General features: G+C 42.8%; 5 protein-coding genes across 9 annotated transcripts; 1 reads left to right on the forward strand and 4 right to left on the reverse strand.

Annotated features, from left to right (window-relative positions):
* Positions 1–23,562: 23,562 nt before the first annotated feature.
* Positions 23,563–33,568, reverse strand: RB195_000413 (uncharacterized protein; the record flags this gene model as incomplete). Of its 2 annotated transcripts, XM_064196745.1 has the most annotated exons (13): positions 23,563–23,745; positions 25,590–25,707; positions 26,508–26,632; positions 27,182–27,359; positions 27,420–27,540; positions 28,710–28,805; positions 28,902–29,017; positions 29,086–29,166; positions 29,246–29,393; positions 30,344–30,386; positions 30,536–30,658; positions 33,141–33,228; positions 33,495–33,568. In XM_064196745.1, the coding sequence occupies 13 exons, from the start codon at positions 33,566–33,568 to the stop codon at positions 23,563–23,565; spliced, it is 1,494 nt and encodes a 497-aa protein (XP_064052626.1). The 2 variants fall into 2 exon arrangements, with proteins under 2 accessions (XP_064052626.1, XP_064052627.1); XM_064196746.1 differs by lacking the exons at positions 23,563–23,745; positions 29,246–29,393; positions 30,344–30,386; ... (1 more) ...; positions 33,141–33,228; positions 33,495–33,568 and adding exons at positions 23,834–24,025; positions 25,006–25,128 and having other exon boundaries at positions 29,086–29,144.
* A 109-nt stretch (positions 33,569–33,677) lies between these two features.
* On the reverse strand, positions 33,678–39,112 carry RB195_000414 (uncharacterized protein; the record flags this gene model as incomplete). 2 transcript variants are annotated; one of them, XM_064196747.1, is made up of 9 exons in its annotated part: positions 33,678–33,721; positions 33,905–33,974; positions 35,016–35,102; positions 36,291–36,406; positions 36,619–36,752; positions 36,925–37,018; positions 38,315–38,465; positions 38,539–38,622; positions 39,071–39,112. In XM_064196747.1, the coding sequence occupies 9 exons, from the start codon at positions 39,110–39,112 to the stop codon at positions 33,678–33,680; spliced, it is 822 nt and encodes a 273-aa protein (XP_064052628.1). The 2 variants fall into 2 exon arrangements, with proteins under 2 accessions (XP_064052628.1, XP_013292437.2); XM_013436983.2 differs by lacking the exon at positions 38,539–38,622.
* Positions 39,113–43,667: 4,555 nt separating this feature from the next.
* Positions 43,668–44,390, reverse strand: RB195_000415 (uncharacterized protein; the record flags this gene model as incomplete). Its single annotated transcript, XM_064196748.1, has 1 exon — positions 43,668–44,390. One exon carries the CDS (start codon positions 44,388–44,390, stop codon positions 43,668–43,670), a length of 723 nt encoding a protein of 240 aa, XP_064052630.1.
* RB195_000416 (uncharacterized protein) lies at positions 43,668–45,684 on the reverse strand (the record flags this gene model as incomplete). The annotated part of the gene is made up of 3 exons (XM_064196749.1): positions 43,668–44,485; positions 45,510–45,565; positions 45,653–45,684. The coding sequence occupies 3 exons, from the start codon at positions 45,682–45,684 to the stop codon at positions 43,668–43,670; spliced, it is 906 nt and encodes a 301-aa protein (XP_064052629.1).
* Positions 45,685–61,153: 15,469 nt separating this feature from the next.
* On the forward strand, positions 61,154–69,800 carry RB195_000417 (uncharacterized protein; the record flags this gene model as incomplete). 3 transcript variants are annotated; one of them, XM_064196750.1, is made up of 15 exons in its annotated part: positions 61,154–61,358; positions 61,414–61,515; positions 62,467–62,607; positions 62,672–62,757; positions 63,593–63,689; positions 65,018–65,137; positions 65,228–65,284; positions 65,343–65,414; positions 66,282–66,359; positions 66,524–66,671; positions 66,726–66,803; positions 66,857–66,964; positions 67,450–67,534; positions 68,607–68,712; positions 69,751–69,800. In XM_064196750.1, 15 exons carry the CDS (start codon positions 61,154–61,156, stop codon positions 69,798–69,800), a joined length of 1,533 nt encoding a protein of 510 aa, XP_064052631.1. The 3 variants fall into 3 exon arrangements, with proteins under 3 accessions (XP_064052631.1, XP_064052632.1, XP_064052633.1); XM_064196751.1 differs by having other exon boundaries at positions 61,190–61,358; XM_064196752.1 differs by lacking the exon at positions 66,282–66,359 and having other exon boundaries at positions 61,190–61,358.
* Between the last annotated feature and the right edge of the window lie 2,289 nt (positions 69,801–72,089).

Consider the following 72,089-nt stretch of genomic DNA (forward strand, 5'->3'; position numbering starts at 1 on the left):
CGACTACTTCGTCACGAAACAATGCTCAGCCCCGTAGGGGACTCGAACCCCTGACCGTTAGATTAAAAGTCTAACGCTCTACCAACTGAGCTAACGAGGCCTCGGCAGGAAAACATCCCCAGAGTCACCGAAAAGATTACGTCCCTCCACCACGTCATATTCTGACGACTAATTCGTCACGAAACAAAATGCTCAGCCCCGTAGGGGACTCGAACCCCTGACCGTTAGATTAAAAGTCTAACGCTCTACCAACTGAGCTAACGAGGCCTCGGCTGGAAAACATCCCCAGAGTCACCGAAAAGATTACGTCCCTCCACCACGTCATATTCTGACAGGTCTGATATTTTCTGGCAAGAACAAATGCTCAGCCCCGTAGGGGCTCGAACCCCTGACCGTTAGATTAAAAGTCTAACGCTCTACCAACTGAGCTAACGAGGCCTCGGCAGGAAACCATCCCCAGAGTCACCGAAAAGATTACGTCCCTCCACCACGTCATATTCTGACAGGTCACTGTTTTCTGGCAAGAACCAAAATGCTCAGCCCCGTAGGGGACTCGAACCCCTGACCGTTAGATTAAAAGTCTAACGCTCTACCAACTGAGCTAACGAGGCCTCGGCAGGAAACCATCCCCAGAGTCACCGAAAAGATTATGAGTACGTCCCTCCACCACGTCATATTTTACTTCGGCAAGAACCAAAATGCTCAGCCCCGTAGGGGACTCGAACCCCTGACCGTTAGATTAAAAGTCTAACGCTCTACCAACTGAGCTAACGAGGCCTCGGCAGGAAACCATCCCCAGAGTCACCGAAAAGATTACGTCCCTCCACCACGTCATATTCTGACAACTACTTCGTCACGAAACAAAATGCTCAGCCCCGTAGGGGACTCTCGAACCCCTGACCGTTAGATTAAAAGTCTAACGCTCTACCAACTGAGCTAACGAGGCCTCGGCAGGAAACCATCCCCAGAGTCACCGAAAAGATTGCGTCCCTCCACCACGTCATATTCTGACAGGTCACTATTTTCTGGCAAGAACCAAAATGCTCAGCCCCGTAGGGGACTCGAACCCCTGACCGTTAGATTAAAAGTCTAACGCTCTACCAACTGAGCTAACGAGGCCTCGGCAGGAAAACATCCCCAGAGTCACCGAAAAGATTACGTCCCTCCACCACGTCATATTCTGACAGGTCTATTTTCGTCAAGAACCAAAATGCTCAGCCCCGTAGGGGAACTCGAACCCCTGACCGTTAGATTAAAAGTCTAACGCTCTACCAACTGAGCTAACGAGGCCTCGGCGAAAACATCCCCAGAGTCACCGAAAAGATTGTACGTCCCTCCACCACGTCATATTCTGACAGGTCAGTCGCTATTTTCTGGCAAGAACCAAAATGCTCAGCCCCGTAGGGGACTCGAACCCCTGACCGTTAGATTAAAAGTCTAACGCTCTACCAACTGAGCTAACGAGGCCTCGGCAGGAAAACATCCCCAGAGTCACCGAAAAGATTACGTCCCTCCACCACGTCATATTCTGACGACTACTTCGTCACGAAACAAAATGCTCAGCCCCGTAGGGGACTCGAACCCCTGACCGTTAGATTAAAAGTCTAACGCTCTACCAACTGAGCTAACGAGGCCTCGGCAGGAAACCATCCCCAGAGTCACCGAAAAGATTACGTCCCTCCACCACGTCATATTCTGACAGGGTCACTATTTTCTGGCAAGAACCAAAATGCTCAGCCCCGTAGGGGACTCGAACCCCTGACCGTTAGATTAAAAGTCTAACGCTCTACCAACTGAGCTAACGAGGCCTCGGCAGGAAACCATCCCCAGAGTCACCGAAAAGATTACGTCCCTCCACCACGTCATATTCTGACAGGTCGCTATTTTCTGGCAAGAACCAAAATGCTCAGCCCCGTAGGGGACTCGAACCCCTGACCGTTAGATTAAAAGTCTAACGCTCTACCAACTGAGCTAACGAGGCCTCGGCAGGAAAACATCCCCAGAGTCACCGAAAAGATTGCGTCCCTCCACCACGTCATATTCTGACGACTACTTCGTCACGAAACAAAATGCTCAGCCCCGTAGGGGACTCGAACCCCTGACCGTTAGATTAAAAGTCTAACGCTCTACCAACTGAGCTAACGAGGCCTCGGCAGGAAAACATCCCCAGAGTCACCGAAAAGATTACGTCCCTCCACCACGTCATATTCTGACGCACTGTTTTTTCTGGCAAGAACCAAAATGCTCAGCCCCGTATGAACCCCTGACCGTTAGATTAAAAGTCTAACGCTCTACCAACTGAGCTAACGAGGCCTCGGCAGGAAACCATCCCCAGAGTCACCGAAAAGATTACGTCCCTCCACCACGTCATATTCTGACAGGTCGCTATTTTCTGGCAAGAACCAAAATGCTCAGCCCCGTAGGGGACTCGAACCCCTGACCGTTAGATTAAAAGTCTAACGCTCTACCAACTGAGCTAACGAGGCCTCGGCAGGAAAACATCACCCAGAGTCACCGAAAAGATTACGTCCCTCCACCACGTCATATTCTGACAGGTCACTGTTTTCTGTTTTTTGCAAGAACCAAAATGCTCAGCCCCGTAGGGGACTCGAACCCCTGACCGTTAGATTAAAAGTCTAACGCTCTACCAACTGAGCTAACGAGGCCTCGGCAGGAAAACATCCCCAGAGTCACCGAAAAGATTACGTCCCTCCACCACGTCATATTCTGACGGGTCACTGTTTTCTGGCAAGAACCAAAATGCTCAGCCCCGTAGGGGACTCGAACCCCTGACCGTTAGATTAAAAGTCTAACGCTCTACCAACTGAGCTAACGAGGCCTCGGCAGGAAAACATCCCCAGAGTCACCGAAAAGATTGCGTCCCTCCACCACGTCATATTCTGACAGGTCGCTATTTTCTGGCAAGAACCAAAATGCTCAGCCCCGTAGGGGACTCGAACCCCTGACCGTTAGATTAAAAGTCTAACGCTCTACCAACTGAGCTAACGAGGCCTCGGCAGGAAACCATCCCCAGAGTCACCGAAAAGATTACGTCCCTCCACCACGTCATATTCTGACGACTACTTCGTCACGAAACAAAATGCTCAGCCCCGTAGGGGACTCGAACCCCTGACCGTTAGATTAAAAGTCTAACGCTCTACCAACTGAGCTAACGAGGCCTCGGCAGGAAAAAACATCCCCAGAGTCACCGAAAAGATTACGTCCCTCCACCACGTCATATTCTGACAGGTCACTGTTTTCTGGCAAGAACCAAAATGCTCAGCCCCGTAGGGGACTCGAACCCCTGACCGTTAGATTAAAAGTCTAACGCTCTACCAACTGAGCTAACGAGGCCTCGGCAGGAAAACATCCCCAGAGTCACCGAAAAGATTACGTCCCTCCACCACGTCATATTCTGACAGGTCACTGTTTTCTGGCAAGAACCAAAATGCTCAGCCCCGTAGGGGACTCGAACCCCTGACCGTTAGATTAAAAGTCTAACGCTCTACCAACTGAGCTAACGAGGCCTCGGCAGGAAACCATCCCCAGAGTCACCGAAAAGATTACGTCCCTCCACCACGTCATATTCTGACAGGTCACTATTTTCTGGCAAGAACCAAAATGCTCAGCCCCGTAGGGGACTCGAACCCCTGACCGTTAGATTAAAAGTCTAACGCTCTACCAACTGAGCTAACGAGGCCTCGGCAGGAAACCATCCCCAGAGTCACCGAAAAGATTACGTCCCTCCACCACGTCATATTCTGACAGGTCACTATTTTCTGGCAAGAACCAAAATGCTCAGCCCCGTAGGGGACTCGAACCCCTGACCGTTAGATTAAAAGTCTAACGCTCTACCAACTGAGCTAACGAGGCCTCGGCAGGAAAACATCCCCAGAGTCACCGAAAAGATTGCGTCCCTCCACCACGTCATATTCTGACGGGTCACTGTTTTCTGGCAAGAACCAAAATGCTCAGCCCCGTAGGGGACTCGAACCCCTGACCGTTAGATTAAAAGTCTAACGCTCTACCAACTGAGCTAACGAGGCCTCGGCAGGAAACCATCCCCAGAGTCACCGAAAAGATTACGTCCCTCCACCACGTCATATTCTGACAGGTCACTACTTCGTCACGAAACAAAATGCTCAGCCCCGTAGGGGACTCGAACCCCTGACCGTTAGATTAAAAGTCTAACGCTCTACCAACTGAGCTAACGAGGCCTCGGCAGGAAAACATCCCCAGAGTCACCGAAAAGATTACGTCCCTCCACCACGTCATATTCTGACAGGTCACTATTTTCTGGCAAGAACCAAAATGCTCAGCCCCGTAGGGGACTCGAACCCCTGACCGTTAGATTAAAAGTCTAACGCTCTACCAACTGAGCTAACGAGGCCTCGGCAGGAAAACATCCCCAGAGTCACCGAAAAGATTACGTCCCTCCACCACGTCATATTCTGACAGGTCACTGTTTTCTGGCAAGAACCAAAATGCTCAGCCCCGTAGGGGACTCGAACCCCTGACCGTTAGATTAAAAGTCTAACGCTCTACCAACTGAGCTAACGAGGCCTCGGCAGGAAAACATCCCCAGAGTCACCGAAAAGATTACGTCCCTCCACCACGTCATATTCTGACAGGTCACTATTTTCTGGCAAGAACCAAAATGCTCAGCCCCGTAGGGGACTCGAACCCCTGACCGTTAGATTAAAAGTCTAACGCTCTACCAACTGAGCTAACGAGGCCTCGGCAGAAAACCATCCCCAGAGTCACCGTAAAGATTACGTCCCTCCACCACGTCATATTCTGACAGGTCACTATTTTCTGGCAAGAACCAAAATGCTCAGCCCCGTAGGGGACTCGAACCCCTGACCGTTAGATTAAAAGTCTAACGCTCTACCAACTGAGCTAACGAGGCCTCGGCAGGAAAACATCCCCAGAGTCACCGAAAAGATTACGTCCCTCCACCACGTCATATTCTGACAGGTCACTATTTTCTGGCAAGAACCAAAATGCTCAGCCCCGTAGGGGACTCGAACCCCTGACCGTTAGATTAAAAGTCTAACGCTCTACCAACTGAGCTAACGAGGCCTCGGCAGGAAAACATCCCCAGAGTCACCGAAAAGATTACGTCCCTCCACCACGTCATATTCTGACAGGTCACTGTTTTCTGGCAAGAAACAAAATGCTCAGCCCCGTAGGGGACTCGAACCCCTGACCGTTAGATTAAAAGTCTAACGCTCTACCAACTGAGCTAACGAGGCCTCGGCAGGAAACCATCCCCAGAGTCACCGAAAAGATTACGTCCCTCCACCACGTCATATTCTGACGGGTCACTGTTTTCTGGCAAGAACCAAAATGCTCAGCCCCGTAGGGGACTCGAACCCCTGACCGTTAGATTAAAAGTCTAACGCTCTACCAACTGAGCTAACGAGGCCTCGGCAGGAAAACATCCCCAGAGTCACCGAAAAGATTACGTCCCTCCACCACGTCATATTCTGACAGGTCACTGTTTTCTGGCAAGAACCAAAATGCTCAGCCCCGTAGGGGACTCGAACCCCTGACCGTTAGATTAAAAGTCTAACGCTCTACCAACTGAGCTAACGAGGCCTCGGCAGGAAAACATCCCCAGAGTCACCGAAAAGATTACGTCCCTCCACCACGTCATATTCTGACAGGTCACTATTTTCTGGCAAGAACCAAAATGCTCAGCCCCGTAGGGGACTCGAACCCCTGACCGTTAGATTAAAAGTCTAACGCTCTACCAACTGAGCTAACGAGGCCTCGGCAGGAAAACATCCCCAGAGTCACCGAAAAGATTACGTCCCTCCACCACGTCATATTCTGACAGGTCACTATTTTCTGGCTAGAACCAAAATGCTCAGCCCCGTAGGGGAACTCGAACCCCTGACCGTTAGATTAAAAGTCTAACGCTCTACCAACTGAGCTAACGAGGCCTCGGCAGGAAAACATCCCCAGAGTCACCGAAAAGATTACGTCCCTCCACCACGTCATATTCTGACAGGTCACTATTTTCTGGCAAGAACCAAAATGCTCAGCCCCGTAGGGGAACTCGAACCCCTGACCGTTAGATTAAAAGTCTAACGCTCTACCAACTGAGCTAACGAGGCCTCGGCAGGAAAACATCCCCAGATCAAAATTGTCCCCAATCAATTCCGAAAGATTCACGAAACAAAATCTCACCACGTAACCCTGACCGTTAGATTAAAAGTCTAACGCTCTACCAACTGAGCTAACGAGGCCTCGGCAGGAAAACATCCCCAGAGTCACCGAAAAGATTACGTCCCTCCACCACGTCATATCCTGACGAGTCACTGTTTTCTGGCAAGAACCAAAATGCTCAGCCCCGTAGGGGACTCGAACCCCTGACCGTTAGATTAAAAGTCTAACGCTCTACCAACTGAGCTAACGAGGCCTCGGGAAAACATCCCCAGAGTCACCGAAAAGATTACGTCCCTCCACCACGTCATATTCTGACAGTCACTGTTTTCTGGCAAGAACCAAAATGCTCAGCCCCGTAGGGGACTCGAACCCCTGACCGTTAGATTAAAAGTCTAACGCTCTACCAACTGAGCTAACGAGGCCTCGGCAGGAAAACATCCCCAGAGTCACCGAAAAGATTACGTCCCTCCACCACGTCATATTCTGACAGGTCACTATTTTCTGGCAAGAACCAAAATGCTCAGCCCCGTAGGGGACTCGAACCCCTGACCGTTAGATTAAAAGTCTAACGCTCTACCAACTGAGCTAACGAGGCCTCGGCAGGAAAACATCCCCAGAGTCACCGAAAAGATTGCGTCCCTCCACCACGTCATATTCTGACAGGTCACTGTTTTCTGGCAAGAACCAAAATGCTCAGCCCCGTAGGGGACTCGAACCCCTGACCGTTAGATTAAAAGTCTAACGCTCTACCAACTGAGCTAACGAGGCCTCGGCAGGAAACCATCCCCAGAGTCACCGAAAAGATTACGTCCCTCCACCACGTCATATTCTGACAGGTCGACTATTTTCTGGCAAGAACCAAAATGCTCAGCCCCGTAGGGGACTCGAACCCCTGACCGTTAGATTAAAAGTCTAACGCTCTACCAACTGAGCTAACGAGGCCTCGGCAGGAAACCATCCCCAGAGTCACCGAAAAGATTACGTCCCTCCACCACGTCATATTCTGACAGGTCACTATTTTCTGGCAAGAACCAAAATGCTCAGCCCCGTAGGGGACTCGAACCCCTGACCGTTAGATTAAAAGTCTAACGCTCTACCAACTGAGCTAACGAGGCCTCGGCAGGAAAACATCCCCAGAGTCACCGAAAAGATTACGTCCCTCCACCACGTCATATTCTGACAGGTCACTGTTTTCTGGCAAGAACCAAAATGCTCAGCCCCGTAGGGGACTCGAACCCCTGACCGTTAGATTAAAAGTCTAACGCTCTACCAACTGAGCTAACGAGGCCTCGGCAGGAAACCATCCCCAGAGTCACCGAAAAGATTACGTCCCTCCACCACGTCATATTCTGACAGGTCACTGTTTTCTGGCAAGAACCAAAATGCTCAGCCCCGTAGGGGACTCGAACCCCTGACCGTTAGATTAAAAGTCTAACGCTCTACCAACTGAGCTAACGAGGCCTCGGCAGGAAACCATCCCCAGAGTCACCGAAAAGATTACGTCCCCCCGTCCACCACGTCATATTCTGACAGGTCGCTTTTCTTCGGCAAGAACCAAAATGCTCAGCCCCGTAAGGGGACTCGAACCCCTGACCGTTAGATTAAAAGTCTAACGCTCTACCAACTGAGCTAACGAGGCCTCGGCAGGATACCATCCCCAGAGTCACCGTAAAGATTACGTCCCTCCACCACGTCATATTCTGACAGGTCACTATTTTCTGGCAAGAACCAAAATGCTCAGCCCCGTAGGGGACTCGAACCCCTGACCGTTAGATTAAAAGTCTAACGCTCTACCAACTGAGCTAACGAGGCCTCGGCAGGAAAACATCCCCAGAGTCACCGAAAAGATTACGTCCCTCCACCACGTCATATTCTGACGGGTCACTATTTTCTGGCAAGAACCAAAATGCTCAGCCCCGTAGGGGGACTCGAACCCCTGACCGTTAGATTAAAAGTCTAACGCTCTACCAACTGAGCTAACGAGGCCTCGGCATGAAAACATCCCCAGAGTCACCGAAAAGATTATGTCCCTCCACCACGTCGTATTCTGACGACTACTTCGTCACGAAACAAAATGCTCAGCCCCGTAGGGGACTCGAACCCCTGACCGTTAGATTAAAAGTCTAACGCTCTACCAACTGAGCTAACGAGGCCTCGGCAGGAAAACATCCCCAGAGTCACCGAAAAGATTACGTCCCTCCACCACGTCATATTCTGACAGGTCACTGTTTTCTGGCAAGAACCAAAATGCTCAGCCCCGTAGGGGACTCGAACCCCTGACCGTTAGATTAAAAGTCTAACGCTCTACCAACTGAGCTAACGAGGCCTCGGCAGGAAACCATCCCCAGAGTCACCGAAAAGATTGCGTCCCTCCACCACGTCATATTCTGACAGGTCACTATTTTCTGGCAAGAACCAAAATGCTCAGCCCCGTAGGGGACTCGAACCCCTGACCGTTAGATTAAAAGTCTAACGCTCTACCAACTGAGCTAACGAGGCCTCGGCAGGAAACCATCCCCAGAGTCACCGAAAAGATTACGTCCCTCCACCACGTCATATTCTGACGGGTCACTATTTTCTGGCAAGAACCAAAATGCTCAGCCCCGTAGGGGACTCGAACCCCTGACCGTTAGATTAAAAGTCTAACGCTCTACCAACTGAGCTAACGAGGCCTCGGCAGGAAATCATTTCCAGAGTCACCGAAAAGATTATGTCGTACCCCCACGTCATACTCTGACAGGTCACTATTTTCTGGCTAGAACCAAAATGCTCAGCCCCGTAGGGGACTCGAACCCCTGACCGTTAGATTAAAAGTCTAACGCTCTACCAACTGAGCTAACGAGGCCTCGGCAGGAAACCATCCCCAGAGTCACCGAAAAGATTACGTCCCTCCACCACGTCATATTCTGACAGGTCGCTATTTTCTGGCAAGAACCAAAATGCTCAGCCCCGTAGGGGACTCGAACCCCTGACCGTTAGATTAAAAGTCTAACGCTCTACCAACTGAGCTAACGAGGCCTCGGCAGGAAATCATCCCCAGAGTCACCGAAAAGATTGAGTCACACCACCCCGTCAATTCTACCAAAGCCCGTAGATTAAGACGCCACAACGAGCAACGAGGCTCGGCACTCCCAGAGTCACCGAAAAGATGCACCACCACGTCATATTCTGACGGTCGACTATTTTCTGGCAAGAACCAAAATGCTCAGCCCCGTAGGGGACTCGAACCCCTGACCGTTAGATTAAAAGTCTAACGCTCTACCAACTGAGCTAACGAGGCCTCGGCAGGAAGTCATCTCCAGAGTCACCGAAAAGATTATGTCGCATCCCCCGTCATATTCTGACAACTGTTTCGTCACGAAACAAAATACTCAGCAACGAACCCCTGACCGTTAGATTAAAAGTCTAACGCTCTACCAACTGAGCTAACGAGGCCTCGAAACATCCCAGAGTCACCGAAAAGATTGTGTCACACCACCCCGTCACATTCTGACGGGTCGCTATTTTCTGGCAAGAACCAAAATGCTCAGCCCCGTAGGGGACTCGAACCCCTGACCGTTAGATTAAAAGTCTAACGCTCTACCAACTGAGCTAACGAGGCCTCGGCAGGAAGTCATCTCCAGAGTCACCGAAAAGATTGTGTCCCAGCCCCCCGTCAGATTCTGACAGGTCGCTATTTTCTGGCAAGAACCAAAATGCTCAGCCCCGTAGGGGACTCGAACCCCTGACCGTTAGATTAAAAGTCTAACGCTCTACCAACTGAGCTAACGAGGCCTCGGCAGGAAGTCATCTCCAGAGTCACCGAAAAGATTATGTCGCATCCCCCCGTCATATTCTGACAACTGTTTTCTGGCAAGAACCAAAATGCTCAGCCCCGTAGGGGACTCGAACCCCTGACCGTTAGATTAAAAGTCTAACGCTCTACCAACTGAGCTAACGAGGCCTCGGCAGGAAATCATCCCCAGAGTCACCGAAAAGATTGAGTCACACCACCACGTCATATTCTGACAACTGTTTCTGTCAAGAAACAAAATGCTCAGCCCCGTAGGGGACTCGAACCCCTGACCGTTAGATTAAAAGTCTAACGCTCTACCAACTGAGCTAACGAGGCCTCGGCAGGAAGTCATCTCCAGAGTCACCGAAAAGATTGTGTCACACCACCCCCCCGTCACATTCTGACAGGTCGCTATTTTCTGGCAAGAACCAAAATGCTCAGCCCCGTAGGGGACTCGAACCCCTGACCGTTAGATTAAAAGTCTAACGCTCTACCAACTGAGCTAACGAGGCCTCGGCAGGAAGTCATCCCCAGAGTCACCGAAAAGATTGTGTCACACCACCCCGTCACATTCTGACAACCTGTTTCTGTCAAGAACCAAAATGCTCAGCCCCGTAGGGGACTCGAACCCCTGACCGTTAGATTAAAAGTCTAACGCTCTACCAACTGAGCTAACGAGGCCTCGGCAGGAAAGTCATCTCCAGAGTCACCGAAAAGATTGTGTCACACCACCCCGTCACATTCTGACGGGTCGCTATTTTCTGGCAAGAACCAAAATGCTCAGCCCCGTAGGGGACTCGAACCCCTGACCGTTAGATTAAAAGTCTAACGCTCTACCAACTGAGCTAACGAGGCCTCGGCAGGAAGTCATCTCCAGAGTCACCGAAAAGATTGTGTCACACCACCCCGTCACATTCTGACAACTGTTTCGTCACGAAACAAAATACTCAGCCCCGTAGGGGACTCGAACCCCTGACCGTTAGATTAAAAGTCTAACGCTCTACCAACTGAGCTAACGAGGCCTCGGCAGGAAGTCATCTCCAGAGTCACCGAAAAGATTGTGTCACACCACCCCGTCACATTCTGACGGGTCGCTATTTTCTGGCAAGAACCAAAATGCTCAGCAACCCCGTAGGGGACTCGAACCCCGCCCGACCGTTAGAATTAAAAGTCTAACGCTCTACCAACTGAGCTAACGAGGCCTCGGCAGAAGTCATCTCCAGAGTCACCGAAAAGATTATGTCCCCCCCCCGTCACATTCTGACGGGTCACGCTATTTTCTGGCAAGAACCAAAATGCTCAGCCCCGTAGGGGACTCGAACCCCTGACCGTTAGATTAAAAGTCTAACGCTCTACCAACTGAGCTAACGAGGCCTCGGCAGGAAGTCATCTCCAGAGTCACCGAAAAGATTGTGTCACACCACCCCGTCACATTCTGACGGGTCGCTATTTTCTGTCACGAAACAAAATGCTCAGCCCCGTAGGGGACTCGAACCCCTGACCGTTAGATTAAAAGTCTAACGCTCTACCAACTGAGCTAACGAGGCCTCGGCAGGAAGTCATCTCCAGAGTCACCGAAAAGATTGTGTCACACCACCCCGTCACATTCTGACGGGTCGCTATTTTCTGGCAAGAACCAAAATGCTCAGCCCCGTAGGGGACTCGAACCCCTGACCGTTAGATTAAAAGTCTAACGCTCTACCAACTGAGCTAACGAGGCCTCGGCAGGAAGTCATCTCCAGAGTCACCGAAAAGATTGAGTCACACCACCACGTCATATTCTGACAACTGCTTCGTCACGAGACAAAATACTCAGCCCCGTAGGGGACTCGAACCCCTGACCGTTAGATTAAAAGTCTAACGCTCTACCAACTGAGCTAACGAGGCCTCGGCAGGAAGTCATCTCCAGAGTCACCGAAAAGATTGTGTCACACCACCCCGTCACATTCTGACGGGTCGCTATTTTCTGGCAAGAACCAAAATGCTCAGCCCCGTAGGGGACTCGAACCCCTGACCGTTAGATTAAAAGTCTAACGCTCTACCAACTGAGCTAACGAGGCCTCGGCAGGAAATCATTTCCAGAGTCACCGAAAAGATTATGTCCCTCCACCACGTCGTATTCTGACAAGCGCTTGTTTCTGTCACGAGAACCAAAATGCTCAGCCCCGTAGGGGACTCGAACCCCTGACCGTTAGATTAAAAGTCTAACGCTCTACCAACTGAGCTAACGAGGCCTCGGCAGGAAGTCATCTCCAGAGTCACCGAAAAGATTGTGTCACACCACCCCGTCACATTCTGACGAGGTCGCTATTTTCTGGCAAGAAACAAAATAGCTCAGCCCCGTAGCAACCCCTGACCGTTAGATTAAAAGTCTAACGCTCTACCAACTGAGCTAACGAGGCCTCGGCAGGAAGTCATCTCCAGAGTCACCGAAAAGATTGTGTCACACCACCCCGTCACATTCTGACGGGTCGCTATTTTCTGGCAAGAACCAAAATGCTCAGCCCCGTAGGGGACTCGAACCCCTGACCGTTAGATTAAAAGTCTAACGCTCTACCAACTGAGCTAACGAGGCCTCGGCAGGAAGTCATCTCCAGAGTCACCGAAAAGATTGTGTCACACCACCCCGTCACATTCTGACGGGTCGCTATTTTCTGGCAAGAACCAAAATGCTCAGCCCCGTAGGGGACTCGAACCCCTGACCGTTAGATTAAAAGTCTAACGCTCTACCAACTGAGCTAACGAGGCCTCGGCAGGAAGTCATCTCCAGAGTCACCGAAAAGATTGTGTCACACCACCCCGTCACATTCTGACAAGTGTATTTTCTGGCAAGAACCAAAATGCTCAGCCCCGTAGGGGAACTCGAACCCCTGACCGTTAGATTAAAAGTCTAACGCTCTACCAACTGAGCTAACGAGGCCTCGGCAGGAAGTCATCTCCAGAGTCACCGAAAAGATTGTGTCACACCACCCCGTCACATTCTGACAAGTCTGTTTTCGTGACAGAACCAAAATGCTCAGCCCCGTAGGGGACTCGAACCCCTGACCGTTAGATTAAAAGTCTAACGCTCTACCAACTGAGCTAACGAGGCCTCGGCAGGAAGTCATCTCCAGAGTCACCGAAAAGATTGTGTCACACCACCCCGTCACATTCTGACGGGTCGCTATTTTCTGGCAAGAACCAAAATGCTCAGCCCCGTAGGGGACTCGAACCCCTGACCGTTAGATTAAAAGTCTAACGCTCTACCAACTGAGCTAACGAGGCCTCGGCAGGAAGTCATCTCCAGAGTCACCGAAAAGATTGTGTCACACCACCCCGTCACATTCTGACGGGTCGCTATTTTCTGGCAAGAACCAAAATGCTCAGCCCCGTAGGGGACTCTCGAACCCCTGACCGTTAGATTAAAAGTCTAACGCTCTACCAACTGAGCTAACGAGGCCTCGGCAGGAAGTCATCTCCAGAGTCACCGAAAAGATTGTGTCACACCACCCCGTCACATTCTGACAGGTCGCTATTTTCTGGCAAGAACCAAAATGCTCAGCCCCGTAGGGGACTCGAACCCCTGACCGTTAGATTAAAAGTCTAACGCTCTACCAACTGAGCTAACGAGGCCTCGGCAGGAAGTCATCTCCAGAGTCACCGAAAAGATTGTGTCACACCACCCCGTCATATTCTGACAACTGTTTCGTCACTTTCGGAAGAACCAAAATGCTCAGCCCCGTAGGGCAACTCACCCCTGACCGTTAGATTAAAAGTCTAACGCTCTACCAACTGAGCTAACGAGGCCTCGGCAGGAAGTCACCTCTCAGAGTCACCGAAAAGATTGTGTCACACCACCACCCCGTCACATTCTGACGGGCGCTATTTTCTGGCAAGAACCAAAATGCTCAGCCCCGTAGGGGAACTCGAACCCCTGACCGTTAGATTAAAAGTCTAACGCTCTACCAACTGAGCTAACGAGGCCTCGGCAGGAAGTCATCTCCAGAGTCACCGAAAAGATTGTGTCACACCACCCCGTCACATTCTGACGGGTCGCTATTTTCTGGCAAGAACCAAAATGCTCAGCCCCGTAGGGGACTCGAACCCCTGACCGTTAGATTAAAAGTCTAACGCTCTACCAACTGAGCTAACGAGGCCTCGGCAGGAAGGTCATCTCCAGAGTCACCGAAAAGATTGTGTCACACCACCCCGTCACATTCTGACGGGTCGCTATTTTCTGGCAAGAACCAAAATGACCCCCCCGTCATATTCTGACGACTGTTTCTCACGAAACAAAATGCTCAGCCCCGTAGAAACCCCTGACCGTTAGATTAAAAGTCTAACGCTCTACCAACTGAGCTAACGAGGCCATCCCAGAGTCACCGAAAAGAGCACACCACCCCACATTCTGCGTCACTTTTTCAAGAAAAATTCAGCCCCGTGAACTCCACCGACCGTTAGATTAAAAGTCTAACGCTCTACCAACTGAGCTAACGAGGCCTCGGCAGGAAGTCATCTCCAGAGTCACCGAAAAATTGTGTCACAACCCCCACATTCTGACAACGTTTCTGGCAAGAAACAAAATGCTCAGCCCCCCAGGGAACTCGAACCCCTGACCGTTAGATTAAAAGTCTAACGCTCTACCAACTGAGCTAACGAGGCCTCGGCAGGAAGTCATCCTCCAGAGTCACCGAAAAGATTGTGTCACACCACCCCGTCACATTCTGACGGGTCGCTATTTTCTGGCAAGAACCAAAATGCTCAGCCCCGTAGGGGACTCGAACCCCTGACCGTTAGATTAAAAGTCTAACGCTCTACCAACTGAGCTAACGAGGCCTCGGCAGGAAGTCATCTCCAGAGTCACCGAAAAGATTGTGTCACACCACCCCGTCACATTCTGACGGGCACTGTTTCTGGCAAGAACCAAAATACTCAGCCCCGTAGGGGACTCGAACCCCTGACCGTTAGATTAAAAGTCTAACGCTCTACCAACTGAGCTAACGAGGCCTCGGCAGGAAATCATCCCCAGAGTCACCGAAAAGATTGAGTCACACCACCCCGTCACATTCTGACGGGTCGCTATTTTCTGGCAAGAACCAAAATGCTCAGCCCCGTAGGGGACTCGAACCCCTGACCGTTAGATTAAAAGTCTAACGCTCTACCAACTGAGCTAACGAGGCCTCGGCAGGAAGTCATCTCCAGAGTCACCGAAAAGATTGTGTCGCATCCACCCCGTCATATTCTGACAGGTCGCTATTTTCTGGCAAGAACCAAAATGCTCAGCCCCGTAGGGGACTCGAACCCCTGACCGTTAGATTAAAAGTCTAACGCTCTACCAACTGAGCTAACGAGGCCTCGGCAGGAAGTCATCTCCAGAGTCACCGAAAAGATTGTGTCACACCACCCCGTCATATTCTGACAACTGTTTCGTCACGAAACAAAATGCTCAGCCCCGTAGGGGACTCGAACCCCTGACCGTTAGATTAAAAGTCTAACGCTCTACCAACTGAGCTAACGAGGCCTCGGCAGGAAGTCATCTCCAGAGTCACCGAAAAGATTGTGTCACACCACCCCGTCACATTCTGACGGCTTTTCCAAAACCAAAACCACCCAGAACTGTTTCGTCACGAAACAAAATGCTCAGCCCCGTAGGGGACTCGAACCCCTGACCGTTAGATTAAAAGTCTAACGCTCTACCAACTGAGCTAACGAGGCCTCGGCAGGAAATCATCCCCAGAGTCACCGAGAAGATTATGTCGCATCCCCCGTCATATTCTGACGGGTCGCTATTTTCTGGCAAGAACCAAAATGCTCAGCCCCGTAGGGGACTCGAACCCCTGACCGTTAGATTAAAAGTCTAACGCTCTACCAACTGAGCTAACGAGGCCTCGGGGAACGTCAGTCTCCAGAGTCACCGAAAAGATTGTCGTCCCACCACCCCGTCACATTCTGACCCTGACTTCGTCATTCTGGCAAGAACCAAAATGCTCAGCCCCGTAGGGGACTCGAACCCCTGACCGTTAGATTAAAAGTCTAACGCTCTACCAACTGAGCTAACGAGGCCTCGGCAGGAAGTCATCTCCAGAGTCACCGAAAAGATTATGTCGCATCCCCCCGTCATATTCTGACGGGTCGCAATTTTCTGGCAAGAACCAAAATGCTCAGCCCCGTAGGGGACCCGAACCCCTGACCGTTAGATTAAAAGTCTAACGCTCTACCAACTGAGCTAACGAGGCCTCGGCAGGAAGTCATCTCCAGGGTCACCGAAAAGATTATGTCGCATCCCCCCGTCATATTCTGACGAAAAAAACCCCACCAACACCACCTAAGTTGTCACTCCACGTCACATTCTGCGGTCGTCACGAAACAAAATACTCAGCCCCGTAGGGGACTCGAACTCCTGACCGTTAGATTAAAAGTCTAACGCTCTACCAACTGAGCTAACGAGGCCTCGGCAGGAAATCATCCCCAGAGTCACCGAAAAGATTGAGTCACACCACCCCGTCACATTCTGACGGGTCGCTATTTTCTGGCAAGAACCAAAATGCTCAGCCCCGTAGGGGAACTCGAACCCCTGACCGTTAGATTAAAAGTCTAACGCTCTACCAACTGAGCTAACGAGGCCTCGGCAGGAAGTCATCCCCAGAGTCACCGAAAAGATTGTGTCCCACCACCCCGTCATATTCTGACGGGTCACTATTTTCTGGCAAGAACCAAAATGCTCAGCCCCGTAGGGGAACTCGAACCCCTGACCGTTAGATTAAAAGTCTAACGCTCTACCAACTGAGCTAACGAGGCCTCGGCAGGAAAACATCCCCAGAGTCACCGAAAAGATTGCGTCCCTCCACCCCGTCATATTCTGACGGGTCACTGTTCTCTGGCAAGAACCAAAATGCTCAGCCCCGTAGGGGACTCGAACCCCTGACCGTTAGATTAAAAGTCTAACGCTCTACCAACTGAGCTAACGAGGCCTCGGCAGGAAATCATCCCCAGAGTCACCGAAAAGATTGAGTCACACCACCACGTCATATTCTGACGGGTCGCTATTTTCTGGCAAGAACCAAAATGCTCAGCCCCGTAGGGGACTCGAACCCCTGACCGTTAGATTAAAAGTCTAACGCTCTACCAACTGAGCTAACGAGGCCTCGGCAGGAAATCATCCCCAGAGTCACCGAAAAGATTGAGTCACACCACCACGTCATATTCTGACAACTGCTTCGTCACGAGACAAAATACTCAGCCCCGTAGGGGACTCGAACCCCTGACCGTTAGATTAAAAGTCTAACGCTCTACCAACTGAGCTAACGAGGCCTCGGCAGGAAATCATCCCCAGAGTCACCGAAAAGATTGAGTCACACCACCACGTCATATTCTGACGGGTCGCTATTTTCTGGCAAGAACCAAAATGCTCAGCCCCGTAGGGGACTCGAACCCCTGACCGTTAGATTAAAAGTCTAACGCTCTACCAACTGAGCTAACGAGGCCTCGGCAGGAAGTCATCTCCAGAGTCACCGAAAAGATTATGTCGCATCCCCCGTCATATTCTGACAACTGTTTCGTCACGAAACAAAATGCTCAGCCCCGTAGGGGACTCGAACCCCTGACCGTTAGATTAAAAGTCTAACGCTCTACCAACTGAGCTAACGAGGCCTCGGCATGAAAACATCCCCAGAGTCACCGAAAAGATTATGTCCCTCCACCTCGTCGTATTCTGACAGGTCACTGTTTTCTGGCAAGAACCAAAATGCTCAGCCCCGTAGGGGACTCGAACCCCTGACCGTTAGATTAAAAGTCTAACGCTCTACCAACTGAGCTAACGAGGCCTCGGCAGAAACCATCACCAGAGTCACCGAAAAGATTACGTCCCCACCACCCGTCACATTCTGACGAGTCACTATTTCTCTGGCAAGAACCAAAATGCTCAGCCCCGTAGGGGACTCGAACCCCTGACCGTTAGATTAAAAGTCTAACGCTCTACCAACTGAGCTAACGAGGCCTCGGCAGGAAAACATCCCCAGAGTCACCGAAAAGATTGCGTCCCTCCACCACGTCATATTCTGACAGGTCACTGTTTTCTGGCAAGAACCAAAATGCTCAGCCCCGTAGGGGACTCGAACCCCTGACCGTTAGATTAAAAGTCTAACGCTCTACCAACTGAGCTAACGAGGCCTCGGCAGGAAACCATCCCCAGAGTCACCGAAAAGATTACGTCCCTCCACCACGTCATATTCTGACGGGTCGCTATTTTCTGGCAAGAACCAAAATGCTCAGCCCCGTAAGGGGACTCGAACCCCTGACCGTTAGATTAAAAGTCTAGCGCTCTACCAACTGAGCTAACGAGGCCTCGGCAGGAAGCCATCCCCAGAGTCACCGTAAAGATTACGTCCCTCCACCACGTCATATTCCGACAGGTCACTATTTTCTGGCAAGAACCAAAATGCTCAGCCCCGTAGGGGACTCGAACCCCTGACCGTTAGATTAAAAGTCTAACGCTCTACCAACTGAGCTAACGAGGCCTCGGCAGGAAATCATTTCCAGAGTCACCGAAAAGATTATGTCGTACCCCCACGTCATACTCTGACAGGTCACTGTTTTCTGGCAAGAACCAAAATGCTCAGCCCCGTAGGGGACTCGAACCCCTGACCGTTAGATTAAAAGTCTAACGCTCTACCAACTGAGCTAACGAGGCCTCGGCAGGAAACCATCCCCAGAGTCACCGAAAAGATTACGTCCCTCCACCACGTCATATTCTGACAGGTCACTGTTTTCTGGCAAGAACCAAAATGCTCAGCCCCGTAGGGGAACTCGAACCCCTGACCGTTAGATTAAAAGTCTAACGCTCTACCAACTGAGCTAACGAGGCCTCGGCAGGAAACAACCCCAGAGTCACCGAAAAGATTGCGTCCTCCACCACGTCATATTCTGACAGGTCACTATTTTCTGGCAAGAACCAAAATGCTCAGCCCCGTAGGGGACTCGAACCCCTGACCGTTAGATTAAAAGTCTAACGCTCTACCAACTGAGCTAACGAGGCCTCGGCATGAAAACATCCCCAGAGTCACCGAAAAGATTATGTCCCTCCACCACGTCGTATTCTGACGACTATTTCGTCACGAAACAAAATGCTCAGCCCCGTAGGGGACTCGAACCCCTGACCGTTAGATTAAAAGTCTAACGCTCTACCAACTGAGCTAACGAGGCCTCGGCAGGAAACCATCCCCAGAGTCACCGAAAAGATTGCGTCCCTCCACCACGTCATATTCTGACAGGTCACTGTTTTCTGGCAAGAACCAAAATGCTCAGCCCCGTAGGGGACTCGAACCCCTGACCGTTAGATTAAAAGTCTAACGCTCTACCAACTGAGCTAACGAGGCCTCGGCAGGAAAACATCCCCAGAGTCACCGAAAAGATTACGTCCCTCCACCACGTCATATTCTGACAGGTCACTATTTTCTGGCAAGAACCAAAATGCTCAGCCCCGTAGGGGACTCGAACCCCTGACCGTTAGATTAAAAGTCTAACGCTCTACCAACTGAGCTAACGAGGCCTCGGCAGGAAACCATCCCCAGAGTCACCGAAAAGATTACGTCCCTCCACCACCCGTCATATTCTGACAGGTCACACTGTTTTCTGGCAAGAACCAAAATGCTCAGCCCCGTAGGGGACTCGAACCCCTGACCGTTAGATTAAAAGTCTAACGCTCTACCAACTGAGCTAACGAGGCCTCGGCAGGAAACCATCCCCAGAGTCACCAGATCACCGAAAAGATTACGTCCCTCCACCACGTCATATTCTGACAGGTCACTATTTTCTGGCAAGAACCAAAATGCTCAGCCCCGTAGGGGACTCGAACCCCCTGACCGTTAGATTAAAAGTCTAACGCTCTACCAACTGAGCTAACGAGGCCTCGGCAGGAAAACATCCCCAGAGTCACCGAAAAGATTGCGTCCCTCCACCACGTCATATTCTGACAGGTCGCTATTTTCTGGCAAGAACCAAAATGCTCAGCCCCGTAGGGGGACTCGAACCCCTGACCGTTAGATTAAAAGTCTAACGCTCTACCAACTGAGCTAACGAGGCCTCGGCAGGAAAACATCCCCAGAGTCACCGAAAAGATTACGTCCCTCCACCACGTCATATTCTGACAGGTCGCTATTTTCTGGCAAGAACCAAAATGCTCAGCCCCGTAGGGGACTCGAACCCCTGACCGTTAGATTAAAAGTCTAACGCTCTACCAACTGAGCTAACGAGGCCTCGGCAGGAAACCATCCCCAGAGTCACCGAAAAGATTACGTCCCTCCACCACGTCATATTCTGACGGGTCGCTATTTTCTGGCAAGAACCAAAATGCTCAGCCCCGTAGGGGACTCGAACCCCTGACCGTTAGATTAAAAGTCTAACGCTCTACCAACTGAGCTAACGAGGCCTCGGCAGGAAAACATCCCCAGAGTCACCGAAAAGATTACGTCCCTCCACCACGTCATATTCTGACAGGTCACTGTTTTCTGGCAAGAACCAAAATGCTCAGCCCCGTAATGACTCGAACCCCTGACCGTTAGATTAAAAGTCTAACGCTCTACCAACTGAGCTAACGAGGCCTCGGCAGGAAAACATCCCCAGAGTCACCGAAAAGATTACGTCCCTCCACCACGTCATATTCTGACAGGTCACTGTTTTCTGGCAAGAACCAAAATGCTCAGCCCCGTAGGGGACATCGAACCCCTGACCGTTAGATTAAAAGTCTAACGCTCTACCAACTGAGCTAACGAGGCCTCGGCAGGAAAACATCCCCAGAGTCACCGAAAAGATTACGTCCCTCCACCACGTCATATTCTGACAGGTCACTATTTTCTGGCAAGAACCAAAATGCTCAGCCCCGTAGGGGACTCGAACCCCTGACCGTTAGATTAAAAGTCTAACGCTCTACCAACTGAGCTAACGAGGCCTCGGCAGGAAAACATCCCCAGAGTCACCGAAAAGATTACGTCCCTCCACCACGTCATATTCTGACAGGTCCTATTTTCTGGCAAGAACCAAAATGCTCAGCCCCGTAGGGGACTCGAACCCCTGACCGTTAGATTAAAAGTCTAACGCTCTACCAACTGAGCTAACGAGGCCTCGGCAGGAAACCATCCCCAGAGTCACCGAAAAGATTACGTCCCTCCACCACGTCATATTCTGACAGGTCACTGTTTTCTGGCAAGAACCAAAATGCTCAGCCCCGTAGGGGACTCGAACCCCTGACCGTTAGATTAAAAGTCTAACGCTCTACCAACTGAGCTAACGAGGCCTCGGCAGGAAAACATCCCCAGAGTCACCGAAAAGATTACGTCCCTCCACCACGTCATATTCTGACAGGTCACTATTTTCTGGCAAGAACCAAAATGCTCAGCCCCGTAGGGGACTCGAACCCCTGACCGTTAGATTAAAAGTCTAACGCTCTACCAACTGAGCTAACGAGGCCTCGGCAGGAAAACATCCCCAGAGTCACCGAAAAGATTACGTCCCTCCACCACGTCATATTCTGACAGGTCACACTATTTTCTGGCAAGAACCAAAATGCTCAGCCCCGTAGGGGACTCGAACCCCTGACCGTTAGATTAAAAGTCTAACGCTCTACCAACTGAGCTAACGAGGCCTCGGCAGGAAAACATCCCCAGAGTCACCGAAAAGATTACGTCCCTCCACCACGTCATATTCTGACGGGTCACTATTTTCGGCAAGAAACCAAAATGCTCAGCCCCGTAGGGGACTCGAACCCCTGACCGTTAGATTAAAAGTCTAACGCTCTACCAACTGAGCTAACGAGGCCTCGGCAGGAAAACATCCCCAGAGTCACCGAAAAGATTACGTCCCTCCACCACGTCATATTCTGACAGGTCACTATTTTCTGGCAAGAACCAAAATGCTCAGCCCCGTAGGGGACTCGAACCCCTGACCGTTAGATTAAAAGTCTAACGCTCTACCAACTGAGCTAACGAGGCCTCGGCAGGATACCATCCCCAGAGTCACCGTAAAGATTACGTCCCTCCACCACGTCATATTCTGACAGGTCACTATTTTCTGGCAAGAACCAAAATGCTCAGCCCCGTAGGGGAACTCGAACCCCTGACCGTTAGATTAAAAGTCTAACGCTCTACCAACTGAGCTAACGAGGCCTCGGCAGGAAACCATCCCCAGAGTCACCGAAAAGATTACGTCCCTCCACCACGTCATATTCTGACAGGTCACTGTTTTCTGGCAAGAACCAAAATGCTCAGCCCCGTAGGGGACTCGAACCCCTGACCGTTAGATTAAAAGTCTAACGCTCTACCAACTGAGCTAACGAGGCCTCGGCAGGAAACCATCCCCAGAGTCACCGAAAAGATTACGTCCCTCCACCACGTCATATTCTGACAGGTCACTGTTTTCTGGCAAGAACCAAAATGCTCAGCCCCGTAGGGGGACTCGAACCCCTGACCGTTAGATTAAAAGTCTAACGCTCTACCAACTGAGCTAACGAGGCCTCGGCAGGAAACCATCCCCAGAGTCACCGAAAAGATTACGTCCCTCCACCACGTCATATTCTGACAGGTCACTGTTTTCTGGCAAGAACCAAAATGCTCAGCCCCGTAGGGGACTCGAACCCCTGACCGTTAGATTAAAAGTCTAACGCTCTACCAACTGAGCTAACGAGGCCTCGGAAGGTAACCATCCCCAGAGTCACCGTAAAGATTACGTCCCTCCACCACGTCATATTCTGACAGGTCACTATTTTCTGGCAAGAACCAAAATGCTCAGCCCCGTAGGGGACTCGAACCCCTGACCGTTAGATTAAAAGTCTAACGCTCTACCAACTGAGCTAACGAGGCCTCGGCAGGAAACCATCCCCAGAGTCACCGAAAAGATTACGTCCCTCCACCACGTCATATTCTGACAGGTCACTGTTTTCTGGCAAGAACCAAAATGCTCAGCCCCGTAGGGGACTCGAACCCCTGACCGTTAGATTAAAAGTCTAACGCTCTACCAACTGAGCTAACGAGGCCTCGGCAGGAAACCATCAGCAGATTCACCGAAAAGATTACGTCCCTCCACCACGTCATATTCTGACAGGTCACTGTTTTCTGGCAAGAACCAAAATTCTCAACCCCGTAGGGGACTCGAAGCCCTTACCGTTAGATTAAAAGTCTAACGCTCTACCAACTGAGCTAACGAGGCCTCATTGAAAACCCATCTCCAGAGCTGGCCGATATCTTCCATAATCTCCTTCTGAAATTGCCGCCACCTTCTTCATTTAGGTGGTAAAATGAAACGCTTATACTCTGCTCGCCGAAAACAACTTCATACTGTGCGTGATGTTTCGGGAATTATAAGCAGTAGTTGTTGAGCTGATTCTTTGCGACCTCTTGTACTAGAATGAGCAAGAAACGTTCAACTCTGGTTAAGAATTTTCCACTTTGTGTTGCTGGGCAGAAACATCAACCAGTCTAAATGCTATGGTAACTGTGAAAAATAGATAGGGTTTTTCTGGTGAGATTGAATTGATGTCTTCTAATTTTGATGAGTGTATTTTCGTTTCCAAAGTGAGCGAAATAGTAGCGAACTACGAACAAAATATGTTGAGAGAGGCGAGGTTTTTCCTGTTTTCTCTATACTTAACCTGCAGTTAATGTTGGAAGTGGAGTGATAGTAGGATCACCAAAGATTGATGTTGAAGTGAAGCAGTTCTTCGCGTTAAATTTATGACTAGAATCACGTTTTCTGGACATTGATTTGTTGGATTTCGATAGCATTATTACAGTTGATGTGGAGAACAAGGCGTTAAACACTGACTGCTTCTTAATGAAAAGAAGATGAAAACATGGCTCGGATTGTTTATTTGAAAAACGTGCAAGTGAAATACCTCGTACAAGTGAGAATAACACATCATGAGTTACAGTTTTCACCATATTCTTTCTGGTCACTCCTTCTATGTTTTAACCAAGAATATACGGTCATCCACGTATCACCTTTACATCGACCAAACCATTTCGCGATCAGTTTCGATAGTTGAGGATGTAACTGTTGAGGAAGGGAAGAAAACGCCGACAACATTAGGCACAAGCTCCAAGACCAATTCTGAAATCTTCCTAATGAAATTCCACATAAGGATGACGGCAAATCGTAACTAACCGCTCTGATTTGTTGGGTATATGGTTACCAATAACCAAAAGATCAAGGGAGAGCATTTTTTGAATTTTCACTTTTTATATAACTTCAGTTTGTTAGGATATTGTAGATTTGTTGTTTTAATCCAGTTCTACGGTGTCATATTTTAATAGAAAATAGAGGGAGTGGAAGTATCTCTACAAGGCATGCTAGTTTTTTTTCAAGTTAATTTTAGTTTGAAGCAAAGAAAATGTAAAAGCCTCCCAGTGTTGAGCTTCGCGTAGCTGTAAATACTGGGATTATTCCATTAAGTATATTTAAATAAAAGAAAGCAAATGCTCCGCTGTAACCGTTGATAACGAAACAGTGAAGCTTTGATCTGATTAAAAGTTATTTCCATGTCTATTCGAATATTCGAGTGAACTTTCTTTAAAAAAAATTCGGACAGCAGAAAGCCAAATAATCGTTTATTGAGGTCTGAAATGCTCACAAATACGAATACAGAGCCAAAATTGGCTGTGAATTCCAAGATTTGGACAGAGAACTGTAGAGATTCTCTTAAAGGCAGCATATTACAAAATTGGCGATGTTGAAGCCACTTTAGGACAGTATACAGTTCGGAATCATTCTCTGGATCGTTTAAAGAGGAGCCAGCTTAGTTAAACTTTTACTCAAAGAGGTTTAATTCAGCTTCAATCTAGCTAATCTTCTTTTCTTCAAAAACTAAAACGTTGATCTAATCGAAAGTTATTTGCACATTTGTTCGCACATTCGAGTGAGTTTTTTAATAATTGGTAATATAGTAATTATTTTCAAAATCAAAGTTTTATAACTGCACATCCGAAACTCATTGGAAGGTGTTATATCACGTGCTCAAAATAATGTTAAGCATTCAGTAGTGCTAAGGTCAAGAATGACAAAATTAGTAAAAATTCGAAAATTATCCTCACCGTTACCGTTCTGGACGGTTTCGTTAAGAACGACGTCAGTTCCTCTGCCGTTGTCAGTTGAAAAAAAGAAGAGACAAAAAAGTAGTCTATAAATGAGACCACTTCAACGATATCGCAATCGTCCTAGAATGCTTTCTAAATTTTTATAATTTGTATATTTCACTGAAAAATGCTATAGCCTGTGGTCAAAAATAATGTCAATATTCTTATTGTCTATCCTTAAGTAGATTTTCTTCTTGTCATCATATCACACTTATCGGACTAACGAATACTGCATTAAGTATATGGACTTCTTCCACGAGAATTATCCTACCCGTTAAGTGTCGAAGCTACGTATCGCGTTATCAAGTACAAAAATCACTTCAAAGCGAACCAAAAGCGATTATATGGGTCCCTTGAAACGTGGATTTTATTCACTCTTTCTTCCAATTTTGGTACTTACTTTCAGTTTGCGCCTAACAAAATACTTTTAGCGGACCTTTAAATTCTTATTAAAAACGTAAGCAGATGTCTTACGCTCTGACGTGAGCTCTGGACTGAATTCGGACATGACTGACATTTGTATGTTCTGCTCGGATACATACCTCTAAGAAATTTTCGAGATTCAGAATATTCATCCCTCGACGTACTCGATCAGCATACCAAGACTGACCTCGAATCGTCACATCAACATTCATGAGGCTCAACGTCTCTTCTGTTATTCTGAAATTCTTGTAATTTCGTCGCCTGAGAATTCTTCGATACGGCAATAATAAGAAGTGTGCTCAGTCGGAATCATGGTGTGATAAAGCAACCATACGCACATGATGCATATTTCTATGGAGCAATCGTTGGAGGTCCGCTGTAGCACACGGTCGATGATTCGAGACCACCCTAATCCCAACTAAACCTTTCATCCCTCCGGGGTCGATTAACTGGTACTGTATTTCTCTGGGAGCATAAAAACACTGACTCGATCCTTGGCTGGGTCCCACGAGTCATTGTATAGCATAACACGCGTCCCAAAACCCCAACGATCACGAGTTGCAGTAAAGTGCGCGTCTCAAGTGGATTGATACGCCAGAGACTTTATCCTGGATCCTTTTATTGACGATACTAACTGCGCATATCTATTTCAAATAGTTCCACGCCTCCTCAAAAGTTTGGTTGGAGAGATATAATCGCAAGGCGCAATCACGAAAAGCCCGCATATGGAAGTTTGTGCCCATACGTGCGCCTACATACATATTTTTCATTTGATTATCTTCCTTATTTTCTGTATATTAATCTCTATATGCATATCTGTTCTGTATATTATTCTCTGTCTATATATTATTGTTCTACATATCATTACTATTCATATTTTAAAAAGTATATTAGCTTCAGCAAATCCTTGGTCAAACTATGTGGGCGCAAGAAGATTTAATTTTTTTTCTCTGTTTTTTTACGCTAAAATCCTTATCATCAGTCATGTCTGATTTTTTTTTCTGAAAACGGAAGAAATATTCAGAACTGGAACTCACCTAAAAGAAGTTGGCTCGTTACATTTGAAACGGAAACAGTGGAACTGATTAGGCGTCACTTCCAGTTTAAAAGTTACAGATGTGAAACATTTGTGCAATAGAGCGATGACACCCACGAAGAGGGGCTAAATTGTTCTTTTTTCTCAAATTCCACATGTTGATCAACAGTTCTGGTTGCGAATAATGAACTGATTAGGGAACGACAGAGTATATTCGGAAAAATTCTTTCATAGCTGAAAGTTTGTCACATTGATACTTGAAATTTGAGGTTTCTCCCCTAATTCAAGTATTATATTTTACTCCTGGCACATATAATTAAAGGCATCACTCCACGAATCTGAGGTGTTACGGATTTCAGGTGGAGTATTCGTATACGGGATGGGAGACTACGGAGAGGGGGAAGATTCCGTCCATTTCTTCCTAACTGCCGTAAAAATGGCCCGGAAGATACGGCTTCAGGTGTTCTGGCGCACTATTTTCTACAAGGAGTTCGACTGGAGCGCGCCAGCCTTGTACGGTGCCGCATCTTCCGGGTCGTTTTTTACATCAATTAGGAAGAAATGGACGGAATCACCCCCCTCTCCATAGTCTCCCATCCCGTATACGAATACTCCACCTGAAATCTGCACCACCTCAGATTCTTGGGGTGATGCCTTTGAAATATAATATCCTACCTTCGGCACATTTCCAAATTTTCTCATATCCAACTTCGGCAAAACACGACTTGTATATTCTATGTATAGGAGCATCGATGGAAATGGATGTGCTGGCAAAATAGTAACACTGTTTCTCAAAAAGTTATGAAGTGAGTGAAGGGCACGGACTTGTTCACCGCTCTGCACTGAGCTTGGGCTGAAACACTTCCTTTCATCTGTAAATTTGAATGCGGACTTATGAATAAAAGTAGCATACCGCTTACTTCGAACCAACTCCACCGCTTCACGAGGAGTTAGTCCCTGTGTTCGCATAAGGCATGCAGCAATCGCGGTTCCCGTTCTTCCATGACCAGCGTGGCAGTGGACCGCAATATTTCCTGCATGTGATGAGATTATTTTTTCGAATGAAGGTTGGAATAATTTCGTAGCTCCCATTTCTTGAAACCTCAGCATTGGGAACAGTATTTATGTTTTCTTTATGATATGTATAGCATCAAACAACTCGAACCATTTTCAGACCTTTAATAAAGACGGGGTTGTCGGAATAATAATAAAGTAAATAAGGGCAATAATAAAATTTCACCAAAACGTCGCTAGGATAACAAGAAAACATGAATACAGTCGAAATTTCGCTCTTTTTCGCTCGATGTGGTCCTTCTACCTTATTCTTTTTTTCTGTTCTAGAGGAGGTAAGTTAAAGGCAGTGTATCACGAAATTGAAGATGCTCGGATCTCTCCACGAAAAGATAGAGATAGATTGTAATTTACAAGAACGAGAATGAACGTCACGCTCACTTTCCCTTTTCAATCCAGAAAAAGTCATGTGAAATAGCCTTTTGTGATCCCGTCTCCTCAACGATGCAACTTATTACGGCCAATAGAAAGATGACGATCGGCAACGAATCTGTAAACGTACAGAGTGGAGGCCTCTGCTAGTTATTTGAGTTACATTAGTGGGATTGCGGTCATTGGACGACGGCGGATTTGCTCGCATTTCGTCGCGTAACCAGTTGTATCGTAAGAGAGAACTGTGAGCTGAACCAAGACTGTTTCTCACGCTTTTTTCTGAATTGCTGGGCGGAATTGACTGTATCACGCCACACTTCGACCTTTACCACAGCGATTCTCCTGAGCCATCTTCAATTTCACAACAAGATTTTACTGCTTTTGAAGCAAAATCTTGATAAGCAAAAGCAAACATGATTTAGCAGCACACTTTGAGCGTGTTTTGTCCTTTCAATACTTTTCGAAAAGTTCGATCAATCCCCCGGTAAAAAACCGATCTTCTCAATTTCTGAGAGCCTGCAACTCGAAAACTTGACTGCAAGTACGGAAAAGGCCAACTGTTGACGGATATTTGCGGGGAATACATCGACGGATGATCATCCGTATGTAATAAAGAAACTATGAAATTGTAAAGAATATCCGGGTGTGAAAAAATAAGTTGTCAACCTAATAATTTACTTTCCTGCTCAACGAGAGATTTTTGTATTGTTTGCTTTCAGAAACTTCCAACCCAAAAACTTAGAAACAAACAGTCACCTACCTCTAATCAGTTCGTGTACCATAACTGTCACAATGTCTACCATGTGATCGGCAACGCATGCTTCGAAATCGGGTAGAGGAAAATTGTAATGGAAAACTGTAAAGCGAAGTAGTTTAAGTCGTCAAATTTCTTATTTGTATCGGAAAGGCCAGTATTTATGCCGGTCTCCTTCAAGCTAAAGACAAAGCTTACTGTCATTTTCCATGAAAAGTTCCGGATCATAGCTGAAACCATTCACAAGATTTCCTTTGCCACAATGAGCGTGCTCTCCAATTTCTTCCAAATTGAACACAGCAACAATATTACATCTAGAACAACATATGGAATAGAAGAGACTGTTGATGTGCGGAAGTCAGGATTTAGTTGCAATACTCACTTTTTAAAATGATCAATAATGACGTCATTTTCAAAGTGGACCATTTGCGGCCTAGCCATGGCCAGAATCTGATCAGTTATCCTGATAACTAACGATATGGAAAGTTTTCGCAGAGCAATAGAAATAAAGTTAACATAAAATAAAAATATAATAAACTAACCAAGTGGAATAAAGCCCTGGTACAACACTAGGTTCCTTGAATAAATTACAAAATTTGCATGAGGTACCATTACAATACAATCTACATTTGAGGTCACCAGGAGTAAGACCGAGTACAGCGGTTCGTAGAGAAGAATATGTTGCTTGCGCTGAAATAGAAAAACAAGAGTTCTTGTTTTTTTTTCCCCTAAAGTGGAAGGGTTCACTGGAGGACAAGAACTTTCTAATATTTACGAATAAATCTACAATCGTTCCACTCCTCACTCTTATTCTCTTCCACTTAGGCATAAAATATGCAGTTCCTTCTCTACTATCAAATTAATGAAGAAGGAATGTAAATGAAATAATTTTAATGAGTTTTCTAGAAAAATTATGGTGCAAATTCAATTACTGTTGTAGCATGATTTCACATATAGTGTCGGAGGATAATGTAGATTTTTGTACTCCTCTGTGCGAGCACCTTCCAATGAACAAGCAATGACTTAGCGACCGAAGAACCATGTGGTAAAACCTGAAGCTTGCCGTATTTTCCCACATGAGAGCAGGAATTTCTCTTCTAATCAAACATTCTATATTGTGGAATACATATTTATTTCTTATTTCATATATTTACTAATAGAAAACACAACAGTTGTAGGTAAATTATAACTGAAAAAATCCCCCGAAGTACAAAACTTAGTGTGTACATAATAAATGAGCATTTAGTGGATTTCATCCAAAATAGGTCATTTTATCCCCATATTTGGTTCATAATTATAATTTTATGATATTTTTAACTTTCAAAATTAAAATTTTCAAAACAATTTTATCATTCTTCAATCTTTGTTCTTTTTGTCCCTTAAAACTCATTTTGTCACCAATCTAAAATACGACACTTCATTTCGATACTCTTTAGTACTATTAATAACAACTGTCGGCAAGCATTCAAGCGTTCAAGCAGTTTTCCGACGGCAAGGGAACTCACTTAAAGGTACCTGCGAATTTTTGCACGTTAGTCTCAGGATATTCAGATTATAATACTACTCCGCTTCGCATTGAAAAAGATCATATGTATTTGAGAAAAGTTATGAGAAGGTTCCAGAAAAATGTACTAACTTACCGGGAACGACAATGCCCTGCTCACAATAATGCATTATATCTATCTTAGTAGCTCAATTTTAGAAAAAAAAAAAACTCAGGAAAAAATTGAACAAACCCGAACCTTTATCCGAATCGGCTATTGTCATTTTTGATGAAATACAGACAGATACTATAAGGAATTCACGTTCATAACTTAGCACCAGAAGATTACCATGGTAACATCAATGCAGTCCAAGTGCCCATTCGCAACGAAAGAAGTGGGTAACGAAAGCGAATCATACCAGCAAACATTGAACCGACTTCTTCCTGGATAGTCCATGTAATCCGCCGACACCTTGATACAGAAAGGAAAAAAGAGGAAAAGAAAAGAAGTGGTTTTTTCACCATCTTTACATCACTGAACATCACAACATCACATCGAGTAGTTTCAATAGCTTAAGGGGCTTTTTACAAATTTTTAGAAAAATCTTCTAAAAACACTTGCAAAGACTCCTTCGAGCTCTCGCCTTATCCGGATAAGAACACAGAGCTTTTCTTTAAAATTGGATTAGCACCTTGACAACCAAGCGGCCGTTTACATATCCGCCGTGTAGGACCACGCACATTTTTTTGTGCACCCATTTCCCGACTGGATCGATGAGCTATTTTCTAGGAAAAAAAACAAGTCATAGAAATATTCATTTTTTATGACGCTTAATGATGATGCTGTGAATGCAGCTCCAAATCTAATGGTAGAAAAAGTAAAAGAAAAAGTTCTAGGGGTTTTTTTCGCTTTACTTTAGCGATGAAATTAACAGAGTTAGAACTAACCGATTCAGATCAAACATGTACCGTTTTGTTCGATAGCTTTTCTCCGTTTCGATGGCCATTTCATAATTTCGCCGTTAAAGAAGTCCTCGTCCCCACTGGCAAAAAACTTCATCACCTCATTTTCACAAGCATCTCTTGAAGCCAGTTTTGTACCATTAAGACAATTTTGCAAATGCTTGAAATGGTGATAGTCGCTTGGTGCCAGGCTTGGACTACATGGCGGGTGCGGTAGAAACACTCACCCAAGCTCTCGGAGCTTCTGACGCGTAGTTAAACATGAGTGTGTTCTAGCGTTAACCAGAATGGAACAAAACACCTTTTCTATTGGCCATTTCTGACCGCTTATGGTCGATCGCCTGCATCAATCTGGTCACTTGTTGACAGTAGAGGTGCCGGGTTAATCCGAGCTTGGCAATGGTTTGGCCCCGCTCACCACGATTGCACCAGGATTTTTTTTTCGGTTTTTGTTCTACTAAAGTCACCATGAAATCAGCGTATGGTACGACCCGATGCGATATTTACATCGTCAAATATGGCTCACTAAACACATCTAGCGGAGATCAAGAAGAACATCTAGAGGTCCCCAGAACATTTTTCTTCATCTTCTGCACTCTATCTCATTACTTTTTTTGAGAAGAAATGAGTACTGCTATAAAAAAGCACCATACTAGTACATGAATCACAGCCACAGATACAGATATAAGGTGATATATTCGTAAGCAGCCATATGCATTCAGTGACAACTTTTTGTATGTTCTTAGGTCTCTCAACATCAGATCAGACTACGATTAACTTTCGTAGTTTCATTCATCTACTTATTTCCTTTTACCGTATACCTACAAGACTGCTAGTCAAAATGTTAATGCAGAAATACAAAAAAAAATCACTAGCAGTGGCCTTCTCCCGGAATCAGATTGTTTTCAACTACTATATTCTACCTTCTTCTGATAAAAGTTTTGAGCTGAGACTTCATTTGAGTAGATACTGTTCGGCATATTTAATCAGCAAACACGTACGCATGTAGATAGAGAAAAACTGTCTATTCCCTTTTGTTAAGCAGGATAAGAATGCTGCTGTACTGTGTTTGTGTTGGTACAGTAACTCGTAATGAGTAATGACAGTAACTCATAATGCGTCTTGATGCTGTCGCGGAAGAATGTTCTCAGCGAAGTGGAAGTCAGAAAAGTGGTCAGTTAGTAAGCAGAATGATAATGTGATCAACGTTACTGAACACTTCATACAAAAAGTTATGCCCGGGAGTTTTCGTAGCTTCAGACAAGTGGAAGAGAGAATTCGAAGTTCTCTTCTATGTCGACAGACGAAGCTCAGAGACCATACCGCCGTAACTGCCAGAGAAAGTAAAATAGAGTGAGCAGAACTCGTGTTGTGTTTTCGGACAACGTTTAAGAGGTCTACCTTGATTTTTTAACGTATCTGAGACATTTGTATATGCCCGATAGGACGCTAATATGTTTCGACAAACCCACCACACCTCCCCTCTCCCACCCTCTATGTTCTTGACCACACAGACATAGAGGAAATTGTTTAGATACCATCGTCAGGGTGTTTAGGAATCTATTTCAATGTAGAGATCAAACAGAAGGCCCATCTCTCGACTATATGCTCCCATTTTCTACCCATACAACTTCTTATATCATTGTTCTATTCCATATTTCTTCACTTACTTCAAAAGCGCCAAAATTCGGGAATACCGTGGTACAGTACCTATACGAATAGGGAACGCACAACCTAAATTAAAGCACTTCAAAATCCCGGCAAACATCATCGCAGTCGCTTTTGGGTAGAAATATGGGTAAAGTAACATTGACCTCATATTTCTATAAATTCCAGAAGCATAAAAAATCCTCACGTGAAATCTCGGGAGATGTACCTGCCGGTTTTAAATTACGTTTTATCTATAATATATTTATAGCAACATTTTCTTCCTGAAAACATTAATCGGTGAGAGAGCGATCCGAGAGGCAGCTGTGCGGGCAGCCACGAACCTCGTTAAGAAACATTCCATAGCTAATTGCTCTGCTGGGACATGATCGGAAGTCCAAAGAAGCGTCTTTCCACGTTTCATCAATAACCCTTGAAAAGCAGCCGTCGACGCGAAATTTAAAAGACTACGTGAAGAACGCCGACACAATGGTCAGATTTCTTAACAGAAATCTTTCAGAAAAAAAAAATTCAATGCTCTTCGTGTCATTTTCAAAAGAAGCCGCCGGTGACAACACTTGCTCGTGATCAGGATGAAATGACAAATGAATTGACGCTGATGAAGGGCTCAAATATCTGTGAATATGTTAACCAATCAGTAAAATTATGGCCGTCGTTATTGCCGCTTTGATACTAACCAGGATGTCCCGGTCGCAACATACTTAGTCCTCCAAGGCAATAAATGAACGAACACAAGAAACATGTAGTTCATTACACTCTATTATGTACATACATTGCACGAAATTGAACGAAAATAATTATGCAAAACGATCTGAATACGTACGGGAACCCTGCCGTTATGAGAATAATTATGAATAGCTTCAAGGCAAAAATGGCATGAGAACGCAACTCCTCGACGTCAAATCTAAAGACTAATAAGAAAATAAAAACCAATCAAACTTATGTACGAAGTCTTTTACAAGATTATTTACAGTGCAGGCTATGTAAGTTACTCAATCTTGTAAGTAGTGAAAGAGCGCACAACCAAAGACGAACAAAGAAGGCATTTGTAAGATTAAGACGTACATTACTCCGATTAATCAGTTACCTAATTTACTATGCAAATTTCTGAAACGGCGGTTTTGGCTGCTTTCGAGGAGTCTTTCCGTCATCTCTTTCTGAAATTAATAGAAGTTACCGCATCGAGAGATAAAACATCGTTAGAGAAAAAGGGCAACGTTCGCTTGAATATTCGAATTCGGAATCCGATAGCTAGAGAGCAGAACATAGTTCCTAAGTCTTACGGTAACAATGTGCAACATCCGAAGTGAGCTATTACTAATTGAGGGAATGAAATTCATTTCGTTGCACACGATTTCGCAGACTTCGTCCGGAGTGATGACTCCGACAGTTTCTAAATCCTCAATTTTTTTTGAACTGTGGGACAGTTCCACACGTTTTCACCCTAATACCTGAGAACTGTACCCGATCTCTAACTATTGATAGAAAGAAGACAACCTCAGAGATTTACTCAAACGTTCCCTATGAAAGATAACAATGTAAAGGATGCCAGAGCAGTCTTCATTAATACGAATCACTAAAGAAAAAAGTATGAAACTTTCGATGCGCAGTTTTTTTTTTTTGATACACAGAGTTACTCATTCAAACAAGAGCCAGGAAGACTGAAATCTTCCTTTTCATTTGTAAGTTTTTCTACTTTATGCTGTTGAAACATAACTACTGGAGATTCTTAAATTCCTTTAATTAAGGGATCATTACATTGAAAAAAATGATTAAAGATATGAGTAAAGATACACCCAAGCCCACACCTTTGACCTCAGCTATATGTGTAAAAGTGTTGTCGAACTTCGCTATCTTTTTTTGCGATGCGACTGCACCCTTAAAAGGATATTTTAGGATATCCCATTACTTTTCTTTCTCTTAAATGAGTCACTTCACGAAAAGATGGTTCGTTTCCTCAGTGAAACTTTAAACAGTGCAGTACACTGTTTAACGTTTCACTAAGGTCCAAATGTTGAAAAACTCGAAAACGAGGAACTTGTGCACACTGTGCCTTAGAACAAAGAATATGGAAAAAACGAGAAATTGGAATATGTTTGACAGCATCTCTGTATGCACACATCGAACACTCAAGTATTTTGCTTTTCAGCTGTTAACTCAAAAGACAAACAGACCGTAGGAATGCAAAGAAAACATACCAGTGCTTCTAGTTCCTTTGTAGAAACCATGTTGTGCTCCGTGACAAAGAAATAGAAGTGCTTGTACAGGGTATTGACATGTGGCTCCTAAAACATAGTAGTCCTTGAAGTGAACATTAGGAGAATAATGTGAAAACGGCTGAATCGTTTTAAACAAATTGCACTAGTTTGGTTTCAGCATATTAAATAAGCTAGCGAAGAAAGACCTGCAATAACTATTCTAAAACTTAGCAACTGGTAATATCCTTAGCCTCTTTCATAAAATTTCTCTGTCACTACCAATGATTGCAGAAATATTCTTTTTGTCAAACAGTCTGACTTGAGACGTGCTACATAGGCGCAGCGACACAGCTGTTGCAGTGTGCGTCCTTTTTTTAAGCGACATCTTCACATCTTGGAAAAAGGAACTTAAATGTTGAGAGAGCAAGGGAGTAGAGAGTTGTGATGAAAAGGATAGATATGTGAATTCGGAGGTTTCATTGGTGGGACAACGCCGACAACCGTTGAAAAAGCGATGGAATTTGCTGGTCATCACATTTTTTGTTCGTCGCCCTTTCACTTGTTTGCAGGAGATAAATCATATTCTGCTGATATGAGATGGTCCAGAAAAGAGTAGCATGACGTAGCAGGCAATTTCATGACATTAATTTCCAAAAGATTTGGATTTTTAGCTAAAGAATCAAGCATGAATGTGGAGACCATTGTAATGCTAAGTAAAAGGAAGACAATACGACGTAAATCGGAGGTCTGGGAGGTGGACTCTCGCCCAACCGAAGAGATGGACCCACAAAAGCACTTTTCAATTATCACATTTTATAGCCCAAGATGGATTAAGATTATAGTTCGTAAACTGCAAATAATCACTTATTTGAAGGTATCTCTTCTATCACCATCTTACTGATATAGAATAGGCTGCCAGCGTTTTCTCAACGAAAAGGTAAGTTTCAATGAGACAGAAGCACAATAGGTTTTAATCTCTTTCATGGTAGAGAACTGTAGACATGATAGACACAATATCTAATAAGTTTTTCGATGTTAAGCCAGGAACATTTTGAAACCATTCATGAAACGGAAGCCTAGAACGGCTGCAAAGCAAGTATTGGTTAGGAACTGCTGCAAAAAAAAGAACTGAATGACCGATAACTGAACATTTTCTACTTCCCAGCTACCGCAGTCTAATAGATAGTTGCAGAATATAATTTGATGCGGAAATAAACTTAACGTCATGCAATGTCAGGAGATTAGCTTTTTTTTCGAAACCAGAAATGAACGTACCGCTCCAATATCAATCAAGCGATCGAAGTGATGGATGTAGACGTGCACGAATACCCGGAATAAACGAGTGAGTATTTTCTTGCATATTTGGCGAAAGTCTTTAGGAAAAGGAATATCTGTAAGGATATAACTGATTCAAAGTCGGAGAATCCAAATCCAAATCTACAATGCAACAGACATTTTCACACAATGCGGTACATCAAATACCATAGTAGGAAAGTTCGCATAAACAAAGTTAATATTAAAAATAAAAAAAAATCTATTACTTCAGCAAGTTCGCGGAAAAGTTAACGAACGAAAACTAAGAACAAACGTTGTAAAGACATACTTGTAGAAGTTGGGAAGATACTTTCATCATTGATACGCAATTCAATCCAATCCATGAGCAACATCATATAATCCGGAGCAGCAATTCGTGTGGGTTTCTTGTAATCAGCTCCATCTTGCCAAAGATATTCATATCTGAACATTACTATTGAGCAAAAGCGAAATTCAACATTTTCAAAAAAAAGGTTATGTTGAACAAATTCAATATAACCGTACTCCACAGTACACAAAAAAACATACATGACGATAAATAGAAAAAACTGCATCAAACACAACGATTTCGAACAACAAAATAAATTATACTAACTTGGATCCTCCAGACATTGTTGGACAAGACTCTTTGGTGCACACCTCAGCGATGACTCCATACATCAAATTGATCCGGTTAAAAAAATCAACAGCTAAAAAAGGAATGCTTGTGTGATTAAGACGATACCAGGCAATTAGTTGAATATTTATCATTTATAAGAATCTTGTGACCAGCTAATTGATAACTCAGAAATTTTCAAAAAAAAGAAGCACAACTACACCATGACTGGCGAACAATCACCATCATCAGCAACAAGTATGCAAATGTTAGTTCAGCAGCTTTGATTTACACTAAACATACATGCCTTTTTCCTATCAGAACTACGAATAAACATAGTTTAAAACCCCTAAGAACTAGTTTTACTCTTATAGGTCGTCTCAACTTCGACAAAACTCGAACTCCATTGTAATTTTGACGTAAATTTCCTTTTCCCGACCAGCTGTAGAATTAAATCTTCTATAGTTGATTTGGATGTAACTTGAAATTCACGTTGATATTTTTGTCCGATATTTCATCTTCCCGTTTGTAATACAAAAGCATATTGTATATACTGCCTTTCCTGCAGCATTGAAAACCAAAGGCATCACCTAGTGAACAGGAAGAATCAACACTAGTGTTTAAACTGATAAAAGAAAACAAATGAGTTTGAAAGGGAAAATTTAGTTGGAGGGGGGCACCTAACCGCCTTCTTATTTCTAGAAGCTCTATCTTCGCTTATTCTCTTAGTAGCTTTAGTCTACGCGTCGAATACGTTCTAAAACTAGTGCTAAAGTCTTAGGGTGCCGACTAACTTAGTTATTTATCTTCAAAAATAAGAGCGCGGTAGAAAGTCCCCCCTCCCCTCCTCCTCCCCCCAACTACACTTTACCCAATTTCTATTACAAGGGAGTTGTGCAGGACAAGTTGCATGCAATTTCAGTGCGTCCCGTAAAAAAAAAAAACAAGAAAGCGGGTTGATATGCATATCTTTCACACCGAAGTAATGGTTTTGGGGGGAGCAAGATCACGAAACAAAAAAAGGCTAGCGGACGCTAGATCACTGACGTTTTAGTTCTCATGCATATGAAAATGAAGTGTGTTTTAGTATTTTAATATTCCGCATCGCTCAATATTTTCTCGACTGAGGTGGATGAGGAACGAGTTGCGACTCTTGCTATTGCATCTGTGAGTTTGATGAGTCGGACATTGTCACGGAGATGACATGACAGCGGGGCAACTAAACCGAAAGTAATGATTCGTGCGGAGGATGAATCGATTGTAACTTTACACAAGAATTCTCGGCACGTTTCGCGGTTAGGAAAAAATATCCCGAATATATGTTGCAGTACAAGTTATCTTTAAAATGTAGCAGCAAAACTAGAACTGCACTAGTAAACGTAACACTCACTGTGTACAGCAATCCAATCATCCAGATTTTCATTTACAGGTAATCTCACGGCTGTTCGAAGATCAACACCTGAGTGAAGTGTGGCCTCGGCCTTTTTGTGCAGGTTATATCTGAGAGTTCCTTGGGGAAATCGCTTCTTTGGTCGGAATGTCTGTAAAATAGTTAGGTAGGAAGAAGAGGAAACATACAAAATGCATACGTATCGACCGATTTATCCATGCTACCTTATGTTTATTCCGGAACATAAACTCCACTAAGCCAACAACTTCGTTGAGTCGATGCATGCGTAAAAATGCATACGGTACTACCTACGGAACGTGCTGACAGAACAGCACACGTTTCTGTCTTCTTCGTGATGTTCGTGGTGAAACGAAAACTTCACCGCACCCGTCCGTATCGCTCAGTATTATCAGTTTTACAGTTTTTAAAAGAAATCAATGAATTATTCCGGTCTTCCTTAAATCTCTGCGATACTGACGAATATTTGTACTAATAAGATACGCATTAACAGCGGGACTGAACGTGTCTATTCCCCCTGTAGCATTTTCATCTACAAACAGTTACTTTAAAACAACACCGACGTCGCTCATCGTCAAAATCCGCAAAAAAATTGTTGTTCCACTAAGTAGTTGAACATTAAAAAGATTAGGTTGTAAATCATGAAGAGGAGAACCCCCGAACGAAATAGTCACATAGTCTTTGAAAACAACTATACTTTCATCTGAAACTAAGAGGAAAAGAGTAGGAAACACGAACCTTGTGTTTATTTACTTGTAGGAAATCCAGTAAGCTACTCATGATTATCAGATAAGATTATCAGAATGTCAGTTGATCGGAGTATGTAATGCGAATCCCAGAGTTTGCAATAATTCCAGTGAATGCTTCCGAGCCGTACGGAGAGGACAACAAGAGTGGGCGGCAATGCGGCCGCGGTGCGGATCCTTGCTGCCGCATGTGTTGACGGAGAATTTTTGAGCTGTTCTCACCCCCATGGATGACAGAGCGACCTTTATGTTTGCGCGAACATGCTTGTTTTTTTTTCCTCCACAACGCTTCAAGTTTTAATCTTCAGCGTCAGCGTCAAGAAAAGAGCAGTTCGTCTTTTTGATGTGCTGCCTCTATTAATCAACATAAAGCCGTTTCCTTGCAATTTATCCTGTGTAATGCTATATTTTTGAGGGTCTATGTCAGGGTATTAACGTAGAACGTAGAATGACGTCCTCCACAGTATTCTAGGAAGAGACTGTATCGCTTGTTGAAGTGTGTGGACGAGTTTACAGCGTAACTCCTACTATCATCTAGCGATGATGGTCACTTATCGTGACCTCACTGCAACTCAAGTAGTTTACGGACGTGGCCCGCTTATTCCAGCTGTCGCTTGGTGTGCTTTAATATACCTTCGCCTTGATTGGTACGGTGCGGTCGTTTCTACTCTATAATAAATAGATTCCACTGAAACACCGACTCGGTCTGTTCAATTGCGGCACTAATAGAACCCTAAGTTTCTAGTCACTCACTTTATTTACAGCTTAACCCACACTAATCCATATGAAAACTCACTAGAACATGTTATGTGAACACGCTGTGGACCGACAGTACTGCGAGTTCGGATAGTACAGTTTTTTGGTGCTAAGATAGCTGGGTAGTGGGCACTCAACACTGCTCTAATCGAACTGTACTCGGAGTTCACCTAGAGCGCAAAAAATCGTTTCTAGAGCGAAAAAATCATTTCTAGTTATTAAATTCGGGTTGTGAGGAAACCACTTCCCGGGCAATTTTTTTTTTGTTCTTTTTCTTCGTTGGAAATGTTAGATGGTATGATTTAGCTATGACTATGACTATGACTTAGCTATGACTCACTTCCAATAAGCCTATTTGCAAAGTTAGATAAAGTTAAGCCATGAGTAATTCTAGCTCCATCTTTCTTTTTTCTTTTGATGGCTTCAGCTTCCTTGTCATAAGTGCCCTAGGACTAATGTTTAGGTTTTATGGCCCAGATTGACTCAAGTATTCACTTTTAGTGGTGAACTGTCCATTAATAAACTATCGAATTCTCAACTGGGAAAACCATTTGACAGTTAGGAACGGTAGAACGATTTCTGGTGCTCTAAACTACAGCTCGATTACAACAGTGTCGAGTCCCCTACCCGAATACCTTTGCACCCAGTATTGAGTATATATGTAGTAGCATGTGATGTACTGGAACCAAGAATACGAATGTGATTGTTATGTGCTCGCGGATGCACTGTTTGGAATCAGTCATTAGAAGGTACACCCTGAAAGAGCTATACGACTTGCACAGCTATGTGCTGTAAGATTCCCATACATGGAAAACGTTGCTGTCGTCCAGCATATTGCCAAGACACATAGTCTGACAAATAGTCAGATGGGTAAAGGAGGTACGGAATAGTTGGCAACAATCATCCGTTTCGTTACGCTGACATTAGCGAGTGAATTCCAAAAGGCCGCTCTGTCCCGAGTCCTGTGATATTTCTGTGAACCGTTTCCAGCATTGCACAAAACACACATCGATACACCCCGTCATCAGCACCGAAGACTACACTTTCTCTGTTTTTGATGAGAGGGTATGAGGCTGGGCTATGGCTGTGGATAGCAATTACAACTTTTTTTAAAATTTTTGGTGGAGAAATTTGTTCTCTCAACGTTGTCTAGATGCATCTTCGAGATCGCAAAGAACATAAATTGTCAATTGTAGGAGGTGCACCTTCGGAAACCGCGTTGGTATCCTGGATACCCGAAGCCAACATGTAATTAAGTAGCTCGATAGATCTACCTTACAGCACTGTGTTTTGTTCACATGTTCTCGTTACAGATTGATTATTTACTTTTACAAAATAAATATTAATACACTTGAGTTTGATTGCATTTTGCAGTTTACTTACATACGCCTATCTAATTCAGAGGCTCGCCGAAATACCCCAGGGCAATCGAACCGCAGGGATAGTAAATCCGCCTAACGGAGGTTTAGGAAGGGCTAGTATCAGTATCAGAAAGCGGCATATTTGGAATTTAAGGCGACGAGGGTAAGGAAGCGATGAAAAGTGAAGATTTGCTTTGAAAGAGTTAAACTCTTAATGACAGGCGGCGAAGGTTCCTGCGTTCTGATTTTAGAGGCTAGGAGAGCAAAATAGCTGCAAATAACAGTTCTACAGTCTGTTTTCTCGGCAACAATAGATATTTTGCAGGGGTCGCAGTGAAAATGCGAAGTAATACGCGTACTCTCGTTGTTCTCAGCATTTCATTACTAGTACTATTTATTGTGGATTTGTTGGGGCCGCGTCTACAAATCCGATTGCTAACTACTCGCTGTGGCTCTGGTTATACCAGATACAATCGCGCATACGATTACGAACTTGCACAGGTATTTGGCGAAAGTTACCCAGAAATTGCAGAAAGGTCCTATTGTCCAAAATACCCTCAAATCCTAACCCAAATAGGTCAAATACTTAGAGGGAGAGCGCAGTCTCAGTCAGGCCACTCGGTGTCGATAGGCAGTTCACAGGAGACCCAATTCTCGCAAAATATGAAATATTGGCGAATGGATGGATTCTGTGCGAGCTCCTGCTGTAGATCGAGAAGGTTGAGAATATCTGTTCCAAGGACGAAACGCCTCAGCAAAGATGGGGCAATCGAGTCAGGAAATAACGCCAACTTACCGCTTAATTCAAGTCAAGCAAGATGATTAAAGGCATCACCCCACGAACCTGAGGTGGTAAGGATTTCAGGTGGAGCATTCGTATACGGCATAGTAGATTATGGAGAGGGGGGTGATTCCGTAACCCTCTTTTCTCATTTCATCATCATTTGTTCCTAATTGCCGTAAAAAACGGCCCGGAAGATGCGACGCGTGCACAAGGCTGGCGCGCTCCAATCGAAATCGTTGTAGAAAGTAGCGCGCCGAAACCCTCGAAGATTCATGGGGTGATGCCTTTAAGTGGGTTTAATTGTTCTGAACAAAATCAAAAATAAAAACTCCACGAACTCACAGCATAATGCACAATTTAGTATTGTAGTGAACTATACCATCTACTTGGTATACCTATTGTTACAAACTAATAAATAGGAGGAGTACTGTCATTGGGAGTATCCCTATGATTTTTTTCCTGTTATAGCACATGAATTGCGAGTCTACATGGAAGCTAGGGTGACTTTCATGTGTGTTTTGTGATAGTTAATTAAAAAGTGAATGCCGCAAAAATGTCTCGCTCCAATTCTAACGCGGAAGAAAATTAACTGGACTAGGCTTCTAATAATCTCATTAATTTTTACAGAAATAAATTGAATTGAATGGAATTGAGAAATAGGTGGTGAGGACTTTTCTCCTCAAAAAGAAAAACGTAAACAGAAATAAACATTATTTTATAATTTCCAAAATGTTACGTATTGTTCGAAAGATAATTTCTTACTCAACAAGGCTGTTGTAATTCGATCTTTTGATAATTACTACTTGTTGCAGTAGAGAGGAAATTCACTTTTTCTCTGAGTTTTCTAAAAAAAAAGACCTGCTGCCAATTAATAAACGGCACGGTCTCCACTGTTGCTCTTTTCATCGTTTGCAACAATTTTCTCCCATCGATTAACAGTTTTTCAATCTCTCTCCTTAGTTTCCTCCATGTTTTTTTTGTTTTTCCTTCTTTTCCAAGTCTTTTCTCTACCTGGATTTTGCATGCTTCATTTAATGCTGCCCCATGCAAAACATACATCTCCAAGGTTGTTTCGACGCCCTTCTCATCTCGATTAGTCGCAGAAAACTGGAGAGGCCGAAAATATATGTTTATATGGGATTTAAAAAATAATAAATAAATAAAAATAAGTGAAAAGAAGAAAAAAGAAAGAAAAATGGATATAAGCATAAGCTATTTGATTACAGTGATCCGGAAATGTTTTACTCCAGAGATGATAGTGGGGATCCCTCAACATCAAGAGTTGGGGTAGGGATAACGATTTGCAGATCTACATATATATAATTCGTTATTATGTTAATATGTCCAAATTGTTGTAGTCATACTAACAGGTTTTGCTCAAAACTCCATAAATAATAAATAATGGTAGATACCCTTCGTCATCGAGAGCTGTGAGTAGGCATCAGCCTTCGCAATTGTTCACTTAATTTGTGGTTGTGATTTGTGACACAGAACTAGTATGTATAATATTAAGATATATTGGTTATTTTGTATTTCTATTTTTATTTTTTTTTAGGTTTTCAAGTTATTTTGTATGATATTAATTTATTTAGTTTATTATATATGTATAATACTATTTATAATTATATATGTAATTATACATATGTGTAATACTTAGATACTTACTTAGATACTTAGATGGCCCGTCTTCACTGGACGTGCGGGCCCCAACATCTCTTCCACTCGTTTCGTTCCCTCGCCATTGTCATCCAAGATGTTCTCAAGCTTCGTGAGTGACGTTGACGAGGTCCTTGAGCTGTACCCAGATGAGCTCTCAGCTGGTCCATCCGTGCAGCGAACACGTCACCCCATCTCGTTGGCGGTCTCCCTCGGGGGCGTTTAGCGTCCCTTGGGATCCACTCTAGCGTTCTTTTAGTCCATCTATCGTCGATTCTTCTCATGATGTGACCGGCCCATCTATGTTTTGCTTTCGATACATATTCCGCTGGGTCGCGAGGACGGGACACTCCTCTTAAGTCGGAGCTACGAAGACCGGCTAGGTGTTGTGTGCGCCGGTTAAACTTCAGGAGAGATCTCTCAAGGGCTCTGTGGGTAGTAAGTAGCTTCCTAGACGTGGCCGTGGTGTCTGCCCACGTCTCCGCTGCGTAACAGATGACCCTCGACACGGTCTGGATGTGGTCCAAGCAGCTGAACCCCTGGCGGAATCCAGCTTGTTCTCGAGGCTGGGCTTCATCCAGCGTCCTAGATATGCGCGTGAGGATGATCTTGGTGAATACTTTGTATAACACGCTCAGCAAGCATATCGGACGGTAGTTCCGAAGATCCTCTCGGTCACCCTTCTTATGGATAAGAACGGTTCGCGAGGTCTTCCACTGGTCTGGGATAGTTTCTTTCTGAAGGTAGGACGTCATGTGCGCTGCTAAGATTACATGAAGCGGATGGCCACCAGCCCGAAGAAAGTCTGCTGATATAAAATCAGGTCCGGGGCTGTGCCAGGTTTCATGCTCTTGATAGCGACTCGTACTTCCGAAGGGAGAATCTATGGTGGAGCTTCACCAGTGGGGATGATCGGGCTTGACACAGAAGTTGATGAACGGAAAAGGTTCGAGTAGAACCTCTCCGTAATGATTTCCATCTCACGACGAGAAGACGTGCGAGTCCCGTCTTCGCTCAGCAAGGTTGCTAGCGGAATATTATATTCGCGGATATCCCTGCGGCACTTTTTTAGACTCGTCCTTCTTTGTGCTGCTTCCAGAATCTTCTTCTGCCTGTACTTCGAAAGATCCTCCTGCAACGCTTTTCTGCAGCTAGTGTTTGCTACTAACCGCTCAATGTGCGATGCATTTGGATCAATATATGTGTAATATAATATGTTAATTGTATATGTATAATATTGAGCTATATTAGTGTAAGCAAGGGGTCGCGTGAGAACAAGTGTATATTGTTCATAACATTATTCTTCCCACGTTTATCTCTATTTATAGCCACCATTCCCGTCGGCTTTATTATTTTCTATTCCAAGAATATTCGTTGCTCTATTATCTGGCAGATATTATTCGGGAGATATTAGTTTGCTCTCCTCCACCACTCATTCCGCTGTGTCATATAACAGAAAAGAGGCAAAGGTCAGAGCTAGAAGCATAAGGAATTTGTTCAAGAGATTCGAGAGGAAATATTCCAGAAAGTAAACGACATAAACGGACTACATGATCCAGATGTTAGTTACAAATTCCTGTCGTTTCCGCCTAATCCCAAAGATAATGCCCAAAGAAGTGTTACTCGAGGCATCAGGGAGCAGAACACTGTGCTGTGGTCATGAATAACGAATATTTTTAAAAGTGAACAAGTGAGGACCCATAGCAGACACCGAAGGTGAAGAGGATATGGACCAAGGGCGACAGTGGGCAAATCTCGTCGCCTATGCTCCAACTCCAAGCTACGAGAGGGATACTTTTATATGGAAAGGAAATACTTTTATTTTTACTTTATATTTATATGGAATTTAAAAAGCTGTGAATTAAACACTTTACCTTTGACAAAGTCATGGTCTATGATTTCAGTGTCAGAACTGAACCCACAGAAACATCTGAAGAACTTAACATTAAAATACCACCTGTAGGTGTTTTCAATAAATAAATAAATAAGTAAAATAGGCATTCATCTGAAAGTTCACCTTAACGTTTCGCAACCCCGAAAGCAATCCATTATGCACTAGATGCAAGAGTACTCCAACGTCAACCGAAGGATTTGCCTAGCCACGGTTGCTGTTGCTCAAAAGTTCAAGAAAAGGGCAAAATTCAAAAGAGAACATCTTGAGATGACTTTCAACTGGAATCTTTTCGGCTCGTTAACTGATTCTCGGGAAAGGTTCTGAAATAGACGAATTTTGACGAAGCGCTGTCAACTTGTTTACGAACATTTCCATGAAAGCGATAGAGGAAAAACTTCTAAGACATGAAAGTAGTGGCACTGCCGGAAAACTAAAGGGAGTCCGCTGCAACCTACGATACTCAGCCAATCATATGACAAAAAAAGCATCAGGAAAATAGTTGGGAACGATAATTTATAACTTCTACAATGATCCTTCTGACATGCACGTTTACTTGCATTCTTACTATCTGAAAGAACAAGGAGAAGCGTTCCATGGCCTCTCTCTTAGTATCATCATGACCGAGAAGTTTCTATCGTAACCGATTCCAGAACGACACAATTGAACATCTAAAGAACTTAATTTCAATTCTAATCAGGGTGTTCCCAGTGCTTTTCGCTCCAGAAAGGTCCGAACCAGGAGAAAAGGAGAACAGTTCGATCCTACTGTGCATTATCTACAAGCTGTTCGACCTGATTTATTTATTTATTTATTTATTTATTTATTTATTTATTCACAAACACTAATGGCGATCAGATGACTCGAAACAGGACTAAAAGCATACTATAAAAAGACAACCATGTGAAGAAGGAAAATTTTGAAAAGGATCCATGAAATGCGCACAGAACTCGTCAAAATAACGCGGAAGAACAAGATGTCGATTTGCCTCATATTGGTCGACTAGAAAGAAAGCTATTCATTCTGATTTCAATTGATCCTGAAGAATTCACGGATGCGTCCAACAACCAATGTGCTCCCATGAAATACATAAAAATCCCTTATAATTTGTATGAGTAATAATAGTAATGTATTATACAACAAATTTACATCCAAAATTCCGGCTTTACGTGCGAAAACTTTATGGACGCAAAGCGAAAGGTTCAGGAAGATGTTGTAATCTCACCCAAAATATTCAACGGATCTCAACACGAAACGCAGACGTTGGAAGAGGACAACGTGGAATGAAAGAAAATAGTCTAAAGTTACAGTATTTTTGTTTTCCTGATATCTTCGTTCTTAGAAGGAACTATCAAAAAGTTTTATGGAAGGTTCTATGAAACGGTGATTAATCAAGATTATTCAATCAAAATTATTATTATTAAGATTATTATTCAATCAACTACTCAATCAATCCAATCAAAATTAGATTATTCAATTCTATTGTCCTGGCTATTCAACTACCCACTATGACAGATTTTGTACAACTTCGTATAATAATTGGAAAGCTAAGCAGAGCTGAATGAGCTGTTTCAAATGACGCTTGTTTACCACGGATTGAATTTCTTATTTTTCACAAGACTACTCCCATTTACATAATTTGCATGACTAATAAGTTTCGCTTCTCTCAGGAGTCATCTATGTGTAAATGTATACATACAATCATAAGGCGGGAGCGGCGCAAACGGGAAGAGGTTCCTCTGCGACTGTACGATCGATCGATGGTTCGAAACCGCATTAGATCTTTCCAAGTCGTTCATCCCTGCGGTGTCGATAAATTGGTACCAGACTTGACACATCGTCTCGCTCCCTCGAGTCATTGTAAGGCTGCACACACGAGTTTTTGAACCTCGTACGATTCCGAATTGAAGTGTGGGCGCATCCTCTTGGGGATTGATCAAAGTCATACACTTTATCTTATATCCTTGTATATAATCGTAATATGCTATAGTTAATTAATAATAAAAGTCACTGGCGTATCAGTCCACATGGGAAGCCCCAATACTTTTTTTTACGAGGCACCAATTTATCGACCCAAGAGGGATGAAAGTCTTGGTTTGCACGAGGGCAGTTTCGAACCATCGACCGTGTGGCTGCAACGGACCTCTAACCGACTGCGCCGATCAATAATAAGCAAATTAATAGAAATTAGTATCTTTGTTCGAGGTGACTATCATATTCATATGTATGCGAGAAAATCAATAGTGACGAAGATATTGATGATTTCGGGCAAGACGATTATCATATTCTTGAACTCAACATATAAAATCCCTGTAAAAGTCAAAAATCCGCTTGGAAAAGATAACGGAAGAGATCTTAGGAATTCGGCAGGTGTGTAAGAGCACCAAGTATTAAGTAGGGTAAAAAGTTTTCGAGGATTTTTTGAGCTCGTCATTTCCGACTGAACTACAACGCGATACGCCCGATCTTACGATAATTAATAATCAAGGTAAAACTTTAATTAGGAAAACGATACATGTTTCTCAAAGACTTCTCTTCTGGAGTATGAAAGTCGGACTCTTCCCAGGCTCATCAGCATCTGCGCTACCTCATAATTTCTCCTTTCATTCTGGATCGAACAGAAAGATTGCAGAAAGAGAACCGAAGAACGTTTGCAAAGAACACACATCGAACTACCACACCACTGTGAACTGGTACAATTGCATCCAGGAAAGGTATCACTGTTTCGAAAACGAGGGAGGTATGGACACCCATCTGAATTTTCAAGGAGCACTTTCAAAAAAAAAATGCCCAAAAATTTTTTCATTCCACTGTGATAGAAGCATGGTTGCAGAGAAATAAAAATACGTTTGCAAAACTTGGTGAAGGCATCGCAGACAAACTGACGTATGCGTGACTTTCTTTATTGTATATCTAAATGCTATTACGAAAACATCGATAAAATATGGACGATATGGATGGACGGCGATGGGGCACGTATAAGACCTTTGAAATTTCGTATTATATTCGTTTAATTGAGGATTCTGAACCAGTTCAGGCGTGGCTTGCGTCCTATCGCGTAAGTAGTTGCATCGTTAGAGGTACGGAATCACGCAGAGCTGTTTCACACGACTTTTTAGGGATTACTAGATGAACTAGAATATGTGATTACGTCCATGCTTGTATACTTCAACGTTATCCATCTATGAAGATGGTCCAATGTAGTCAGTCAAGCGCGGAGGCTCTGCGCTGCTATTAAAAGCAGGATCCCACGAATCTGAAGTGGTAAGAGAATCCCCGGAAGAAGCTCGAGATAGGGTTATAGATTACGGAATCCCCAAGGGTGGTTCGTTCATCTCTACCTAATTGTCGTAAAAAAAACGGCTTGGAAGACGCGATTCTTTTACGACGATTCCAGTTGCAACGCCCCAACCTTGTGCACGCGTCGCATCCACGTGCGAGAAGATTAATGAGGTCTTCTTATTGGCCTAGTCAGCCAAAACCAATGAAAAGGCTGCTGAGGGGACGGAAACCTGGACATAGAGGCTCGTTCTAACGTATCTCGTAGGGATTAAAGCAGTTCCCACGCCGTTTCTTACGATGATTAGGGAGAGATCAGCGGAACCACGTCCCGATCCCGCAGTCTGAGCCTCGTCTTTAGCTTTTCCCGCGGATTTCCTCACCATTTCAGATCCTTATTTTATGCTGCCTTTAACCAAGAGAAACATTGACTTTCAGGCGAAGCAACTATTTCAAACTAGTACTGTGAGATTTCGCGCCGAGACGCGCAGCAACAACCCATCATTCACAACCGTTTGAATCAATGTCAACACACAACACCAAACCGCAGCTGCACGTCCCTCTTGGAACTATTTTAAGGCAACGACGCGTTCCCTGAGCAACAAAGAAACGTGGGCATGTGATAGAACGGAGAACTGCTGAAATGAGTCACTATTTCTGAACTCAGATTGGTTACGTCCCTAAACTCTCGAAAAGTGGGTTCATTTCTAAGCATTCATTTTGTTGTGCGCATTTCTGTTCTCCGGGGAAATGAAAAATGCTGAAGCATGAAGATATGCTAGCAATGCCATTTTTCCAGACTTTTTCCGTCAATGGGTTAACTAATTTCAGTACGTGGCTGACGTCACGAAGTACTTTTTTTTTTTTGAAAATTTAGGTCTGTAGATTGAAGTTTCGAAACAAAGGGACGCGCTCTTTCCAATCAATGAACGCGACGCTGACAAATGATGAAAATTTTGCACCGTGAGTTTAGATACGGGTTTTAAAGGCATCACTCCACGAATCTGGGGTGGTAAGGATTTCCGATGGCTAAAGACTATACGGGACTATCGTAGATTGCAGAAACAGGTGGGATAACGCTCATTTCTTACTAATTGCAGTAAAAAAGGGCTCAAAAGATGCGGCGCGGGCCAAGGGAACCTCGAGCGTTCCGGGGCGCTGTTTTCCACGACGAGTTCTATTGGAGCGCGTCACCCTTGTGCCCGCGCCGCATTTTCCAAGCCGTTTTTTACGGCAATTAGGAAGAAATGAGCCGGATCCCACCCGTTTCTGCAATCTACGACCCCGTATAGTCTCTGGCCATCGGAAATCCATACCACTCAGGATTTGTGGGGTGATGTCTGTTAGCAAATATGACTACAAATGGTAGGCGAATGATATCTTGAAACTGCCCAAGAACTTTCTCGGCACTTCACTTCTCAAAGGGAAGGTTTTTGAAGTGAAAATCGAATGCCTCGGGAAATCGAAACATCCCTTCTCATCGGCGGAATTTCTGACACGAATGGTGCGTGTGTGTGTGTGTGAGTGAGTGAGGCTGGCTGGCTCATTGCCAGCGATGAAGGACGCAGCCGCTTTTCTCTGCCCACTCAGCTGTCCTCAATCCTCGCACTATTTCCCCACGTCGAAGCTCTATGCACCGCCGCTGTCGGACGCGGCAACGAATTTTTAGGCTAGCTATCTTTTCGAAAGTTTCTCTCACAGCTCTCCGCTATACTCTGAGCGTACCCGTTCATACTTCCTTTACCTCGTATCCGCTTCCGATAGATCATTGTTAGAGATCATTTCTTTTTCCAAAAGCTCCCCGCTCAACTAATACGACTTTGCCACTTATCCGCACCTATCCGCTTTCTCCTTTTGGCAAGATGCCAACTCTTCAATTAGTCATTGCAGGACCTATCACTCAGTCACCACTTCATTCCTTCAATGAAAGCGCCCGCTGAGTGTTCATTGTTCCGTACCAAAGTACCGCAGGAAGAGAAAAAGAAGAACGGATCCATGTATTAGTTCCGTGGATTTAAGTGTGCGGTCGGATGATTAAAGGTGACACAAGGATGCTGAAGAAAGCAACACCGCTTTACGGTAATTTCATTTTTTCGAGAGAAAAAAGTGAAATCGCAGTAAAGTGCCTGTCAACTCTCCTTATATTGTAATGTGATGTGTATGACAGTACACTTTCTGATTAGTGACCAATTTCACTTCCGTGGTTCTAGGATAGATCCTTGCAAACATCAGGTAGCTAGAATCTCGTCGAAATCGGGACGCTAGCATTGATACTTGACGGTTGTTGATGAATAGAAATTAACAGTTTTGGGTTTCGTTGCTAGATATTTCAATTTATATTCTCGAAATATATATTTTCTATTTTTTTTATTTCTTACCTACACAGCTAGAATAGAATAAAGATTTTTATTCTAGCTGTGTAGGTAAGAAATTATAAAGCGCCCTGGGTGGTGAGAATACTCTTGGGACATGTAGCATTCAGCAAACATTCTAAACACCTTTTTCCACATGTAAATAAAAGCAGAGCGCGTTTGGAGGTTACGGTAATGACGCCACTGCAATTTATATATATGTTGATGTTATTAAACACGAATCACTAATATCCCAATTCCATTCTCGAAACCATGAAGACTAAGTATCGGAAAAGAGGAAGTGCAATCAGGTTAAAACGTTCTGAAGCCCATTTGCTCAAACAACTACACCAATCTTCGTGTCACGATGAGGCTAGAGGTTGTAATGATGATAGAACGCTCACTTGCTGCAGTTGGACTGTAGTTGGAGAGGTAAGGGTCCCATATCGATCTTTATGAGTGATATAAATGTGAGGATAAAGATCTTTATGAGACCTGTACCGCCTTGAGATCATTGGTGATCGTCATTATTGTTATTACGTGACCCTTGCTAGTGGATGCTATCACAATCGGACTGTGTTCGCATCCGTGAGTGCGTCAGTTCGACTGATCCCCGTCACTCAGTCGGATTCCCGGAACTAACACATCGATCTGTTGTTCTTTTCGTCTGGTACTCTGCTGCATGCCGGACAGAAAAGCCGGAACGAGTCCCTTTGGCTGGCCTGTCAACACAAGATCCTCTTCTGAAAGTGATTCATGTTTTCATTTTTCATCCGTTCTGTCCTCTCTCCTTCCTCAGTGTTTTTTTTTTGTTATTTTAATTGTTATTTTAATTTTCTTTTTCACAGTTAATAACAGAAGCATGCCGGGTGAAAACATATTGAAACTGGAGCGAGGCAGTTATGATATACTTTGAAATTTGCCTGAGTAATAGGAGTTTCTCGAAGAAATCCCATTCGTTTTCATCGAATCTTACAATTCTCAGCAAGGTTCTGGACACTGGTAATTGTTTAGCTATTTTTTCTAACTTATTAATATCCTATTAGAAGTTATATGATTTCTTTTTCGTTCATTAGCAGCCCTTGTTGATTGCGAGAGAATAGCGGATAGTTGTTACAACAACAATTGTCGGTTCACGAGAACTTTTGCATCGATTGATTTCGACCTTCCGTGTAACTAACATAATGCTGTTTCCGTGATTCCCATAGATCCTAAAAGTAATATTGCGAGGAATGTGTTTCCTAGAGTGAGATCGTGGGAAATCGTTGTTGTTTTCCGAGCGAAACAAGCATTTCTGATGTCATTTACGCGCTTAATGTATGTTATAGTGTGGTTTGCCGATTGGATCTCGGTATTTTTTGATGAATTGCATTTTATCTGATAAGATTTGTCTGTCAAATCACGAACTATTGAGAATTGGTCGTTTATCATTCGTTCTATCCGCACGCTCACCCATGTATCCCTACAGTAATCCAACTCGGGCGCACTGGAACAGCTGCTTATACGTCATTTTTTCCAAGTTAGCGCTTTTGCTTTTAATGATCTCTATCTTTAAGAACCATTTGAACAATAAGTACGCTGAATTGACAATTATTTCGAGGATATGAGGTGAGTCGCGGACGCGTTTTAATCAGCGCACGTGAATTGCACATGGGGATTGAGGTGACGCAGCTGACTGAGTAAACGGAAACCCGGCCGGGACGGAAACTCCCAAAACCGACCCCTTCCTCCCTTCCTCCTCTCATTTCCCCTTGTATAATCGCTCAAGTACCTATTAAAAATTAAATATAGTAGTTAAATTTTGAAATGTGGATAACCAATGAATAAACTGAAATAAAAATAAAATAGCATAATGAACTATAAGTAAAATAAATGGAGATGAATGAAAGTAAATTTACAGCATTTACGAGCGATTCGGGGGTGATTTTAGTGATGAAAACTGAGCCCGGTTGGGAATGAAGGCAGGATTGGTACAAATTTTAGTAGATTGAAATAAACATTTAGAACTTGGCGCAAAAGAAAACCTGAAGGCAAATAAGTGTGCGTTTCATAAAGGTTTGCCTTGTAAAAGAGTTAAAATACCGTTCTTAGAAGCCTGTATAGTTATTGAAAGTTAGCTGAGAAAAAGTTGGAAATTCCAACAAACTCCTCAACTTTCTCTCAACTTATGAAAAATGTTTTTTAAAAAAAGGCTCTAACAGGAAAATCCCTTTTCTATAATTGATTTCAAATTAGCCAAGTTTTTATAAGATGTGAGCTGAGCTAGTGGACTTTGTCTGAAATCACACACATTTCTGCTCACAGCTAAAAATCCGAACTTCTGCACATTTCCCTTGCGCGGCTACGGTAGTGCGATTGGAAAATTCTTCGCCATCTTTTAATAGCGCGTAAACGGAAACCTTTAGCCGAAAATTTTTATCTCTGTGAGTGTTCCGGCTCTTTCCATAGCTAGTTGGGAGTTATCTGAAGAAAAAGAGCAAGAATCTACCATTTTCTCAACTAGGTTCCAAAAAAAAAAAATCCTAGGGAAGTTAGAAACACTAAATTTTGGAGAAATATTGACATAACCTGTTTCCACAATCCTGCAGAATTGGCCTGCATGAAATAATCTGTGAACGTCGATATTCAGCAGCCCATGCACTCTATTTTTCACTAATTTTACCCCTATTTCCAGCTGTAGATGTCTTTTTTCGCACAACAATGACGTCAGAATTTTTCATAGCGATAATATGAAATGTTATTCCTTCCTGAATGAGAAATATAATCATTTAATTCTTTTACAATGGATTTAGTAATCTCATTTCTGTCACTGATTGATCCCTGACCGTTTTAATAAGAGTGAAGCCTCATCGTACTGCGCCACCCACTTACACCTGGCGACGACCTTTCACACAAATGCACCGCAGCTATCCTGATAAATTGGCGGATCTTCAAAATATTGAATTTGGCGTAATGGAGGAGTCCCAGGGCGATGTATAAACTATGAAAAAAATAAAATTTGCCTCCTATGGTCTCTTAGTGCTTCTTTGTGCTCAGCACGAAGTCACCTTTCGTTATATCCACTTCTCCTATATAGACAAAAATTTGTATTATTTAGATTTCATAGTTGTAATTGTAAGTTAATTCCTTAAATGTATTACTGATGATGTATCGAAATTTTTCGTAAGTATATTTCGAACGAATTATTTTCAATTTCATTATCTTCACAACTTTAATTGGGACATTTATTATGCATCAAATTAGCTTAAGTAGTCAGTTGTCCTCATATAGACAGCTTACTGTAAATACGATTTTGCGGCGATTTAAGACAGACGTCATTAGGGATAGCTTAGAGCAAAGCAGGAAAATGTCAACTCATCAATCATCGAGATTGGTTCAAGGAGCACACTAGTTACAGACTAATATACGACATATAAATCCTTCACTTTTATTAAAATATTTCCGCTGTACACGTCTTGTATTTCCTTCAATCATTTATTGAAATATTACAAGATTTTATTTCAAAGACAAGTATCGAATATGAGCCACCTATAGCCCACCTCTGCCCCCCATCCTCCTCTTGCGAATCGTTCTTAGAAAAAAGAAAAGAAGTTACCCTCATCTTAACTTAAATTATTTCGCTGTACACATATATTTTCTTCAATCATTCATTGAAATATTACACGATTTTATTTCAAATGCCAAATATGACCAAATATTATAAATATTATATTACAAAAATTCCAACGTACGCTTGACCCTGTGCTCTGTATATGCACAAAACAATTGATTTAGATGCAGACAATGTCACATTGACGTTTGTAAATCATTTAATTGAACAATAGACTCGTCGGATCCGCCACTTTATTGTTCAAATATTTGCAGACGAGATTTGCAGAGATAAGAGTGGAGATCGAAGAATGCGACTGGCTCGGAAAAAAACTCTGCTTGTGTTAAGCTTATTAGACATGCAAAGGTTATTAAGCTTATTAGACATGCAAAGGTTACGCGACGCCATAATAACACAGCACTTTTAGTATCTCTTAAATGAAAGAAAAAAAATGTCAGAAATGTTTGTGTTATGCACATAATTCTTTCTGTTTGTTATCCGTACGCACTCATGTTATTTTTATCTATTTATTTGGTGACGATGAGAGTCTCCGATGAGAAAAAAAATGACAAGTTAAACAGAATTTTAACGAATTTTCTTTGATTGGGATAGTTTCTGCACATCTGCCACATTTCATTACCAAACCCTGTACTTATATCGTTAAATTTTAGGGGCACCAGCAAGAATGTGTCGTAGAACATAGCATTCTGTTTTGTACACAATAACTTTTAAAAAGTGATGAAGTGTAGACGGGGACGCACTCAGCTGCGCTCTTATTCCTAGAGGCTCTATCTTCCTTTTTTATTTCTTAATAGCTTTAGCATACATGTCATAAATCTTATGGCACTAATGCTTAGCTTCTAGGGCCCTGATTGAGTTAGATATTCACATCCAGAAATAAGGGCGCAGTTGAGGGGCTCTCCCAAATACACTTTACCATAAAAACTTCATTAAAAAAAGCAATAATGACAGTATCTCCCCAAAACTCACACATGGTAGAGTAAAGACGACATGAAGCACGGTGCACTTGCGTAAGCGGTTGCGCCCGGAAGCTACGGTGGAGCGTAGCGGTTAGGATCGAGTGAGGACCACTGCTGGCACCGTTCATTGCTGCAGTTCGCGATGATCCCACCACAATTCCAACCGCTCTCTCCACAGCGTCGCTTCGAGCGCAGCCGCTTACGCAACTGCACCGTGCTTCATGTTGTTTTGACTCTGCTGTATGTGGAAGTTTTGATATGTGCTTTTGAAAGATGAGAAGTTACCATAGCTCTAGGATCGGAGTTGAGAGGTCCGATTGAGTGTAGAGAACTTTAACGACGATAATGATTGCATGACATGTTGTCTGTTCTTTGTCGTTCCACTCATTCCCAGATTTGTTTCCATTTTATCAGAGTCACTCAGATCCCATGAACATGAGAGCTTGCGTTTTATTGGAATGCATAATCGAGCAGGTCGGAACATGGTGCTGAGTCAGCCATCGAGACCAACTTGTTCGTTTTCGAGTGCTGTTCGGCTTGCCTGCGATTATTTCAGAGAAAGATGATGTCAGAGACAGAAACAAAGGTTGTCGCGATCTACACACATTATCCTATTTTTCATGGATGGATCCTAACATCGTTAATTTTGTGGTATGCTGTCTTTAAGTACGCTTTACATTACTTTTGACGCGGTGACGCTTGCTTCAATTGGTGTACATCATTTTATGTTTCCAATTAATGCAGCTGGGCGACAGTTGTTCCTTTCTCCCGGTAATGTTTAATTTGACTTATTGTTAGTAGTTCATGTTTTCTGCCATTGTTGGTGAGTATTTTATTGTCTTTTATCATTTATTATATTATCTATCGGTTTTTTTTTATTATTTATTATTATTACTTTCTGATTTTTTAATGATGTTATGTCTAATATTTGCTTTCATCACCACGATTGATTTAATTTCGTCATCTTTTCAATTCAGTCATCTTTTGTTTTGCATGACGATTTCGGTTAAATATGTCGTCATTGTTTGTGAGTCAGCAAGCTTAGATCTAAGTGGCACCTGTTGCGTACACATCCACTTTCCTCACTCTCGTCGTTTAATTCTGCTGAATCAAATGTCCCGCCGTGCCAGTAGCCTGATACAGTCCGCTACTTCTCTTCCTTTCGCCTTTTCATTTTTTTCTCTTGTTCTGTTATCACGAGAGCCTTAAATTGCATGCACTGCATGTGATAGCTTGTGTTAGTGTAATCTTTTTCTTTGTTGCCTTTTATCACACTTAGACTGTGTCACCATCATAGTACAGCTGACTAAAGTACGATATGTTCTGAATATAGCTCTTATCCCAGCGCAATTTTATCCTAAGACTACAAATGGATAGCTGCGTAACAAAACTCTAGCGGATGATCATATAAGTCCAGTCATGGGTAACATTCACCTTCGGTGTTGTCTCATTGAATATTTCTCGTTGATGTAACAAATTTGCTGTTTGTTGTAAAACCTACGGCGCCAATGTAATTGTCCAGAAGAATTTTTTCCTCGCGGAATTTTGTACGCTCTCTGCTCGGCTTATCGTTCAAATGTGGCGTTCCACGCTGATTTGAACTGTGCTGGTTTTGTTTGTCCTTAAAATTCCCTTCACATCCATCAATCCATAAACAAAACCAAAGGCCGCTGACATGATTGCATCTGTCTCGGACAGTTTGTTCCCGCAACATTCTCCACCCACATCGCCGCTTCCACATCGGAGCACACCACACGTAATCAGTTGCGCGAATCTCGTGTCTTCGAATCTATTTAAGCATTTTCGCTTTATAGTCTGGAGAATGTAGCCAGATACTGCTTTCCTTTCATCCTTTAATGTTAATTATTCCAATAATTAATCAGTTCTTTTTCGTATTTCAGAGAATGGACTACGTTTTAGTCGTTTTCTGGCGTTATTTTCAGGGCCACTTTCGGAAATATCTGCGGTAAAATGTAATTGGGGGAAGAGGGACTTAGTAGCCCTAGTATTTTTGGAAGTAATAACTTCAACACGAGCTTGGATAGTATCAAGAACAATGGTACAATCCAAGCTCGTGTTAAAGTTATTTACTTCCAGAAATAAGACAGCCACTGAGTTTTCTTTCTTTTTTAGTGCAGTTAACAAATCTTGAAGTACTTCTTGATGTTTCTGGAATGTTTTGTACCTCTGGAATAAAACTTCGTTATTTTCCTTTTGTGATTTCTTGAAATTATTTTATTACTGTGTAATCTTATTGTTGAAAGGTTTACGACGACATCACATGCCTCTCATTTAATGTGATAGCTCACATTTGCTTGACTTGAATGGCAAAATTCCTCACTGATCGTTCATGTGTGTTCGTTCGTTGTGTGTCTTTAATTTGTAACTAATCTTTCCTATTATTATAGGGGTAATTAGTTGGAAAGCTAACGCCAGAGATATTGTTTGGCCACTCCGCTTGTTCTCCTTTATTCGCCTACCTATAGGCGATTGCACATCCAGCAACCGAGTTTCGAGCTTGTCGCAATCCGTTTCCCCGAGGTAAGCTTTGTTTTCTTCGAAATATTTAGCGGAGAGATGACCAGTTGCTTGACTTCCAAGGAGCTAATGAAAAAGGCTAATGAAAGTAAGGTAAAACGAATGAAAAAACAGAAACGTGGATGCAGTGATAAGCTGGAGGAAAATGAAGGAAATTAAAAACAATTTAGGGTAGAAGTTCACAGGTAACATGTAGAAGGGCGACGAAAAAGGTATATATTGATGTATCGGAAGCGATCACCGCAATTTTCTGTCAACGTAATCAAAACAAAGGAGTGTAGAGGCTAACAATGATGAACATAGATGCAGTAGTTGGAGTCGGTGCTCCGACTCCCTTCACTTCTGGACGATTGGCGAAGGGATCCCCATCACTTGAGCTGCACCCCATGAGCTATACGCCCTTCACCTGAGGAGGATCCAGCTCCTTCCTATCGTACCTATGATGACGAATCGTTTCGCTTCTTCCTATTCGATCCATTTTTTTAAAATCAGTCTACCTTGAAGCTCCTCTCAAGTTATCGAAGAAGTGTGGCCTCCGAAGCATTGGTGACTGAAGTGATAAAATTATCTGATCAAAACAGACGCCTGGGAAATACTGATAAAGAGTTGGAATAAAAACTAATCTCATTTCTTCTAATCTTTCCAAACTATCAGCTGCTCATTTCGGAACAGTTGTTTCCGTTGTTCTTTATCAGCTGAAGAGTACCGCTAACCATCGATGTCCTCCTTATCAGATTTTCTTTCACAAGTGGGGTTTAGTGCTGTATTAGTCCCTCTGTCACATCCTGTTGTTGTGTACCATTGGGGTTCTTTTATTCAAGTCTATTTCCGTTCACTACTTCACCGCATAATAAAGAATAGCATAGAGTTTTACAGTAGTTCAGAGTGCTTGCTCTCTTTAAAATATTTTTTCATCGAACTTATTAAGAAGCAATGAGTCAGTTCCTCGCGGCAGCTAAGAATAGTTTGCGATGTTGAAATTGTTTTACGCGGCGTTGCGCGGAATGTGTGCTTCCCACTAAAAATGCAACCTGCTTCTCTTGCTTTTGCGTTTCCGTTGCCTGGTCCTCGAAAATTAGCGTTCTTCAAGTGATCATATAACATGCAAGAAAGAAAAATACTCATGTGATAAGGTAGTTGTGATAATTACATAATATATACGGATGAACAAATGCACTTTCGCTTATTTTGTTGCTCTCCACATATACTCGAAATCCTTCAAGCCAAACTGCTTTTTGCTTACATTTCTTTGATCGCCGAAGAATTTAGACTCTAAAATGTTCTTCGCCGTATTCATTATTCAATCGGGCCGGAAATGTTCTCCAACTCACGGAAACTAATACCACCCTTAACCGCATAAGATTGAGGGAATAGTGTATTCGCTCCTCAGTGAATTATTTCAGGGGCTAAAAATTGATTATGAATCCGTAATATCCATAGTATGTTTTCATATATCTTTTGCTGATAGTGACAGATGGTTCGAAATAAAACAGTGTCGTCAATTCCTCATTTTCCTCACGACTACGAAGCAGAGTATGCAGTCCGCGGACGTTTTCGACGTTGAGTCTTTCCACTGGTAGGCAGGGTTCGAAACGTAATTTTCGAGAATGGCAACGAGAATCCAGAGAAATCCTATGACTCAGGGCATCAGAAGCCTCAACAGCTTCAGAGGCGCTCAAATAGGATTGATGAGATAAAACAGCTTAAAGTGGGTTATTGGTAAGATTACGGAGATGCAACTCCTTACATCAGTGCGAATCTACTAGGATCAATCCTTGGGATGAAACAGTGCCTCAATGTTGAGCTCATTGGGGCCAGTGAATCTAAAAGCGCTAGTCAAAACAAAATTCGTCACAGAGTACACTATCAAATCAGTGACCTGCCCTCGATGGTTGTTTGTATTATAAGGTCACAGGGAACATTATTACTTAGATTAGAACTCTAGCTCAAGCTGGGAATTAGCACTGGAGAACAAATGAGTTACTACCCCGAGGCTTTAAGGAGGAAAACATACGTCCATCAGATGCATGTCTTCGCTTTCCTTTACTATTCCTCTTCGAAATGAGAAGAAATCTCTGGACTGAAAGTTTCTAGTGTGGATAAGAAGAGCTGCACTAACGAGTACCATCTGTCTCGTTCATTCTACGTGGGAAGCGCATTACCTTCGCCCCGATAAAACCGCAGCATGGAAGAACACAGTACACTAGCGGTACAACCAGAGCAGTTTTCGTACGTGATAATGGAATTCGCCCCAACAATAGTTTTCAGCGACATTTTTAACATATTGACGTTTGCGTAACCCGACGATGGGTCACACTTTAAAACGCAAATTCTTCCACATATATGCAACACCGACTGTTCTTCCATGAATTCTCTCAAATATGTGGTCATTTTATAGTAACACGTGTGGATAGGGGAACAGATATGTAATTCTTAACATCTTGATCACGTTTAATTGATTATTTATTCAAAAATGCTCTTAGGTGCGCCATAAAAAAGAATAGGAAAGGTCGAAGATTACTACAATTTCGCCATGGTTTTATAAGACAAAGTCAACCTTTCCTGCGAAGTCATGTGGTGGGTTGACAGTCAATCTCCTGCTACGGAACGTATGAAATCCCCACGCCGTTCCTTGGATGTAGAATTTTGGGTGGATAACTTTGGTTTAACAGTCCGAAGCGTGGATGAAATTGCTTTTTGTCCTTAAAATGTGCGTTTAGTGTACTAAGTTGTGCTCGATGATTATCGAGGAAACACATGATGAAATCGTTTTTCTGCGTTGTCATTCCTATTGAGTTGTTTTTGTGTTGAGAAGAATTTTAATGTAATTTATCCATTACGTGTGTAGTATCATTCCTCATATAAGTGTATTTTTGAAGGACCGCGCAGGATGATTGAGGATCTCGCCGCGTTCCAGTCGGCTCTTATGCCATGGCTCGTCGTCGGTGCGATTATCGCTTTCATTCTTGCCTTTGCGATTGGGGCGAACGATACTGCCAACTCGTTCGGTACCAGCGTAGGCAGCAAGGTCGTCACGCTTACTCAGGCTTACATTCTCGCCAGTGTGTTTGAAACTCTTGGAGCATGCCTGCTGGGTAAGTAGTTTTTCATTAGTGTTCATAAGTTCCTCGATTTTGAACCGAATTTTAGGACACAAAGTAACGGATACGATGCGCAAAGGAGTACTTGACCTTGCAGTCTACAACAACAGCGAACTCGAACTCATGTATGGGCAAATTTCCATCCTGTCCGGTACGGCTTTTTTTATTTGTTTGGAACGGTTTTTTTCTTTCTTTGGAATGGGAATAGACGGGATTACTCGCTAATTTGGGTGTCACGGGATCGTAATGAGCTGAGGTGCTGTCAGAAGTGTGAAGGTTGTGTAGTTACTGTAATCAGGAAGCATGCAGTTACCATCGAACTTGTAGTGTCGGCCAGGCATACTGGTTATAAAACGTATTGTGACACGCGTTTTCAGCGAAGGGATGTACAGAGAACCCTCTACAGTATGCGGAGAATTCCTTTCTTTTTGCTCCGTTTAGTTTTTTTAAAACAATTTTTCCTTATAATAGTTCATGATAAACTGTATTAACTTTACCTTTAATAGTTCATGAATAGCCCTACATAGTCAGGCTAACTGTATGCATTTTCACAAAAAAGTGGGACAGAAACCTAATTCCTGCAATCTGAACTCTTTGAGGAGATACCTTGAAATCAGGAGGGGGAAGGTTCTCTTTATATTAAGACTACAGAAGATGAAAGTCATGTACGACTGCACAAAACAAGGAACAGAGAATAAATTTGTGCAAAATAAGATTAGAGGGCCCCTAGAAACAAAACAAACAATAAAGCGAATGAAAAAGGAGCCCATTAAATACGTTTAATCCTATTAATGCACTCTTGTACGGAAAAAAAGGAGAAAAACCGGGGGAGAAAGGGAGAAAATATCGTTCTAATATTCTACAGATTTTATTCCTCCTCTTGTGAAATAGAGCCGAGGCCTAAAGTCAGCTAAAGCGAAAATGTTGCATGATAGAAACTATTCCAAAAGTTCTAGTTTCTATTTATAAACTACAAACTATTCCACTATGTCCTAGTAGATCACTTTTTAATGGTACGAACGCGGCAAGCTAACAATGAAAGAAAAAATTTCAGATGATGTATTATCTACTTAATAATAATACTTACTTTTACTTTATCCAGGTTGCGGCGCATGGATGTTGCTTGCAACATTTTTTAAATTGCCGGTTTCAACAACTCATTCAATCGTCGGTGCAACTATCGGTTTCTCTCTTGTGCTCAAAGGTTCTCTAGGTATCCGTTGGTACAAGATCTCACGCATATGTAAGTTTGGTTATAACATGTTTGTTTAGATTGTAGTTTTGTATTAATGTTACAATAATTTCAGTTGCATCATGGATTGTGTCTCCACTTCTTTCCGGTTTTGTTTCTGTAGTATTTTTTGTTTTCATCGATCACTTCATTTTGAGAAAGGTAAACTTCACTACAATGTTTGTACACTGGTTACGGTAAAAACACACCAATTTGGTTAGATTTCCCTCATAATTGATTTATTGCCCGAGTAATTCTGCCTTATTCCTAATAGTTGGTCAATAGAAATCTCCACTTTTCTTCTTCTCTCCCTACGGACTTTTTACGCGGATGGCCGGTATGGCAGACTACATTTTACCCAAGTCACTGTGATTGATAACTTTCTGGGAGCGATGAGCCGGGTTCTTTTCTGTTTCTCTCTGAACTGTAGTTGTGAGACAAAAAAAATTATCGTTGAAAATTTCAAGAATGAGTTCTTGGCTGCATTGTCAACCTGGAACAGTTAACGCTAGAATACTAAGTTTCTAATTTTCAATTTCTTTGTTTTCTTTCGAATTTTAAGTTCCTAGCATTGTTTCTTCTTTGAAAGCTTCAACTGTTTTTTAAAGGTATCTCACACCTAGTAGCAATTAGTGCTTCTTATAAATCCATTCTGATCCTTCAAATCTATCGTGAGCATATACCGTGCTGCTTTGAAAAGCTCATGGTGTTAAGATTCTAATGGAAAAAACCAGTTGATGTTCTAAATTACTTACTAAATTACTGAAGTGACGTAGTACGCGGAATTCCCAGTGTGGACTCGCACTGAAACTGACGGTACAAATTTGTTTCAGCCGCGCGTGGTTTTGTACGCACACAGAAAAGGTACACATACATCGCACCGTTTTTCTTAACTTTATCCGGATTAGCCTTTGGAGTCAAAAATAACCCTGACTTTGAACCTTAAAGTGTTTCGTTATGTAGTGTGTTATTCTCATAATATTACAGTTCTTTTCAGAGTCGTCCTCTAGCTAGTGGCCTTAAGATACTACCTGTGTTATATTTTGCTTGTATGACTTTCAACGTTTTCGCCATAATTTATGAAGGTTCTGAATGTAAGTGAAGTTTTTTTTTTCTTTCGTTTTCGTTTCCTTCAAAGTTTTCCTTTTAGTTCTTATTAGCAGATTTTGTTCCCAGAAATTAGAGCTTGGTCAGTTGTATAAGCTGACATAGAGAAGTATTGCATTCGAAATTAAATATTTTTGTTATTAGGAGATATATTAATCCTATCTTTCTTTTGCTCGTGTTCGAAAATCAGTTTTGTACAAAATTTACTTTACTCGTGGTTTTTAATGGTGTAGCTTTTTGATAAATCCGATATCCAAGCACTTTTTAGCTTTGGATAATTATAAAAGCCACTACTTCAGTGACTTTTTACTGTGTCGGAAACTATGTAAATCCTCAGGATTTACTGATTCTGTCGAGTTTTCCTGGTTTCACTTGTGTTCCTTTGATAAGAGAAACGCGAAGCACTTGTTTTCAAAGTTGCATTTTCGTAGATAAAAAGTAGTCATGTCTTCGCTGTCGAAATCACATCTCAGTGTCGATAAATTTAAGTATAAACTTAAGTGACAAGTTGTCACAAACACAGCGAAAAGACCAAGTAAATGTTTACTTCTGATCAGTGGTGTTTTGATTTGATGTTCATTCCGGTTTCAAACCTGTTCTTTGGAGCGAATTCTCTCCTTTTACGGAATGTAGTGCGATTTTGGACTAAATCTAACAACGCTTATATTGCAAAGTAAAACAGCGGTAGAGTTTGAAATCTCGTATTCTGGAAAGCTACACTATGTGGATTATGTGCAATACAGCTGCAATCATTCGACTCCTCCTCTACTTTTGAATTTTCAATCGACATTCTTCGCTCATTTTCTGAGATGCTTTTTCGGATGTACTTTGATTTCTGGAGTAGAATAGTACTAGTGACTAGCTTCATGTAGTTTAAAACACATCCTTAGTTCCAGACGTTACACTGAACAGAGATTAAGAGAATTATTGTAAACTCATAAACCCTCATATTTAGTCGTAAAAAAGATTGGGAATGCGAATACTTGCTGGATACTAGGGCTGCATTTTCTTGGACTTTTTCACGTTCGTGTTCCACCTCTTTGTTTTTAGTAGCGGTACCGACAACTTTTTTTTTTACAATAGTTTCACTACATGATTTTTTTAAAGAATATGTTAGATGGCGAATGTTAAGCGTTCTTTTTCAAATGTTTGCGATGCAATGAATCTAAATGTCTTACAGATGTAATCTGCTCGAAGGTATAGACCGAGTTTGAGCGGAGGAAAATTAATGTATAAGCTAATTTTATGGTTTCGACCTTTTATCTCTTGTGTTCACATATGCTGTGGATTTTTCACGTAAAAAAGTTGCTTGCAGTTCTGTATTTTGACCGCCTTACATTGGAGCAGTGTGCGGTTGTGTCGATCATTTTTGGTCTGGTTTCCGCTGTTGCTGCAAAATTTATTGTTGCTCCGTGGTTGAAGCGAAACATTCTTGGTAGGTTATATAGGTTCATGTTGTACTGTTGCCCAAATTTCTAGAAACAGAAACATGGATTCATCTTCGTAAATGTTCTATACTTTTCAGCCCGCTCAGATGTTGAGTCAAACAACTCAAGCGAGTTGAATGCACTTGCTGGACAAAGTATGATTACAAGATTTATTTGCATTTAAGTGGATAGTACTTTCGTCTTTTATTCCAGAAGCGGTTCTTCTGGAATACGAGAATGAACGCACGCGAGGAGATGGAAAGTCGAATGGTGCGAATGGTCATGGTAAGTTACTTCATTATACCGATCGTAATTTCTTGCAAGAGTTCGTCTACGATTTAATTCTTGGCAACGTGCGCTTATAGTAGGTGAGAAGTCAAACAGTCAGCGGTGAAAGTTGGGTGGGGTTTCTGAGGTGCGCCTAGGCTGTATGAAATATGAACGTTACAAAAAGCATATACATTTCGGTAATTTACTCATGATCTTTTCCCTAGTATACAAATTTTGAGCGGACGCTAACAAGGTCTTTTCTTTCTCTCCCTCACGTGTCTTATCTGGATCTTGAAACACCGATGGTTGAAAATTCAAACCTGACTGCTTCAGATCAAACATGACCGGAGTTATTTAACGTTGCTCTAGATCAAACATACTTTCGAGTTGGAGCGGAAATCAGAATTTTAGAAGTTTCCTCATTCCAGAAAAACGATCTCACGTTTCATAAAAATCATCCCCACATTTGAACAGATGGTTTGATGAAACCTAACTAGGCAAATTTCCTCGTTTCCAGGTTGTCTAGTTCTTTTAAAATCTTGGAAGAAAAGTCGAAAAAAATCACTTAAAGTTTTGAATTCTTCCTCTTTATACTTCAAAGAAAGTAGAACTTCTCGAAAAAAAAAGAAATAAATTTAACTATTTCGTGAGGAAATCATTCCACTACGAAATACGCCAGAAGTATTTCTCAAAGTGTCCTTCTTACGAAGTTATTAGCGAACTTCTAAACGTAGTAGTGTTAACACAATCTCACCATTTTGGCCATCAGATGTTGTCAAATTTTCGTGTAAATTGTCGAAAAAAGTAGAATGAAGACTACTCGTTTCATCATTATCAGAAGTTCTCTCGAACTGATAATGTTGTAACAGGGTTTGAATTTAGGTTCTGGGAGAGATTCTCAGGGTAAAGACCAATCAGCAATTGAAGCGATTGCAGACTGGAGAACGAAACAGTCGTTAGGTGTGTCAACCTAAAGTGATCTGTAAACATTCCCTCCATTCATCACCTGCTTTTTCTTAAATTTGATCCATGGACATTTCATGTTGTAGCTGATTCAGTTCCATAAAAATCTATAAACTCAAGAACACCCTTGCTGTCATTAGATAAAAGTTCTCCTGCTTTAGCTATGAACACAGTTGCTCCGTCGTCATCTGTTGCTTCGTTCTTTCGTTCTTCAAAACCTGAAGATCCACAGGCCGCCCATCTTTTCTCCCTCCTTCAAGTTATGACGGCATGTTTTGGAGGATTTGCGCATGGAGGCAATGATGTCAGGTACGTGTTTTTGAATTCCATTTTTTTCCGAGTTCTAAATCCAGTCTAATCCAGTAATGCTATTGCACCACTTGTCTCACTTTATGTCATCTATAAAGAAGGATCTACTGCGCAGACTCTCCCCACTCCAGGGTAAATTATTAGCATCAGGACTTCAATAGCAGATTGTAACCCAAACTTTCTAGGTACATTCTTCTTTATGGAGCCGTCGGTATGTGCATCGGCCTCTGGATGCTTGGTCATCGTGTCATTTATACTGTTGGAGAGAACCTAACGAAAATCACTCCGCCCAGGTGAGCTATTGCATTTTTCTTGAGGATATCTCTTTAGTTGTTCTATCTGTTTTCACGGAGATTTAGATTTACCAGCTACTCTTACCACTCGATACTTATTATTTTTGACCGTTCAGGTGCACTACTGATGTACCAAAAACTATGCTAAAATATAAGCAAAAGGGAGCTCATTATCACATTAGTGCCTTAAGCAGCTTTCGTAAACACGTGTCTTGGGTTAGACCCATTGTTTTGTTTTGCGTGTGTTAAAGCACTTGGTATAATCCCCAACTACGAATTAGACGCATGGATGGACATTGGTACTCTGCATATTTCTTTTTTGCATCTACCATTTCTTTCTCTTGTAAATGTTGTATTGATTTCGTGGACGAAATTCTTTGAAGGAAATCAACTCCATCTCGATATTTGTAAAAAATAAATCACTCATCCGTTGAAGCGGTATTTTGTTGAGTATCAGTACTTCTGATCATACCTTTTGATTTCAGCGGTTTCGCCATCGAATTTGGTGCTGCAGTGACTGTGCTTATAGCGTCCAAACTTGGTCTTCCAATCTCATCAACTCAGTGCAAGGTTATTTATTTACTTATTTACACTTCAAAATGTTGCGCTAAATTATTGCGAGATTTGTGTTGGTATATACTTTTTCAAATGAAGCGACGAAAATCAGCGTTTTGCAATGGGTGCATTAGATAAGAGTGATTTCATATCCGATTAGAGCATTTCTTGTTCTTGTAAACATCCTGAATTGACCTACCGTCGATCATTGAGTTAATTGCGACTGAGGGTGTGTTAAGCGAAAAGCAGAGTTGTTCGCTTGACGTTTTGTGGAACTCAGTCGCTAACGTAGCACTTAACGATTGTTAGACTACATGTTCGAGTGCTCTATTTTACAAATCCTGGAGTATAAGGTAGTGCCAAGGTACGACTGCAAACGTAAGTCAAAACTCTGAATCCTCTTCAACGCAGAAGTTTGTTTTTTCACTCTTCTTATGATTTTTTTTTTTTGATAGGCTGTTTCTCTTCGTGTGACAGTCATGTTTCTTTTGTTCAAAACCGGGAAAACCACGGTGTTAAAGAGTATTCTTGATTTTATCGACTGGTCGTCGATGCTCTTTTGTTCAACAAATGTGCCTTTCGTTATATTGACTTATAGATTGAACACGCTGACAATAAGTCAGGGCCGAGCGTGTTCAATCAAAGTGGGTGCAAAAGAGATAGAGTTTGTCCTTGGCCTGCTCGTTTCGAAGGTAAGCATAAGGTCGCTTTTGTTGTGGCCAAAAAGAAAACTGTCTGGGGATTGACCTGTGACCTCCAAATCAATGGACTTGGGATTCTTCGCAAAGGGTGGGACAAAAGTGCATTGTTGTTCTTCTTATATCCCATAAATGTTTATTTTTTTTTTGTTCTCTTAACAGTGAGGTCTTGTGAATGAGGCATCCTATAGGTGATATATTAAATTTTGACATTTGTTCTTTAACTGCTTGCTGGAATATCCTTATGTTTTTCAAACATCGGGTGTTCTTTTTTCTTGTTTTCGCGATGCATCTTCTTTTATTAGCATAGAAAAATGTTAGTGGAATTTCTATGTATCTGAACACTAAGAAATTTTCATTTTCATACAAGAATTTATTTCTTTTGATAGGTTGGCTCCGTCGTCGCCGTTGGTCTTATTCAAGCGAATCATTCCGTTCGATGGCTCACATTCCGCAATATTTCTCTCAGCTGGATTGTTACGCTTCCCGTTGCAGGTAAGCTGTTGGTTTCTACACGGATAATAGCTAGCTTTATGTTGCTACCGTGTATTCTAATTTATTATATACTTGATAACGGCAAAGCTGTTTTTTTTTGTTGCTATATTTCACAATAATTAGATCAACGAGCGCGCTGTCAACAAGTAAGATATGTTTTGCGGACAATTCTAATTTTGAGCTGTGCTAGAAATTAGTATTATTATACTGTTGGAAGAGAATTTTCTTCTCTTTTTCCGTTTTAGTTCGACCTGTAGCTCGTTTTAAATGATTTCTTGGTTTCCATGTACTCGTATCAGAAATTCTTCATCGCTGATCCTAAATTTGTTTCATTGCTTTTGAATATAGTGTAGTCTTCACTTTTTTGGGACTCTTTGCTAACACAATTAAGTGATCTGTGTTTTGACCAGGCACGCAAAAGAAAGTGTCAATTTGGATTTGAATTCGCAAAAATTAAGCAGAAATGAAAAGCTCAACAGGCGAACACAGTCGCTGATCAATATGCAATGTATTCAGTAGGAAATTTATTTTTATGATTCGTGGCTGTTGACCATTCCGGCTTATTCTTAATCGCACTACTTTTACATCACATCCATCCGCTTTGCTAACGTTCGCAGACAAACAGTTTGCTGGAGCCGACAGTAATCACCGAAAAACATTGGCTTGGAATTTTTTTTGAACAAACTCTATCCATTTTGGAAAATAGTTAGTCCATAAGCTACATATAGAATCTCTACTCATCTCTGTTTACTCGTAAACTATAACTAATTTCATAATTGTTTTTTTTTTTTGAATTTGGTTAGTCAGCCGATTCGCTCTATTCTTGCGTAATCATTTAATGGCAATACGGCAAATTTGTGTAAAACACTGGAATGGGAAATCAATTGTGTGTGAACTGCATATTTTCTCTATTTGTTATTACTCAAATTCCGTTGGAAATGAAAGTTAGCAACATATCGCTTAGCTATTACTTATATTTTTTTTTTGTTGTAAAGATTTCAGAAACAACATTCGGAAATGATTTAATGTGTTTTTCAGGTCTTCTTTCCGCAGGTGTAATGTGCTTGTTTCGAGCCTTTGTGCTCTAGAGACTAAGATCAGTCTACATTTGAATACATAGTCTCTGCCCTCCGTCAATAATTTCCTCCTTGCATATTAGTTTGATTCCTCTGATAAACACACCACGGTAGCCTTTTTCTCTGTGTATTTTCTATATGTCATCATTGTATATTATATGCAGCTGCACGCAATTACTTTTTTCCCCGCGTATAACAATTTTTATGAGTTTTTTTTTGTCTAAAATGAGCTTTATAAGTAACGATCGTCTTTTACTTTTTAACTATTCGAATATTTTTTTTCTGCAAACCAGCTGTTCTTAGCTTCGCATTTTGCGTTTTGCGTTCACAGGTCATTCAATTTTTTATATTAGCAAAAGGCGGGGTTAATAAACTAGTTGAGATAGTAGTGCTAACTGACAACGATCCTCGTCCGGGTCCCCATGTTCTACTACCCATATCGGCGCGGTATAATCCGTGTTGAGGAGTATTTCCGCTCCATCTTCGTTGTTTCCTTCATAACTGGTTCCTATACTGAAACGGTACAGGTCAAAACGTTGTTGTTAATGTAGATCGTTATTATAACTGTTAGAAATGAGATTTTATATTCATCGTGAAGTTGTTGTTCCTTTTTTTTTACGCGGACGTGCACTGATTGTATAAATGCCTTTATAGAATGTACTAGATGGAGTTAAGATTTTTGTAGTAAAAGTTTACTCCGTTTTCGTTCTCGTAACTATGTTGTTGTATGAACTCTGCGGATAAAATTACTTGATGTGACACAACTTCAGTTCTCCTGGAATATGTTCGGGAATATCTACGTAACGACGGTGCAGCAATGGTTTACGGTCCAATAAGGATCTCTCGACTTTCAACATGAAAACGACGGGTAGGGTCAAGGGTGTGCTTGGGATACGATCCTTCAAAAAAAGGCCTCCTTTTCCTCCTACCTCTCATCCTTTCTAATATAGTCGCCCATGTAGCAGATGAAAGCTAGATGTAATAGGTGAAATTTAAAAGAAATTGAATATTAAATAAAAGAAGATAAAGATGAAATAATGTGAAGAAGAATAGGCAAAATAAATACAGATGAATAAAAAAAATTTACAATTTGCGATCTGAAAGTGATTTTAGCGATGAACACTGACCTTGATTGCAAATGGAAGTACAGAACTGGTGCAGTTGGTTTGGTAGGCTGAAATAAACGTTTAAAACTTTGTAGCAAAAAGGCTGAGAAAATAAAAAAGCGGGTTATGTGGAAGAAGATTTGCGATGTAAAGTAGTTGGAATATCCTTCTTAGAGACTTTTTTTAAAATTAAAAGTTTGTTGAGAGAATGGAAAGAAATTTGAAAAAAAGAAGGAAAAAATCGTTGCAGTAAAAATCCTTCTCTAGAACATGTTTAAAATTAAGTAAGTTTCTATAAGGTTTGAGATGAGTTACTGGACTTTGTTGAAGTCACACACATTTTGAAGCGCAGCCCAGAAGTTTTCAACTTTCCTCGTTTTGCGACTAGACTAGTGCAATTAAAAATTCGCCGCAATCTTTGAATTTTTAATTACACCAGTCTAGTCCTCTTTTCTATTGATGGAGAAAGTTTTATCTCCATAGGTGTCTTGGTTTCTCTAAAGCTAATTGAGAGAAACCCAAAAATAGGATGGAAAAATTACCATTATTCTCAAATGGAAAAAAGGAAAAACTAGGAATGAAACAACAAATTTTGCAGAAGTATAAGCAGAAAATGTCTCAACAATCCTGAATTGACCTGAATGAAGCTTCCTGTGAACGTCGTTATTCAGCAACTCGTGCACCCTAATTTGTACCATTTTTACTCTTATTTCATTGGTAGATGCTATTTTTTGTGCATAGTGACGTCGAAATTCTTTTTTTTTTCTCTGAATTATAGTATGAAAAGTTGTCATTGTTGGGTGGTCACCTAACTCACAAGTATCCTCACTTAACTCTTCTCTATCAGACGATCTCCCCATAATAAGGTGATCAAAGAAGCGAAGGCGGTTTTGCATGACTGGTTTAGAAGGTCAAGGAAAGTGTTGGTGTTTTGTTCCTTGTAATTGCTCTTCGATTTGGCACATCATTGGCCTACAGTAGCCTAGCAGTCGTTTTTGTCACCTTTCGTGTCCTTCATGTGGTCAAACTTTCCTATCACCGTTGGCGGCGCTGCTCAAAACTCCGACCCGCACATCATTATAAGGTTAATTGCGTATAGCTAAACTCGCAGCTTGGTTTTGTTGACGACAGAAATCGACCACAGAGACCTGGCAAAGGGGAAGAAGGCCGAACTGGCTTTAGCACAATTTTCCTG

Source organism: Necator americanus, chromosome IV (assembly GCF_031761385.1).
Source record: "Necator americanus strain Aroian chromosome IV, whole genome shotgun sequence".
In the NCBI taxonomy this organism is placed as follows: domain Eukaryota; kingdom Metazoa; phylum Nematoda; class Chromadorea; order Rhabditida; family Ancylostomatidae; genus Necator; species Necator americanus.